Source organism: Cataglyphis hispanica, chromosome 16, assembly GCF_021464435.1.
Source record: "Cataglyphis hispanica isolate Lineage 1 chromosome 16, ULB_Chis1_1.0, whole genome shotgun sequence".
Classification (NCBI taxonomy): domain Eukaryota; kingdom Metazoa; phylum Arthropoda; class Insecta; order Hymenoptera; family Formicidae; genus Cataglyphis; species Cataglyphis hispanica.
In genome coordinates, this window is record NC_065969.1 from 1,520,795 (window position 1) to 1,592,883 (window position 72,089).

General features: G+C 35.5%; 1 protein-coding gene across 1 annotated transcript; it reads left to right on the top strand.

The window, feature by feature from the left end:
• The first annotated feature begins 16,346 nt into the window (after positions 1-16,346).
• LOC126855588 (homeobox protein B-H2-like) lies at positions 16,347-52,006 on the top strand. Its single transcript, XM_050603394.1, has 3 exons — positions 16,347-18,272; positions 33,682-33,904; positions 49,010-52,006. Exons 1-3 carry the CDS (start codon positions 17,807-17,809, stop codon positions 49,896-49,898), a joined length of 1,578 nt encoding a protein of 525 aa, XP_050459351.1. The 5' UTR covers positions 16,347-17,806; the 3' UTR covers positions 49,899-52,006.
• The last annotated feature ends 20,083 nt before the right edge of the window (positions 52,007-72,089 follow it).

The window sequence follows — 72,089 nt, forward strand, 5'->3', positions numbered from 1 at the left end:
TGTCTTCATAAGAATGAAAAAATAATAAATCTCAATTAAAAGAAAAATCGTCACTTCAAAATGTTTGTTCCCAAAGAAAAATAAATGCAGTTTTACCTGCAGATTTTTCGCAATACGTCATTTTGACACGAAACATCATTTTGACGTCGAGCGTTATCGAGGTGTGATCAGGTGCGTTTTTTAGCATGTCGTGCGATCTTAATTTATTCCCTTTCAGAAGAAGAAGAAGAAGAAGAAGAAGAGGAGGAAGATTACTGAGAGGGGAAAGAGCGGTGCACCGGAAACACTATGACGTTTCGCTCCTCGACGGACAATAGCGCGCCGGAGGAAGTAATTCACCGGAGGACTTAGTCCGCGGCGCTGTTTAGACTTGGGGTGTTTACCAACCGTGGTGGGGAGGGAGGGAGGGGCAGGGGGAGGGGGCATTGTCATGACAACTTAGCGGTTATTTTACACGCTGTTAGCTCAGTAAGCTAGCCCACCGAGTTTACCGCTGTTTCTATGCTAATGAGACCCCGAAGCCGGCCGGCTAAGACGCTAAGACGATGCCAGAAGACGAGCCAGAAGAGAACCTCTTCGCTTGGTGAGGAAGGGGAACAACAAGTTCTCCTCCGCCCCTCCCGCTTCTAACCCTTTCGCCCTCCACGGGAGTCTCAAACGGGGCTCGACGTAATAACTGAAACTTCGTTCCATTTACGCGGTGCAACTCCTGGCAAAACGAGCTCTCAGGCAAGTGCATGTGCTTTATACGTTTGACGTTTGTCGGAACTTCGCGTGTACTCTGACACCTCGTCGTCCCTCTCTTCGTCTCTCAAATATAGCCACCTCTGTACGTTATCTTTTACACTAACGAGTATGTTGGTGAGCAAATTTTCATGACGAATTGGAATTTATATGTATATTATGAATGTATTATGTTTAGTATGAATGTGTGATATAAATAAGTAATTATATTATATAGATAAGAAATATATTGTGCACGTAGAATTTTTAATGTTATTTTTTCTGCGTGCAATTAATTAATCGATATTGCTCAAGCCATTTATTTATGCTAAAAATTATTTATGGTAAAAATTATTTATTTATGCTTCGATTTTTATTTTTGATATACTGATGACAAATATATACAGGATGTCCTAGACCACTCGTACACTCCTTTTCTCTAAAAAACTAAGCATTTTAGAAAAAAACGTTTTTGAACAAAAATTGTATGGTTAAAAATTATTTAATACATATTCGATAATTGTATCGTAATACTTTTATGTACAGAATAATAAGATGAATCAAATGGTGTACAGAAAATAATTGTTTTTAAAAAAAAGTATGCAATTATTTGCAATATATTTTTTTATATAACAATTATTTATTTTTTCTTTACACCATTTGATTCATCTTATTATTCTATACATAAAAGTATTACGATATAATTATTGAACACTAAATAATTTTCGAGATATTTTATATTTTATACTAAAATATGTCAGATTAAGATACAAAATAACTCAAAAAAATTCTTAATGAAAAAATACTTTATTATAGTTTTGGAAAGCTCTTGATATAAGCATAAGAATATACAATAAAAAATAGAGGATTCCGTTTAAGAAATTAAAGGTGTCCTTGACTTAACCTTAACGATGCCATCCAAGGTCAAACCAATGACACCATCTTATGTTCCCCTCAAAACCATACAATTTTTGTTCAAAACGTTTTTCTCTAAAATGCTTAGTTTTTGAAAGAAAAGTGGTGTACGGTTGGTCTAGAATACCCTGTATATTTTTTTGAATGGCGAAAAAACTCTTGACTTGAAAACACCTTCTAGACGTTCCATCAAAGATCAAATATAAATAATAATTTATATAATTATATCCAAACTTCATTTACTTTTGGCAAAAAATTTACGCTACTATATCAATAAAAATCGATAAATAAATTTAAAAAAATTGGAAACTAATGTATAATTTGTATAATAATAGAATATCACGTAATGTCATTTCGCGTGCACTTACATATTCGCGAGTAAAGGGACGTAGGTAATTTGAAATAACTGGAAACTAGGAAGAGAGAGGCTGTTTACCCGTTGTAACTAGTAGCAAAACGAGCGCTTGGGAAATGCGCGCACGTAACTGGTTTACACATATCTAGCTCGCCGCTCGTGCATACTGATATATGTACCGCATAGGTGCGTGCAGTGATACGCCTATAAAGTAATCTAATACCTACGAGAGCGAGACGAGCAATGCCAGGTAACTAAAGCCAGTATCGAGACTCCGCGCTGCTTACGTGAGCTAACTTCTAGTAAGACAAGCCCTTGGGAAATACTTGCCAGGTTCGACGCGTTACATCAAAGCTCGCATTTTATTCCTGGATGTGTCCTGGAATTGAGCTATTTTCATCGACGTAGTTGCATTCAGAAATTGCAATTGCATGCTCAGGGATAATGGCTCGCATTGATACTTTCGACGAAAGAAACCTCCTTTGCTTTTCCTAAAATATATCTTTTATATAAGATACAAATACATGAACCAAATGAGTCAGAATGCATAATCATTAGACTGATCTCTTGGCTGAATAGGAATGTCATTTTTGTCACGTATCTTCTCATTTGTAAATCATCTTCTGCCAAGATGTTTCTTCAGTGACTCAAATAAATGAAAATCGGAAGGAGTCAGATCCGGACTATAAGAAGAATGTCCCCTAATGTCCCAAAATGATTATAAAAGTTTCTGAATTCACAGAATGAAATGACATTATCGTGAGAAAAATTCATAAGAGAGAGTCTTGGGCTTCTCTCTAGAGAATAGATACTCTAAGATGGGACACAAGTGCTTCAATTTTCTCGGAAATTATATTTAAAAGTGTTCATTAGCTTCTGTTTTAAGTTCAATTTGTATATAAGTTGCAAATAAGAGTCATAATCTTCTTGATTCGTCCTAATACATTCTAGAACTAATCCTCGATAATAAAAAATAGTCTTAAAGGATACATGATCCCAACTCTTGCTTCCATCCGTTACTTTTTTCCCGACTACTCTTTAATATAGGCACACTAGTTCTCGTTTTTATCTCGACTTTAACGCGGTACAATCTACCCTCCGCTTTGTACAATCTAATCCGAGAACCAAATCGGGCTTTACGATCGATCTCGAATGCAGATTTGTACGCCGATTCCTTGGCATTGACTCGCACGACCTCGAGCATTACAGTAATGGTCGTAACCGCCTTAAAAAGCGGTCTCGGGCGCCATCGAGTAGTATAACATGCAAATTGTTGGTTGTTCGATCGAGGAGGGAAACCCTCGGATTCCTCGATTGGCTATTCGAGCACACACCATGCCGTTCCGTATATATTTTGTCCGGGCGTGGAACGACGAGCTAGGGGCGGAAGGAGTTGCCCGGACGATCCGTGAAACCATAGGAAATTGTACGATCGTGCACCGGGAAATGATCGTCGAATTCAGAGAATCTACCGGCGCGCGTTCCGACAAATTAAGGTTTTCACGTAAGAGTAACATCGTGCGCGCTCAGCCGGTTATCGCCGGCCATGTCAAGAAGTCTACATACTTTCCTCTTTTCTTCCAGTTGAACCGAGCTGTTAAAGGTCAGCAGCAGATTACTGCGTACATGCCCTCGCTTTAAACCTCGAGTGCTGCGGAGACTTCAAGATTTTACCAAATTCCAAGGAGAGAGACAAACGTTTGTTAATTTTTATTAGAAATAATAACGTTTAACAATATTCGTGTAATATTTTTAAATAACACATATTATGACTGACAGTTTTCTCTGTTCATTCTCTCAACGACTTGATAATATTTATCAGTCATCTTTTTATTTTTGCACTTTAAACAATTTGTTATAATAATTAATGGGGGTCATTATTGGAAAATATATTATGTATATAATTTTGGCCAAATGGAGCTTTGAGTATAGAACAAGATGTAAATTTGTCAAGCTGACAAAAGTGTGTTCGCGAATGCGACGAACTTGTCGACGAGTTGTGGCACTGGTATCAGCCGGATGTGCGTGTTCCCCGCAGGATCAATGGATTTGCGGGCGAAGAACAAAGGGTCGCGAATGAGACAGAATAGAGAGAAAGAGAAAGAGAGAGATAGATAGAGAGAGAGAGAGAGAGAGAGAGAGTAGCGGCGGATGCGAGACGAAGAGAAAAAGAGGGGGGCCGCAAAACGGGAGTAGATCCACCATGATGATAACTGGACTGTGGTCGGGGACCCAAGAAAAATAACGAAAATTTAGCCGTAGGCCAGGCGCAAAGCGATTAAGTCCATTATACAGTTTTATCAGCATGAGAAAGATCTCTAATAGCGGCACCTCCGTCCCCACCATCGTCCGCACCCCTCGTTTGCCGGACTAATTCTCGCCCCACGTGAGAGCACCCTCTTCACGTATGTACATGCATAGGAACCCCCCTCGATGTGTCATACGTGCCGCTTGTACTCACATGTCTTTCTGTGTCGAACGTTTCGTAATGCACGACGAAAAAGAGAAAGGAGGGATGAAGGGTGAGAGGGAGGGAGGGCGTATGGATGTGTGAACAAAATGCATTGGCGTATGATCTTGAAATTTGAAATAATGTAATTTGTTCTTTTTCTTTATTGATCAAAAAGAGAGTATAATGCATTATTTCATGCTATTTATCTTATTATTATATATTTGGTGTATTTCTAAAATTTGAATAATTTTAATGTGATTATTATATGATCTCTATGTAATATGTATGTACAAAATTTTGTGTCGTAAAAATTTTGTCACAAATATATTTACGTTATTAAATTTTTTTTCTCATATTTGTATTATACAAAAGTTATATATATATATATATATATATATATATATATTAGCATTAAATAAATTATGTATAAAAAAATAATTACAATTATTTAAGTTATTTAACATTTTAATAATTAAGTTAATAAAATTTTTTAAAAATTAAAAAAAATTTATATATAACAAAATAAATTTATATAATATATGTATGTATGTATATATATCTCAAATATAATTTTTTAAATTAAATTTTGAGTTAATATCAATATTTTTTACATGAAATTTATAGATTTAAAAAATTGAGAAACACTTGCGTTTAATTACGCTCATGTGGACTTAACAAACACGAAGGAACACAGTAATATGTATAACGTACGGGACACGCGGTATAAATCTAACGAGGCCTGCAACCCTCAGCGATCGAAGCACCTGCAGGAAATCACAACCCTCGAATGCAAATATTATCTTAATTGCTATAGAAAACTGCCGCCATTACGCTATTATAAACATTTTTTTTTTCTACCGTGTCCTAACGAGTACAACGACGTGCGTTGTGATTAAAGCGGGGGCGAGAAATACGATCGCGACTTTTGTGAATTTGGTCATTTTCTTAACATAGGATTTACATGAGATTTAAGCAATAATAAATTTATGATATAAAGAATTTGATTACTCAAACAACATTTTTTTTTTAATAAACAATAAAGATAAAATTTTATATTAAAGTTTATAATTCTTGTAAACAAATATTCTTTTCTTTATTATAATGATATATATATATATATATATATATATATATATATATATATTACTATTTTTATATATTATTATTTTCTACCATATATAATTGTAATTATGTAATTTTTGATAAAAGATATAATTCATGTATATACATCAAGAATAAATTAATGAAATAACATATATTAAAGACTAAAATTAATGAAATCATTTTCTGTACAATATTGTGAATTACATATTAATTGAAATCTCCAGGCCTAAAAAAATTAATATATAATTTTTTTTATCTTTACACGCGCAAACATTTTATTTACTCGCACTTAGAATTCGTCAGAGAGTGATAAAGTTGCTGTCTGTGAAACTGAAGACGTAATGTTGCAAAGTGCTCTTTACCTGGGTTTCAAGGCACTTGGTCGCTATCAATGCAAATTGTCCGTAATGGAGGCTCTTAGATGAAATCCGATCTTCTCGGGAATGGATAATTCGCGAGTGTCACCGTTCGCGGTAACTATCGCAAATCGCGCCGCACCGAATCGAGAGATACCTAATTCTTAGATTGTAAAACTGGAGGATTGACATTACTTATATTGAAACTATATAAATAGAAATAAATAAAATATACATATATGTATATTGATTTTGCAAAAAAAAAATATATATATATAATTTTTAAATTTTATAAACAATTTATAAAACATTTTTAATTAATTTTGAATAAAAAAAATTTATCTTACGCTTCTTAACATCATAACTGCTTATTTGTATTTTTTTCACTTCTTAGAATTATTTTAATATTCTAAAAACATTTGTAATGTCCTACAATTTCATTTTTATAAATTGAGATTAAATACCTTTTATTTATCTTTTAGTTTGAGATTAAATACCATTTTTATTAATTGAGATTAAATAGTTTTTAAATACATTTTATTAATTGAGATTAATTGCGATTTATTAATTGAGATTAAAAGAGATTAAATATTAATTGAGAATAAATAATTGAGATTAAATTAAGATTAAGTACCACTAAATTAAATCAAATTATATTAGATTAAACTAACTTGTCAATATTGAATGTTGAATGTTAATAATAGTGTATTAAAAAATTTAATAGAAAAATTCTGCTGCACTATATGCACTATATTTTACATTATTTTTGTTAATTACTAGCTATGACGCACTATAGTAATGCATCTCATAACGTTCATTAATATTTGAATGTAGGTACAATGTGTTAACAAATCCATTTCATCAACCGCGATGGCGAATTACCGATTTAGAAATGTGCTTTGAGCAACATCCGCTTTGGAAGTATATACTTCCTACCGTTCTATCCTTTTTACACAGGACTTAATTAATTTCTCATGCACGCCTTCTCATATAGAAACTCGACTGTCTTGTGCAATTTCGTGCGTAATGAGTTGACGCAAAAGTTATTAACAAATCGACTAGCTATGCATCTCTTAATTGGCCATTGACTTTCCATCCGATAGCTCATTATTCTTTGAATTGGTAATTACGGGCTGTTATATAATCACCAAGATACAGAACCAAGTTGCAATTTATTGTTAGTCTTTTATAACACGGCTGTGTATTAAAAAATCTGCGTTAAAAAATTAATAATGTATAAATAAATTAATAATGTATAAATAAATAATAAATTAATAATATTCAAAATTTTATTTTTGTAAAAAATATAATCGTGTCCTAATTATTTCTCTCATTGATAATAATTCACACAATAATATATGTATATAATTCAAGTGCGTATATAACAAGTTTTTTTCATTTATATATTATTAAATATCATATATGTTTTATCATAGAATAAGTACAAGTTTCATCCGTTTATACAGAATTATAAGCAGATAGAGTAATTAAAAGCAGCGCGGATACTTAATAGCGCTTGCATTAATGAAATATTATTAAGTAAAAAACATACGAGAAGATTTACGATTTTGTGTAATCCATGAATGGCTTTTCTAAATTATAATAGTTTATGTAAACAATGTAAATTATGTTAACATGTCGTCTATATTAACAATAAATAATCTATGAAATATGCCTTATCGAAGATATTTCGTTTATGTTGCAACAATACAATTTCAATATTTTGTTTTGCTACAAAAAATCAAAAACGGATTATATTCTATACTGATAAAAGAAAAATAAATATTTTATATTATATATATTATATTATATATTATATATTATACATTATTATATATTATATATTATGTGATATATATTATTTATTATATATTATACATTATATATTATACATTATATATTATATATTATATATTATATATTATATATTATATATTATATATTATATATTATATATTATATATTATATATTATATATTATATATTATATATTATATATTATATATTATATATTATATATTATATATTATATATTATATATTATATATTATATATATATATATATATATATTATACATTATACATTATATATTAAATATTATATATTATATATTATATATTATATATTATACATTATACATTATATATTATACATTATATATTATACATTATATATTATACATTATATATTATACATTATATATTATACATTATATATTATATATTATATATTATATATTATATATTATATATTATATATTATATATTATATATTATATATTATATATTATATATTATATATTATATTAAATTAACACATTTTTTTATAATATAATTTGATATTGCAACTATTCAAATATTTTTCTGCATTCCGACATTTAATTTATATTAGTTTACATAGTCCACATTAAAAACATCCATGTAAACATGATGTAAACTATATGTGCACAATCGATGTAAACATAGTTTTAAAATCCGTGGCACAACTTTGATGCAATCTCTTTATTTCCGGGGTACGCTATTAAGAAAGAAGACTTCTTGATTAATCTTCGACCGGAACGTACGGTTTCTCCCTCGTGCGCCAAATTTCCGTCGTCGCGTTCGTGAGAACGCATTACGATCTTAATGAGCACTTAGCATAACAAACGCAAGATCGGATCGGGTTGCTAAGCGAAGCCGCGCACGCACCGACGATGAGCAAGAATGCGCGCGAGCGCATCGGGTGGGCTCTCTGCCAGAAGGAAAACTAGACGATCGTCCCGAGCCTCGTAAATGCAACGGTCTCGTATAAGTCTGTTAGACACGTATATATGCCAAATTGTTTACGTATGTAACGTATACAAATCTTAAAGATAGATTCACACTAAAAAATGAACTAAATCTAAAACAATATTTATTTATTTAAATATTTGCAAAAGAATTAATTATTTCACTCAAGCAATAAATATATTTGAATTAGTAAAATATATATAAAATAAAAGCAAAGTATGCTTTTATCTGCAAATAAAAGAAAATGTTTTTTTTTATCTTTATTATACACTAAAGTACTTCTTCTAAAAAAGAAAAACATTTTTTAATTTTTGGCTGCTTTTGTTTAAAAAACATAGATTTTCTTTATTTTAATAATTTTTGGTCTTCAAATATAAATATTTTTTATATTAAAATTTTAAATAATGTTTTAAAAATTATAATTTTTATTGCATGGAACTAATAATTTGTTTTATATAACAAAACATTTTCAGAAACAAAGTATATATTTGTTTAAGTAAGAAAATCAAATTAACAAAATGTATTTATTCAATTGAAAAAAAAAAAAAATTTATTTTTAATGTTTGTATATAAAAGAATACGGATCTCATAAGTATACAAATCTTGAGAATTCTCATATATTCACAAGATTTCTCACGCGTGAAAGATCACGTATGATTCATTATCGCTTAGAAAATCTCGGTAATTATGAACAAATCTAGTCTCGGTCGTAATACGTTTTTAACGATATTCAATTTTAAAACGTAGATTTTTCGAACGCAATATGTAAATGGCGTGAGAATTTTTAATATCCAGATACACTTTTTAGCATTATAGCGTACTCAAATCAATTTTTGTTATTCAAATTTAATGAACGGAATATCTCTGATATCACAGTTCTTGTAATTAACAGCGTCTCTTTAAATGTTATAAAAATTCTCTGATTTCCTAAATATTTTTATCTTAAAATTCCGGGTAAGGAGAATATTTCTTCTAAAATAAGCTTTTCTGTATATTTTCTATTATAATATTTTTGTCTCGTACGAAGAAAAAATTTAGAACTTCTTAAATTGTTAGATTTGTAAATGTACTAAAAAAAAAACTGAATAACTTTCGTGAGATAAACATTTTTCGCTTGCATAACAGTTTCATTTCTTTTATCATTTTATTAAAATTTACAATAAAAAATATGTATTGCATATTTTTAATATTTTATTAAGACAATTAAATATATAAGCATCAAGAAAGAGAAATAAAAATATATTTAAAATATATATATAATAAAATATAATTTTCACTTAGCTTGATTGCAACTGATTACAATATAAGAGCAAGATTACAGAGAATCTTTTTTTTCAAATTTCAATTTATCAAGTCTCAAAAATCCCCAAACTTTTTCAGGTACAAAAAAATTCGTTGGGGAGGGGGGGGGAAGGGGAGGGTAGACACTCGGTGTATATATACATGTGTCCGTCGAAGTAGCCGAAACGGAGAATGACGTGAAGCTATCGTTGGTCTCGCCGTGCGATGCGCATGCGAGCGCCTCTCGACTTATGGAAGTTTAGCCGTTAACTTAACCGGCGTTTACCTTAATCTAAGATCAGCTACGCGGCCCAAGCCGTGCTCTTGCGCGGCTATAATATATGGCCGTATGAATATGCATTGGACACGGTACGGAGGTCTTTGCCGCGTGCGTGTGCCGTGTGTATGTACGCCTCGCGTTGACGTGTTTGCCCCCACGCTACTTTGCTGGTGCACACGAGCAACGATACGCTTTACACGGTGCACGTTGCATGTGTGTGAGTGTGGTGCGATGTGTACGTACGCGCGCGATTTAGTGATGCGGCTGTCGATCGGTGTGTGTGTGTGTGTGTGTGCGCGCACCTGTCTCTCGGTGTGCGAGTGTGTGAGAGAGAGAGAGAGAGAGAGAGAGAGAGAGAGAGAGAGAGAAGCTCGATATGCGATTATTACTTCGACTTTAGTTTACAACGTAATAATTCTACGACATTCTGCAAAAAGTATTTATGGAAAGGAGATCTCTCGGCGGCGAGAAAAAAGCATACAAATATGCATGCGATGTCGTTAATCATTCAGCTTTCAGTGCTTGTTACACGATAATCATATACATTGTTATCTGAGGCGTCGTTATCGGACAGTGCGAAGGTATTATTCATATAATTCCATGTGTTATTTGTAGAAATTTGTTGAAAAATTTCTTGTTTCTTCTTTCTCGTCCGTTGTGAAATATAACAGATTAAGCTCTTGCAGAAATCAAAATTCCAAAAAGAAACTATTTAGTTGATGATTCGCACATATATATCTAATATACATGTAGAAATTTTATTTCTTCTATAGAATCTATTTTTTATTCCAATAACCTTAGCGCAACATGATAACAGAAAATTCTTTTTCTGTTCATATTCTGAATATATTGAAATTTATAATAAAACCAAAAAATTGTTATTACTTTTTTTGTATTATAAAAAAAAAAAATATGGCAATATAGTGAAATAAAACCAAAATTAATTAAACTTAATATTATATTTTTATTTTGTCAATATACTATACGTTATATAATTATATATTCTTTGCAGAATACGTTAATAAGAATTAGATTGGATATAGTTCATTCGCTCTGCATTTATTTTTGATTAAAAAATATGTTTAAAAAAACTAATTGCGAAATCTTGCAATCTCTTTTCAATATCTATTGTTGAATTCATTTATTTGACATAAATTTAAAACATAAAGTTATATATATATATATATATATATATATATATATATATATATATATAGTTTAAATATGTTTATTGTAATTAAATTTATTAGTTTCTAAAAATAATTAGATTATTTAAAATTTTATACAACAGTTTAGTGTTTAAATTTTGAGTTTTTCAGTTATTTTTTAAGTTCAGTTATTTTTTCAATTAAGCTTTATAAGTTTATAATTTAGATTAAGTGATAAATATTTTTATATCAATATTTTTATTTACCATGATATTAATAATAATGCTTATAATTCAAAAAGCTCTTGCGCTCTCTAGGATCTTTTGTATTACATATTTTCTTTCAAAGAAATAATTAATGAACATGAAGAATAATTGTTAAGTCGTTAAAGATTATTGGAATAATACTCACCTTTTACCTACAATTAATTTTTACAATTAATAATAGTTTTTATTAATAGTTATTATTAATAGTTGTTTTAATAGTTGTTGTTAATAGTTGTTATTAATAGTTGTTATTAATAGTTGTTGTTAATAGTTGTTATTAATAGTTATTATTAATAATTGTTGTTAATAGTTGTTATTAATAGTTGTTATTAGTATGTTAGTTATATTGATAATTGTTAATAGTTATAATTATTAATATATAATATATAATAATTATTAATATATAATAGTTGTTATTAATTATTAATTTAAGGTATTACAATTAGTTTACAATTAGATACTATTCTCGATAAATAAAAAATGCGACTTGATACGAGAAAATATTGGGCGTCTTATCGATTAGCGAACGAGAGCAAAGTGCGTTACTTTCGTGGATGCGTGTGGGAGTAATTTGTGAGTAGCGGATGCGATAGCATGTGCGAATGTCGGAGCAAGTAGAAGGTGTATTCTTATCTGGACGAATTTTACGAGCGTTTTAAAGGATCGTTAATTTCAGGACTTTTATCGTATTCGCTTCGGGCCTCTCGCTCGCTCGGGCGTCCGCTTCTAACGGCAGCTGCTGAAAACGGATTGTAACGAAAGTTGAGCATCCATGTTGCGCTGCCACGTTAAATTAGCAACTCTCTAAATCATCGAAGCGAATTTACGGTCGAATGCGTTTAACCGTTCGGTTAAAGATCAATGATAAATAAATTTATTTGCGTTGTGTACATTTTATGCAACATACGTCAGCTACCGATTGTTTACTTGACACGAAAGATACTTTGTGGAACATTTTATCCTCTTAACGAGGAAACATAAATACATACACGTTTTCCTACAATATGTTCTGTAAGAGATGTTGGGCATTAGAAAAAATTAATTTCAATTTCAGATACACTTAATATTGTTACAACCAGAGCCATTTTGTTGGCATCTGAAAACATTTAATTATAAATATTAACTTTGGGAATGTATAAATAATGAAATAATTAAGTGCTGTAAATAATATATTATTATCTTGTATTAAAAAAAGAAAGAGAAAAGCGAGATGTGCTCTGTGAAAAATTCATAAAACTTTGATAAAAGGGACAGAGAAGATAAGATGGTGTATGTGCAGATTATGGAAAAATGTTCCCTGAATACGTTGAGCTTAAGTTTATACATTGTTTTAAAGTGACTGAAAAATGTCGTCCAACCGAGCGTCTGGGATTTATGAGGCTTAATTGACACGTTGATGGGAGCAGTTTTAACGCTCTTAACTTTTCACTTCGTCTTTCTGACCGGCTCGCGAGACTCAAGTCGCATCCTCATGTAAATTTAATGACGTACACATGGATATTACTTGTCCAGGTATTAACGCGATACATCCATATTAATCTCTTCAGACAACGTTTCGCTCTTTAAAACGTTCAAAGAGCCTGGAAGAAATTTTCCTCGAGATTTCCAACACCTACTAATGGAAGAGAGCACTGCTTTAACGATATTAGTTTTTCTGAATTTTTCAAAATATTGTATACAATATTCTATGTACATTACGTTATTTATATTCGTTATCTATATTCAATCATTTTTTACCATGTGTATATTTGTTTTCTTTTTATTCAATATATTTGTGTGTGAATTAAAATATATATTGTAATTACATAATTAATAAAATAATTAATAAATTATAAATATATAAAAAATATGATGTTATGTAATTAAAATATATTGCACAAACAATGAAAATGTACATATACATACATATTAACGAAATGAATTTGATATAACATATGATATTAAATAAGAAAAAAATTATTTACAACAAACTTTTTATAATGCCTCAGAAAATTTATTTATCTTTCAAGATTCATTTAAAGAGACATTTTGTGTTAAGGCTTCTTCGCAAGAATAAACGTAAGGAACTCAACTGTATTTCGACATGTGTATAATTCAAAATCGCGTCTATTCAACATGTCAATATTTACGTTGTGATTTATTTAATCAAGATCATCAGAAAATAATATTATTATAAATCGGTTACTTAACGTTACGTATTTATAAGTTTACATCAAAAATATTTAAGCGTTATAAGATAAAAATGCAGCAATATAAACGACGATTCCCGATAATTAGCGTCGAATTATTTTCTTTTTTTTTTACATGTTCGAGTTGTATTCGCAACTTTCTATGAAGATTTCAGTAAGCTAATTACACACCAAGAGAGAAAGAGAGAGAGAGAGAGAGAGAGAGAGAGAGAGAGAGAGAGAAGTGCATTCTGTAACGATGCTAACTTTTCATTTCGTTGCTTTGTGACTGCGACACTAGTCACTAATTCTCATGTTTAATTAATGAGATGTGTGTACGAACGCATCATCTTTCAGGCTCACCCATGCAATACCAACACTCTTGTTCGGCATATCCGCAAAGAATTATGCCTGTAAAGGTGCGTGTACGTATTTAATATAAGCAAAGGGTAAGAAAAATTATCCGCATACTTTCCTATCGAGTCACCGACTTTTGTGTCGAGTCACGCTTTGACGATCGCATTATAGGCTCGGTTAACTTCTTTCACAAAAATGAACTATTCCACAAACCCATTCTGCAAGAAGATTTTTTATTTGTATAAAAAAATTGGCTCTTGTTGGAAAGAGAGGTAGAGAAAGAGGGAGAGAGAGAGAGAGAGATTGAAATAAAGTTTACAAACTTTTGCATATGTGTTACGTACATTTTATATAGTTATTATACACTATACGCACATATATATTTTTATGCTATAAAAATTAAGTTACATTCTGCTACTTAACTGTAAAACTTGCATTGCAAAATGTTTAGTAGCATTTAAATATTTAAGTATAGTTGCGTCGTCTCACTCTATGCGTATTTATAACACGCCATATAAGAGTTGTATGTAAGCACAGTCTTCTGTAATTAAATATCATCATCCCTAATTTCTGCACTTCTATTATTTTTGTATATGTATGTGCGTACCAACTCCGCCAGACCTAATTCTTTATTTTAACAACGAGTCTGCTAATGTCAGAATAATTGCTCGTTTCAGTGTACTCATGTAACATCACAAATTGCATTCGTGTTGAGAGACATTTTTTTCCAGACTTAATGATTCTGAAAAACTGTTTGTATTGCAATTTCAGATATTTCCGTCATTATAGCTTTTTCTTAATATTTAGAGAGTTAAAAAATATAATTCGGATCGTTTTAAATAAAATAAATACTGTTTTATTTTCAATTTACTAGATTTCAAGAGGTTTGAGATAATTTAATTGATTTTAAAAGATTTGAGATGATTAAATAAAACAATTTTGTGTTTGTGAATAATCATTTATTTTATAAAAACGCAATATTATTCGCTTAATAAAAATTTCTTTATTTGTTCATCCACTAAGACTGCATACTTTAAAATAAAATAAAACTCTTTAGATTTCTTTCCAATAATTACAGAAATATTGTTTTTTTACTGACTTTTTTTAAGATTATAACATTTATTGTGTGTGTGTGTGTGTGTGTGTGTGTGTGTCATGCAAATTTATTCAAACCGCGATTACAAATCATGCTGTCAATTACAGTGACTGTGACGTAGAAAATGTGATCACTGTTAAAGATTTTGAGGTATCTATTACAGAAATAGTTGTCATTTCTCATCAGACTTTTTGTAACTGTTACGATCAAGTTTCACTATTCAAAAATATTCCAGCGTCACGATTATTCTGATCGACCCTATCATGGCACAATTTAACGCTCAACGTCACTCTGCGACGACATTGGTAACACAGCCAAGTTAATCAACGCGCTTCTTTGATATGCTTAACGAGCCTCTTCTTGAGCCTCGACGACAGAGGAGGGAAGAAAAAGTTCACGTAGCAAAAAACTCGCTCGCTCGCTCGCTTGCTCGCCCAGACTTCCGAGCTCCGCTCGTCGCCCCGTCTCGTGAATTCGTAAATTCCCGGAGTAACTTCGTCGGAGCTGGAACCACCCTTCTCCGTTTCGATGGCACTTCACCCCTTCCACGCGTGGTCTCGCTGGACCTTCTGCCCCTTCTCTTGTCCCGTGCGCTTCGCGACGATCCATCGCCGTTCCATCTCGAAGAGAGCTCTCGGAGGAGAGCAAGCTGAAAGTGGGAGGCCCAGTATCATCACCCGCTCCACCCCTCGCTCCTGCTCTATCCTTTCTCCTGCTCTATCCAATCTCCCGTCGTTGCCCCTACACCTCTCACCATCATCGTCTTTCGCGCGAGGAACCTGGACATCCCGTGCTCCCCTTCACCCACCCGGACTATAATGAAAGATATTAACTACAATTTTATATCGAATTACCGCTGAAACACATTTCAAATTACTTGGGCGTAGCCGCGCCACGTAACGGAGGCGCCGTGGTTGCTTTAGTTGGGATTGGCGGGATGCTTAACGGCGACACGCGGGATTGGCCGGAATTGAGCAACGGTGGGGTGATCGTGGGGCGTGCCAAAGTCGCGATATGGCCGCCCAAGAATGAGCAGAGGTGCCCGCCGTTCTCAGTACGGACAGACCAGTCGTGGCAACTCGGTGCACGCGCACACACGCGACGCACGCAACGCACGCATATCTCGCGTCACGACTACGTTTCCTACAGTTTTGGAAACAGACCGATCGGAGCAATTCTTCTTTCAGTTGTGTCTCTCGCGCAATAGATTAATCTCTTCATCGGGATTGCACGTTCGCGAATCCGGAAGACGCTCTTGATTGATTAATTGGATTGTCTCTTGAAAAATCTTGTATAGTTTGTCGTAACAAATGCGCAGATTTCAGCAGGCTAATAAAAGTATTTGTCAAAATTTGACTCGAATAATTGCAATGATCTAACGCGACAATCAAGTGATAGTGCGATTTAAAAGAAAACAGTGCCAATAGGCTGTAACAGTGTATTGACAGTTTAAAATTGATAAAACGCTGATAAAAGTCTCGTCGCAAAAGTGATCAATTGTGCTACGTGTGACGGGAAACCGCGATAAGTCTTTAAACACAAACTCTCAAAACAAACATGAGTCGAAAGGAACCAATCCAGTGAATGGTTAAAGACTGAGCTGATAAATGTAATCACTTGTGGTCTTTTATGCGGCACGCACAATTGTGGCAGGATAAAGACGGAGGCGTGCCAATGTCTAGGAATTATTTCTTAGAACTTTCGTCACGTCTGTTTCATGCTTGAATAATCAGTCAGCGAACAATAAAAGGTCAAAGTTTCAAACCCATTTGAACAAATAATTTATCATTTTACCATTGTATAATTGTGCAAAAGTGAGAGGGGGAACGAAGTCTTATATAAAAAATAATTAATAATTAAACGTGCAAAAGGAAAAGGAGAAAAAGGAAAGCGGAAATGGTCGGCGGCTTCGCTCTTACGCGCGGCAATTATGTTAAGTGGCCAATTAGCAATTAACCGGGGAGCTGAGCCGAGCGGCCCCTTAATTGCTTGGGAAGAAGGTGGTAGCGAAGGTGGAGCGACCGAGTGAACGGGAGGAAGTGCAAGGTGCCCACGCATCCCAGTATCGGTTTCACGCATCATTTATGTTAGATTTTTCTTGGATGATTTCTGCCAACCGATTCACTAAACTGTTTTGGAACATTTGCACGATTTGAAGGTTTCCATTCAATTTGTAGATCGAATAAATCTCTGATGAGTTTATTAAAACGCTAAGGGTACTCATGTTCTTGCCGGAAACGAGCGAGATTTTTTGACCCAACGAAAAATTAATTGCAGCATTCTAGATAAGCGTCAAGAATGTCAAGTAATTACGTGCTCGTCGCACAGGTAGAAGAGGAGAAGTGATTCAGAGATCGAGTCTATCTGGAATTACAGTGAAGTGAAATTGAATTAGTGAGGGCACGATCTTCTTGGCGTAAACTACGTCGTCACCGTCGGCAAGATTCTGTCTCCCAGGTACCGGGCGAGTCCTGGGGTGGCGACAGAGGCACCTGCAGGTGCCCGTAGCCCGAAGGAACCACCTGCGTCTACCGTGATGACGGTCCATCACCAGCAGAACCACCACGTGGCCGCTCTCAGTGGCGTTGCCGTGGCCAATAACGGCCTGAATCTCAGCAGGATGTCCGGCCTGGAGGCGCATCGGCTAGAAAACATGGTCGATCGAAACGGCGTCGCTATCGAACGTCTCTCCAACGGATTGGACTCGCGCAATAACAATCTAAACAACAACAACAATAACAATAATAACAACGGACTGGAAAGAGGCGACGCCTCGACGACGATGCCGCAGAGATCGAGGTTCATGATCACCGACATCCTGGGCGGCGCGTCCAGCAAGGTGCATCAGTCCGGTCTGCCTAGCCAGGATCCACCCGGAAGTCCACCCTCAACGCCACGGGACCTCAGTGTCAGGCACCAGTCCAGAACGTCCTTGAGCACCAGTAATCTAGACGAGGACAGCGACGCCAGCCACCACGACGGCGCTTCCGTTACATCCAATGGTAAATCACACTTTATTACACGCTTTCGAAACTGCTCGTCGCTAGTTGTAACGATGTAATGAAACCGCGACAATATCGACAAATATGACCCTTTCTAACGATATTTACATGGCAATAATAGAGAGAGAATTTTTTAAGCAGAAAAAAGAATTATATTTTTGATATAATCAGATAGGAAACGAGTTATGGGTTAGCAATAATGTATTGACTTTCAAATAACACGCTATGTGGAAGAAATAAAGTTCAATACACGAGTCAATTGATCAAAATTGCATATTTTTATGATATTTTATATTGCAAAATTTAAATATAAAACGCAATTAGTTAAGATTCTTTAAGCATTAGCTATTCAGTTTTGTTCCTGGTTCTTTACTACATTTTTTACATTTCTCACGAACTTTATGACTTAAAAACATCCGACAATTTGACAGACTCCATCTCTTTCTCTCTCTCTCTCTCTCTCTCTTTCAGGACGTATAATTTATTATTGCATAATCAGAGTGAGGTAAAAAATAACGGACAAATAAAAAAAACTTGACGATGTTTTATCAATCTGTAAAACGATTGTTTAAATAGTCAAAATTTTTATTTGGTTGAAAGACGATCAAATGAGTCATAGGCGACGCTTTCTTTCGTTGAGTTTTGAGATTTTGTCTACTCATCTAATCGCTTACGTGGATCTTTACGAAGGTGTCAAGGATATTTACGGGGAACATGGTCTCTTTCGACCGGATGTTCCAATCGGTGTGATCGCGTCGATCGTCGACGGTTGTGATTGTGTAGAGTGCCTCTCTTTCGAGAATCAGACATATCTCTCTCTGTGGAGAGAGGTAAACGTTTCTCTTTTTCTCACTCTCTCTCTGTCTCTCTTTCTCTCTCTTTCTCATCTCAAGTTGTTGGGTCTATCTCTCGACCGACAACGTTTAGGAATTCTAATGGTTCTAAATTGGAGCTCGGCATTTTCGAAAGCTTTAATTATGTTACCCTCATTTGTTTCATTCATCTTTTCTACCTGTGCCGCTGTGTCCTCCGGAGTTTAATCCCTGCGGCTGAACAAGTGCTAAATCGTCGTTAATATCTTTGATCGGATGACGCCGAATTTCATAAGATGTCGAGAGCACTCGTATTACGCAGAAATTCGTACACACACATAACAGAGACGCGTGTGAAACAAATGGAATCGATTTTTAATCATAACGCAGTTTTCACGTTATTAATTATCCGAAGTAGATATGAAAATTACTAGTCTTCTCGCATGCGTAAAGTTGTAAACACACAAATGTAAATATACCAGTCGTCCGGAAAGTGTTACCTGCTATTCGATTTCCATTACGTTCACGCTTTAACAAAAAAAAAAAAAAACAAGTTGTTACATCGCTACGAATCACGCAGTGATCATAGAAAACCGCGTTGCGTTTTCTCTCCGTCGAAGGAGCTATTAAGGTGACCCATACCAAGCGTATCGGCAACCAATCTTCGTTAATTCACTGTTTCTTTTACCGATCCGTCCTCCTTTTCTCTCGAAATAGTTGTTTTCTAAACGCGAAGCCGCTCGCTACAACGGCTGTTTGTCCCATAATCGGCTTATTTCCTTCAAAGAAGCGCATTACCGACAATTACGATGGCGATGTGATTAGAAGCGGCGACACTAGTACTGCTTCTCGCTCGCGGCGCTAAATTCGAAATGCTGCTTGGCTGCAAGCGCGAAAACGAGCAGCGGAGTTAGCGGAGGCGCCGCTTTTTCCACGACATTGACTCGCCGCGACGGCTCGCACCTTGCAACGCTTGCGTCGCTATTTATAACCGCTCTTTAAGTGTTTCACGGACAAGACCAAACGACGGTGTGGCGTTTGGAAATCTCGAGAGTCACGTCATGGTAATCGATAATCGTCGTCCTTGCCTCGGCTACGGTGACACGAGAAATAGGGAAAAGTGCCCGCGCGTGCGATAAAGGGATGTAGTGTGCTGAGCTAAAATCAACACGATCGTATGTGTTAGTTTTCGTTGTAAAGTTTAAACTAGGGCTGAATATACAGTAACTTGTAGAAGAATATTGAGTTGAAAGAAAATATCCATATATTTTGACATTATATTTATAAAATACTCTTCCAAAAACAAGCTTATGCTCATGAATCACATATTTATTTGAATTGTCATATTTGTTTGAAAGAGTACTTTGGAAAAAGTAACTTTCTACATTTATAAGAAGCATGTTTATGACACATTAAATATTTTTTATAAAATATTAATAATTATGTATATGTATTTTTCTAATATAATTCAAATAATGCTTCTTATATAATATGCTCGTGTGTTTATCAATAATATATTATTAGCACATTTTATTTAATTATTTACAAATCTGAAGAACATATATTTACTTTATAACAAATATATTGATAAGAAAGAAATTAATAACAAGATATCGCATTTCAACTCGATGTAAGAATCATAAAAAACCCATCGAAAAGTCATTTACGTATAATTAATTATTATTATGCTATATATTCGCGTAAAGTTGCTTACATTGCAGTTAAACCATCAATTCCTTATACGAATCGGACCCTTGTTCCCATCAAGGCGGAGATCTTGCAAAAAGCTGGTAACGCTTCTAACGAGAAAAAGCACACACGAGCGGTATTAAAGCGCGTTTTTCTTTTTATTATTATTTTTCCTTCTTTCAAGTTAATAATGCGCGTTCGTTATTGGTGTTATCAGTCAGCGGTCGACGCGCGCGCGCGACCATAATCATAAATGGTAGCCACCTTCCGTGGTACGCCATCCGTGCCTCGGGGAGATCGCGGAATTATTAATGAAGGACAATTAGGAGGAGTAACGCCGACGTAATTGCACGCTTTCACGTAGATTGGCCCAGGCAATGTTTTTTTTTCTCCTTCCTCTTTTTTTTCACGAGGGGAACGTTCATTCCAATTTCCCGTCTAGATTATTACATTCCGCCATCATCGCGCGGTCAGCAGCAGCAGCAGCAGCAGCAGCACGTCACGGTACAAATACGATCGATCCTTCACGCGGCGTTGATTAGAAAATTATTAACGTCGGACTAACAGCCAGACGTAATTGTCGACGGATTTACGCATCGATCATATACGCTGCTGATCGCTCGTTAGGCTGTTTACATCTCCCTGGGATCCCGAACCCCTAATTATCGTATCCCCGGGTATGTCCTTAGCGACAATTACACTGCGTTGATGAGCGAGGAAGTATTAGCGCAATAAGGGCAATTTAATGTAGTTCGTCGTTCTAATCACAGAGCAAAACATACATAATGCATATAAGAAAAGATATTATATATCTCATTTAATTTATCATTATATACAGAATGCTTTTAAATAAGTGCAAAAAATTTTAGGAAATGATTCTTTGTAAGGAATAAAGTGGGATTTTTTAAACATATACTTCTATATCCCTTCCTGAGGAATTACACTTCTCCAAAGGGGCAAGTGAAAATTTGATTTTTATTTTTTTTTCCCTAAATTTTGGACAAATTAAAGAAATGCAATTTAAACATTTTTCACTAATAAAAAAGATACTTATTAATATTTTTTTTTTCATTCTTCCGTATCGTTACAAGGGGATGAAACTAACAACCTTTATTCAATTTTTTATTAAAACTTTTTAACGGATCGGAATGTAATTATCTAAAAATATGCGTTAGAAAGATTTGATTACTTTAGAAAATTTTTTATTTTTTTCGTAAAATTAATAGTTTTCGAGAAAAAAATATACATTATTATGCACAAGATTAAATGGCACAGATTTCGAGCAATAAGAAGTTGAATTTAAAAAAAAATATTAATAAGTATCTTCTTTTTATTAGTGGAAAATGTGCACCAAATTTCATTTCTTTTTTAATTTATCCAAAATTTTAAAAAGAAAAAGTAAAAACCTAATTTTTACCTTCTCCTTTGAAAATATGTAACTCCTTAGGAAGTGATATAGGAGTATATGAGTATTTACTTTTATAAAAAATTCCTTTTGATTTTCGATTATAATTCGAGATTCCTAAATCTGACTAAATTGTAATGTCTGTAGATAATTGAAGCTTTTTTACTACTTACGCATTATCATTTATTTACGCTGTAGGATTCGATAATTAAAAACGTATGTATATAAGAGCTGTGTATTACTACTTGATATCAATTAAATTTTTACGAGCCAAAAGAGAAAACAAGATTGTAAGAAAGAAATTTCTTCATCCGATAAGTTTCCAAATTTAAGAGGAGCATTAAAATCTCAATCTTTTTATGAAAATTATAAAAAATGAAAATTATGAATTTACGCTTCTGTATAATTTATGATTATATGTTTCTCGAGTGCATTCAATTTAAAATATAAACATATATACGTGCGTCTCAAACATAATAGATATTTCCCCATTTCTACTTTCTCCTACATATATTCCTCTCTTTAATACGAATCCTAACGTCGGATCAATGCACCGCCGTTCTAGCCGGTTGAGAAAGGCGTGAAAAAAAAAGAACCGATTTTTCTCCGCGCGGGAATATCGTTCCTTGGACGCGTGTGCGCTTGTAATCCGCTTACGAAGCCGACACATTCGTCCCCGGGATCCACATTGTTGTCATCTCCGTATCATGGGTCTGCCCGGAAGATCCTGCTGCCAGAAGCCGTTTCACGCCCTTACGGACGAGCTCGCTGACTTTTCGACGCGCGACTAATCCGAGAACCGGAAATGATTGGCAACCGTTTAGATCCCGGCGCGGATTAGCAGTCCTATATCCAAGGGACTTTCGCGAGACGAAAGCAATTTCGGATCCCGAAGGCGCCTTTTTGCGTGCCGGCTGTCGGACTTTTGACGACACAATCTACGGAATTAATCCCGCGATCTGAATATCAAGAGAGATTCAACGACGACGATGTCGGCGAAGGTTTCGAGTGACTTGTATAAAAAGAAAAGAAGACCGATTATTTGAGTATTAAATAGAGAACGATAATGCAAATTTTTTAAAGTGGATGAATCTTGCGCGGAAATGTTTCTAAGAGTGGAAATTAAAGCGCGATTTTATTTAAAAGTATTAGAAACAGGGTGTTCCTGAAGTGACTGTCTTGTTATCTTGCAAAATAATAGGAATTATAAAAAACATCTTTAAGATATGAAAAAATATATATATTTTAACAAAATACATACTTTATGGACCTAATTTAATTATTCTTGAACATTCATTATTAATGATATAGGTCTGAAAAAAAATTAAAAAAACAATTGATCTTTTATAAATATTTGAATTTGTATCAATAGACATGCATTAAAGTATCTTTAATTTTACCAAAATAAATAGTTATTTTAGGAACACCCTTTTTATAGATTTTGTAGAAATAAAATATAATATGAAATAATTTTGCAAACATTTTTTTAAAATTTATGAGATTTTTAAAGGATTCTCTCAATCACATTTCGTACGAACGAATTGATCAATGTTTAATTCTGTGTTTCGACGTATTTAAAATTTTGCAATTGTCATGATTTGACATTGCACAGAATATCGTGATAAATTCTATTATTTAAAAAGTATTAGAAATATATAGGGTATTCCTGAAATAACCATCTATTTTGCAAAATAATAGGAATTATAAAAAACATCTTTAAGATATGAAAAAATATATATATATTTCAACAAAATACATACTTTATGGATCTAATTTAATTATTCTTGAACATTCATTATTAATGATATAGGTCTGGAAAAAAAATAAAAAAACACAATTGATCTTTTATAAATATTTGAATTTGTATCAATAGACATGCATTAAAGTATCTTTAATTTCACCAAAATAAATAGTTATTTTAGGAACACCCTTTTTATAGATTTTGTAGAAATAAAATATAATATGAAATAATTTTGCAAACATTTTTTTAAAATTTATGAGATTTTTAAAGGATTCTCTCAATCACATTTCGTACGAACGAATTGATCAATGTTTAATTCTGTGTTTCGACGTATTTAAAATTTTGCAATTGTCATGATTTGACATTGCACAGAATATCGTGATAAATTCTATTATTTAAAAAGTATTAGAAATATATAGGGTATTTCTGAAATAACCATCTATTTTGCAAAATAATAGGAATTATAAAAAACATCTTTAAGATATGAAAAAATATATATATATTTCAACAAAATACATACTTTATGGATCTAATTTAATTATTCTTGAACATTCATTATTAATAATATAGGTCTGGAAAAAAAATAAAAAAACACAATTGATCTTTTATAAATATTTGAATTTGTATCAATAGACATGCATTAAAGTATCTTTAATTTCACCAAAATAAATAGTTATTTTAGGAACATCCTGTTTATAGATTTTACAGAAATAAAATATAATATAAAATAATTTTGCAAACATTTTTTTAAAATTTATGAGATTTTTAAAGGATTTTCTCAATCTCATCTCGTATGAATGAATTGATCAATGTTTAATTCTGTGTTTCGACGTATTTAAGATTTGGCAATTGTCATGATTTGTTGCTGCACAGAATATCGTGATAAATCTAATCGTAGGCAGTGATCGCACGATTAGCTCACGACGCATAAGGAAGGGTATATCGTGTTTACAAAGCGGGTGATCTTAGATTACGCGCGGGTGATTAATTATTCCGTCGGAGGCAAACGTTTACGTAGGTAACAATGCGCAGAAGCGCATTGTCTGTTGCACGATGATGAAGAATTTCGCGAAACAAAAGCGATCATTTAAATTTTCGTCATTCGCAAATCGACTACTCGCTCAATAATCCAATTAATCCATTTCCAAATCTGCTCCGCATTAAGGCGGCTCGATCGATCAAACTCGAATCAATTCTCTCCGCAATTCTCTCCCATAATCATCAGTCGGAGATAGCGTGATTTCGAAGTCGATATCGATTTCGAGGGAGCGAGGTCAAGTCTGTCAACGCGGATATACCGGGTGCTTAAGAGGATTTGAGAATCTCGTTAGGTGAATGCTGGAAAACAACCGCGTGAATCCTGACAATGACGGTAAACACCTGTCGGCGAGGAAGTTTTTAGCGAAGTCCGACGGTATAATGTGACTCGAGCCATGTTCGTTCAAAATAACCAGATAATTGTTGTTAATGTATTGTAAATTCAAAACTTTTCAGTTATGTCGGTAGTCGCAATAATTTTTTCGTTCTGACAGGAAAAGGATTTGAATCATTCCTCACCGATTTTGATCACCTTTGGATATATCGTAGCTAATAATAAGACTCACATGTATTTTTTTTATGGATTTTACGTTTAGGGGTTGAAACAACTCTTCGAGATTAATTAGGTATCGCTTGATTTTGATCAAATATTATGGAAAGCAATATGAATATATATGAAAAAATATTTTGGACAAAAATTTTACGATATTTTATATACTTTATAATTTCTCCAATTTTTGTCGTTTTTATAATTAATAATAAACCTTAAATTAAAATTTTCTGTTAAAATAAATTCCGAAATTAACTGAAAAAAAGAAGCTCTTTTTAAATCACTTGTAATTCGGAAATTATTGATATCTCGACATTTTCCGTAAAGAAAAATTGTTTTCAAATGATCTCAAGAATCTGCCATTAGAAGATAATGCGATGATCCTAGAACATCCTATAATCTAAAATATAAAATATAATTTATAGCTAGCAATAATAAATTGCATTAATTTTATGCAGCTGATTTATTACAGTCATATCAATATTTATTGCAAGAGGGATAAAATTGCAAAACTTCACTAATATTCTAACAAATATAAAGTTCTCTAAACAATTACAAATGAAAAATAGATAAATTCACAAATATTAAAAAATATGAATGCAATATTAGTCATAATTATTCAATAAATATAATTTAATAAACATAATTAAATAATTATTTACAATTTTTAAAACTTCTATAAATTATTTAAGATTAAAGTACAAAAGATTATAAAAAATATTATTCGCAAAATAAATATAAATATTTATAGATAGTTGAATACAATATTAATTTTTAGAATTACATAGCTAGGCTTAGAAAGATCTTTGTAAAATAGAGAATTCGCATTGACATTTTCGCAAATAGCCGTTAGTTGATGCAATCGTTGCATTTCTATTCGCCGCATGCGCGGAATGCGCTCGTGAAATTTGAGAAACACGAGCGTTACGCACCCCGTGGAAACCTTAGGCTTCAAGTATAATATGATCTGACAGTAACACTCGATTGCATTTTTCCCTATAATGTTTCCGCGCTGCGATAGTTTTGTATTCGTGTAAACCGACACCATCGCAATCCTTATTCTGCTATGAGATCCTTAAACAAATTACGAAGCGATAGCGATCGAGGAATTATTATGATCGCGCGAGATAATCGCTGATCTTATAACGTTGCAACGTGTAACTATATCATTTATGTATGATGTAATAATGCTATTATTGCCCATCCGTAGATGTTATACAATATTTATCTGCATTTAAAGTTTTCATTTATATATATTTTTTTGCGTTTTAATATATAATATATTAAATATTAATATATAATATATATTTAATATATATATATATATATATATATATATATATATAATATATAAATTTAATATTAATATATAATATATATATATTTAAACAAAATATAATTTATGAACCTAGTTTAATTATTATTCGGGTTCGAAAGGGAAAAAAAAACAATTAATCTTTTATAAATACTTGAATTTGTATAACAATGGACATACAGTCAGTGCATAACCATTTTTTAAATATTTTTAATTTTATTACCAAAATAAATAATGACTTCAGAACCACTCTTTATAAATTTTATAGAAATAAAATATAATATAAAATAATTTTATAAATGAAATATATAAAATAAAATAGTTAAAAATAAATAAATATATAAATATATAAATATATAAATAAATATATAAATAAAATAATTTTACAAAAATTAACGCAATAATATTTTATATAATAATTTGATAATATTTTATTCGTATTTGTTGATACATATTTATACTTAATACATTTCGCACGCGAGATTAAAACAACTTGACAAGAGTATTAAAAATGTAATGCAGTTTTAAAGAATACAATCAAAAGTCGACGTATACACGAGGTATGGGACGCTAATTTGGTTCAACCCCGTAAGTTTGTTTTTAAAATTCTCGCCGACAGTTTGTTCCCCCGTGGGATCGCTGCAAATAGAGTGGGCAGGCAATAAAACGTTGCCCCCATAACATTATCCCCAGTGTTTTCTCCCCCAAAGGTGGCGACGCGGTAACACAATACAGAAGAGGGGTCAGATTCTACCCCGTCGAGGGCCACCGCCTTTGTATGCGACATACGAGGGGTTGTAGGTGGCGATGGTAAGAGAACATCCCGTACGACACGGGGCCAAGCGAAGAGGTGTGACTCGCATTTGTAAGCAAAATTCCACAGCAGCTTCCCTATAAAAGCTTCTGCGGAAAAATACCCTCACTTTATCTTTATAGTTAATTTTTTTTTTTTTTTTCCTACCAAATTTGGTTTTAGCTCGCGTATAAAACACATATATGCGATGAGCGACAAGTGTTTGATGTTGTTGATGGGAGTAAAAATTTTTAATCTTTAAGGAGATTAAATTGAACCATGCGCATAAAATATATATCGCAGTAAATAAATTCTTTTTAATCTCTTCAATGATCACGCATTTAATTCATGTACAAAGGCAACGGAACATATGACACACACTTACATTTCTCTTATGCATTAAGTAAAGACTTTATATATAAAAATGTAGAATGGCGCAGTACCCCTTAACTCCCTTCCGGATTACTTACGCGACGCACTCGGCGCGAAATAAAGCAATAAGCAAATAAAATCGCGCAACACACAATGGGAAACTCCGGGCTTTTCCGTTCCCCCGCCTCACCCTATCTCTTTCTCTCTCTCTTCTTCCCGCTCTCATCCACCGAGATCGTAAAGTGCGCGAAGCAACGTTTCGCGAAAGTTTTATTATTCTCATTTTTACGATCCATCCGGCTGATTCTTCCTCTGCAACCACTAGCGGCTCTGCACTCTCTCCGCAATCCTTCGTCGCAGTGTCTGCGAGTTTTGCATGTAGTCCTTGGCCCAGTAACGATATAATGAAGAGCGCGATCGCGCTTGAGAAGTTGCCTGCCATCGTGCATTCAATGTCTATTCGATATAGTTTCCTTGTGAAAGAAAATCTACACGAGTTACTTATTAATTAAGAATTGACTGAGAATTATCAACAATCACTTGAATATATTTAACGGAAATAAAATCCATTGTTTTCGACGAGCTTAATACAAATGCGCATCATTAAAGGTCTTCGCGAGAAAGATGTAAGAGTATTGCAAAAGAACTTTGGAAGATATTAATTTATTAATTTTTATTATTAATTTTACTATTAATTTATTATAATTAATTACAAATTTTTAATTATTTAATTGTAAATTTATATATGTACATTAGATTAGTTTTAATTTTATTATATATCATTTAGATTTGAGATTTATAAGAAAAGCAGATATTCAATGCAATTATTTTTTTAATAATTTTTTAAACTAGTACTTTTTATAGGAGGCCATTTATTAACAATCACTCAAATATTTAACAAAAATTAAGTCCATTATTTTCGACGAATATCTACGCGAGGAAAATGTAAGAGTATTGCAAGAGAATTTTAAAAAATATTAATATATTAAAATTAATTTAAAATATTTTAAAAATTAATTAATTATAGATTTTTATATATATATAATATATATATTATATTAATTTTAATTTTATTACATACGTATCATTTAGATTTGATTAACAAGAGGAACGCGATGCAATTCTTTCTTTTTAATAACATATTCTCAAGATATCTTATTTTTTACTTCAATCCGATTATATTCCGTTAAAATTTGTGAACCGTCCGTTTATATAATAAATCACACCGCAATATCCGCGGAGACTATTATCATTAATGACGTGAACGATTTGAGCGACGTGGACGACGACGACGGCAACATGCTGGCACTAATTGCAGCGGCGCATAATTGCTCGATAAACATCCTGTTAATCTCACTTTTATGCGCCATACATTGTACCACGGCAATGCTTGCTGCACGCAACTTCCCCGCCTGTCCCACCTCCCCTTAACCCTCTTATTCCCTACCCCTCTTCCTCTGTCTTTCTCCCTCGCTCTTTCTCCTTCGGCGCGTTAATAAGACTTGAGAACACGTCATGATTTTCACTGGCGCGTATACGCGACGCATCCGTTACGGGCGCCATGTTTTCGAGCAAATCACCTTTAAAATATACATTTCGCCCCCTGATGAGTGAAAACGGAATGTTTACCATCGCGACTTGCACTCTCTTCACATAATGTTAATGTTAATTCATGCAAAAGTAAAAAAGGGGAAAAACGCTTTCGTTCTTAAAATATTAATTTTTCATCTAAAAAATTAAAAAGCCGAGACCGTTAATTATAATCTCGATGTTGACGAAAGAGTACGGGAAAATGTATTATACATTAATTGTTAAATGTTTTTATTGTTAGGAATAAAAATTATTTTTATGCCTCTTATACGTGGCACGTCAAAATTTTTCGAATATACGTCAACTTCAAAATCTTCTTTGAAATTCTTGGAATTGATACAAGGATCTATGACCGAAAGAAAAAAATTATTAATAACACGTGATTAATGTGTATGCATAAATAAAATAATGTAAAATATTTAGAAATTTATTTTAACGTTTTTTGACGTTTATTAAACGTCTAGATGAATCGTCTTCTCGCTAAAACCTTGAAAATTGTTTTGAGAACTTTACCGAAATTCCATGCGAGAGAAAAATCTGCCGAGCAAATCTAAATCGCTCTCTGTCTCTTGTGCAAAATAAATTCATTTTAAAGAGCTAAATTTTTATTTGAGAGCACGATTTGAGAGTATATGATGAGCGATGCGTTTTATCAATGACTTGAATAATATTGGAAGTGACGATAATTGGCTTTATAGCGTAATCCGTAATGAATTATGTGAAATTTGTGAGAGAAAAAAATAGAGGAGGAGCGAGAAGAATTATTGTTACAGATAAAAAAATATATGGAGCATGTCAAAAAAATGATTGAGTTACAAAGTTAAATAGAATAACAATGTTGAATGAATTATTACATGAATGACTTGAAAAATTTTTTACCATTTCACAATTTTTGCATTTTGCCAGACGAAGTATTAAATTTTCTTTTAATCCTCAAAACATTCAGTCGTGACAGCCACACATATGACAAATATTACATCAATTTTGATCCGTATTAAAATTTCTTTTATAGATATTACAAAATAAATTATTTTATATTAAATTTTTAAGTTATTTTCTTTTTCTCTTCAAAAGTACTGCTTGTAAATAATAATTTTAAAAAATATTTTAATTAATAATATTTTTATTCTGATTCTGTACAAACATCCACATAACATATCTGTTTTTTCATCTCATTGCATAAATTTTATAAAATAATATATAGAGATTAAAATGAGAGTGTCCCGATGCGAAAGGTTAATGATATTACTCGTGACGCATTATTCGCGAAACATACATTTTCATAGACTATGGCTTTTATCGTATATTTTACGGTTAATTCCAAATCATTTTAGACAGATATATCTCGTGTTTTAATTCCTTCGCAAAAAACGCAGGTAATCGTGTGACTTCAACTTCGGAATGGAAACCACTTTGCGCACAAGCCGATCGTCGTGGACGTCGCCATTTCGCGTCAAAGTGAAAACGCAGGGTTGATGAAAAAAAAAAAAAGGGTAGCGCACGCGAACACATCCTTGGTAAGGACGAGACGAACACAGATAAGCCTTTGCGTCCGGGGAAGGGGAAGGGGAAGGGGTCGAGAGGGAGCTTACGTGCCACGCAGACGAACGTGTAGCGCGGAAAGAAAAAAAAAGAGGAATCGGATGTTACCCGCGGATGGTTCTCGAGTTTCGCTACGCAAAACGTAGCGGGGGTCCTCCAGGAGGAGGGGAGGGGGCAAAGACAGGCGGGGGGGGGATAGAAAAGTTCCGTCTAACGTCTTGGAAGTGTCTCTCCCGAAAGTGGAACTCCCATCGGCTCGATTCGATGGGTCCCCCTACCCCCCCCCTCCCTCCACTTACCTCTTGCTCCCTCCTTGGGCTCTAAGTATATCACATAGTAAATTTAGTTTTCCGACCTCCGTTTCCACCGTTCCGCTCTTATCCTTCTCTTCACCTCTCTCTTTCTCTCTCTCTCCCTCTCTCTCTTTCTTTTCAAACCACCCTATTCCTCTCGCGGACAAGTCTCGGGAGTCGAGCTGCGATGTCGATGCAATGTCAGGACGAGGTTCCTTGCTCGAAGCAAGAGGAAAAGGATGAGGAGGGCAGGGGGAGGGAAGGGGAGAAGAAGAGAGGGAGAATCGGGTGCGCGCGCGCGTGCACCGTGTTAGCCAACATGGCGTAGCGGGTTCTGGACCCGTTCGAGCGAATCTGGCCGATCAAACGGGGGCTAAGAGCCGCGCTTTCGTCCGGGTTAACTCAATCCATGGAGCTTTCTATCTTCCCGACCTCTCTCTTCCTCCCTCTTCCCGCCGCCGCCTTCCTTCCGGCTCTATATTATTCCATTGGCTGTGTGTGTGTATGTGTATCCCACACGCACGCACACACACACACTCCCGGATTTTCTCTCCCACCTCGAACAGAATGCTTCTCCCATCGCGCCATCCACGACCGTTCCAATCGATGGGCTCGCGACAACGGGCCTTTAGATACTCTCAGAAGCCTGTGTACGGACCTCCGTTCCCTCGGGAGATTAAGTCTCGATGGTTTTCTGATCGGGACTACTCAGGAGGTTGCTCGATTTACTCGCGACAAGAAACACCCTCTTGCTGCGGGATAAATTCGGAGGGTCGCATGATCTGTCTGACGAAGAGCTTCTATACTTGGGAAGAAAAGAAAATGTTTGAAACACGTTTCTGTATTAAAAAAAAAAAAAAAAAATATTCTAAATGCTTCACACATCATAAATTGAAAATTATATCTTAGGAGCCATAATGCCAACAGTATTTGTAGGAATTAAGTACTCATATGTAAAGATACTATCATGATATCATTATGTATTAATCCCTATAAAGACCTACACTCTTTTCTCTTCCGTTACAGTAAATATACAAGGTGAGGCACTTAACTTGCGCTTTTCTAACTGAAATAGTGACGTAAAAAGTATAACATTGCATTTAGAAAGAAAAAACCTGACCCTTGAATCTCCAAAACGCTTGTTCTTATCTCCAAACAAATCGCATTATTGGTACATATATAGTTTATTCGTCTCCAATAATCGTCCTGAATTTTTCGCTCCATCAAAATGACGCGGAAAATGGAAAATCACGCGTTCCCCCACTACATCCTTCTATGACGGAAACAAGGATGATGGGGTGAGATGAGGTTTGAGAGGGATGAAATGAGAACAGGCGCGCGATTGTGTGCCGCGTGTGAGCGTGACTCGTATCTTGATGGTGTAATCGGTCTCCTCAGGGAATTCCACCCCTCTTTCTCTCTCTCTCTGTCTCTTTCCTGATACGGCTATGTATCGGGGGGATAATTTGCGGCATCTCAACGCGGCTGCGTGGTCCAATCCGCTATATCAGCCAATCGGCTCTCGGCTGCGCGGAGAGTCGAACTGAGAACAAAAGGATCACACACACACACTCTCTCTCTCTCTTCTCTCTCTCTCTCTCTCTCTCTCTCTCTCTCTTTCTCTTCTCTTTCGTCGATAGAGAGGCAACCGCAATCGCCATGCAGCCAACGGCTGCAAAAACGACCACGGCGTATAATCTACGCGCATCGATTCCACCCTCCGCGAAAACAAAAGCCACACTCGGCTCTTTACAGCCCTTCCCTAGGCCCGATGATAGACCGACGATTCTTCACAGCGATCTTTTTGACAAAACGATTAAATCAGAATCGTCCTCGTGTATTGATACATGAATGCTGTGAAAAAGAATTTTAGAATTTCAGTAAAAATTTAAATAAAAAGAAAGTTCAATATAAATATTAAATAAAAACTTATAATAAAATATAAAATTTGCCTGGAATTTTTCAAATAAAAAATATAATTTTCATATTCAGGGATTTTGTAATTTTCTAAAGTATTTAATAAAAATAAAATAATTAATATAATTGAATGATAATAATAATAATAATAATAATAGAAATAATAATAATAAATAATTAAAAAAATTATAATAAAATTTTGTGTATTCAAATACCATCTCGCTAATGTGTGCTCGATAATTCAAAATATACGTTTGTCTTTTCCTCTAACGTTGTAGCCAATTGTAAATCGTGCCGACGAGACGGTAGGAAAGCAAGAAGACATTCAATATCAACAGTTTTGCAATTTCAGGTGGCAAGGAGGATGATCCTAAAAGCTCGTCCTCGAGTTCCCTGGGCTCCGCACAAAGTAAGAAGCAGCGTAAAGCGCGCACGGCGTTCACGGATCACCAGCTTCAAACTCTGGAGAAGAGCTTCGAGAGGCAAAAGTACCTAAGCGTGCAGGACAGGATGGAGTTGGCGGCGAAACTGCAGCTGACGGACACGCAAGTGAAAACGTGGTACCAAAACAGAAGGTAAGCGAAAGACGAGGTGAGAGGAGAAGAGGCGCGTTACTAATTTTTAAAAACGAGATACGAGAAGCGTGACGATATGCGGACGTTAATTAATTTTGTGCCCGCCGTACGGATTACGTGTAAACGATCGCAATGTGACGACAGCGGTTTCTTATGTCTAGAAAATTCCTTTTAGGGTTGGTACACAACTATAACTGTTGAATTGAATCTATCGATGAGACTTTTAATTTTGTAATTAAATTTTTGAAATTTTTTCAAAATGTCGTTTCTCATTAAAATATATAAATATATGATGAATTTTGAAATTGTTGTCGAAAAATGATTACTAGATTTCTCATCTCCGCGCGTGATCGGGACTGTGCGTGCGTAAAAAAATTTGAATAACCGTTAAAAGTTGGAGAGACTTTAAAGAGACAAAGCATGACGATCAATCGACCCTTCGATGCTCGCGTTACATTGTTGAATATCGGACAGCAAGCTCCGCATCACGATCCCCCGGTCTCGGAAGCATGGCGGCGCGGTCCTTTGTGCCGGCGCGTGTCGAATCCGTAAATGGAAATCGCGGCGGCCAACAAAGGCGTTGTTTACGTGGTTAAACGCGAGGATCGTTGGCCAAAACTCGAGCAAACATCTCCAGAGTCATGCGCCTCTATTACCGGTTTTGCAACTTAAAAATATATATATATATATACACACATATACGCAGTTAAGAATATATATATCATCTTTAAGCCAAATATATAATTTTGATTATTATAATAGATTTCTGTTATTAAAATTACACGTGTGAGTAATTAAAATTTTTTTAATATATTACATTTAATGTACGTGCACGAAAACAATCTGTAGAAAAATTTTAAAAACAGATACTTTTAAAATATACATGATTTATTTTCATCTGTCTGAATTTATGTTGTAAAGAAAAGTATTGTTAAAATATAAATAAATTTATTTATAAATATATCTCTTTTATTTGAAAATATAAAAATTGTATATAAAAATATTGAAATATATTTAAAATAAAATATATTATAATTATATACATTATATTTAACATTATAAATATTAAAAATATATTTATATATTTTATATAATAAATAATTTTAAAAAAATTTATTGAAATATATTGATATTGGAAAAGAGATAGAATTTATTTATGTTGTAAAAAAATTGTTAAAATATAAATAAATTTATTTATAAATATATCTCTTTTACTCGAAAATATAAAAATTGTATATAAAAATATTGAAATCTATTTAAAATAAAATATATTATAATTATATATATTATATTTAACATTATAAATATTAAAAATATATTTATATATTTTATATAATAAATAATTTTAAAAAAATTTATTGAAATATATTGATATTGGAAAAGAGATAGAGTTTGATTTGAAAGTATTGGGATCCATTTTAGTCATTGGCTCATCGCTTTACCAGCGCTCTAAAAATCCGTCGTCTCGGTTTCTTCACGAAAGTCAGATTACGCTGTTGGAATCGGTTTCCAAATCCTTCGCGGCATCCTTTGTAAACGCGATTTCGTAAAGTCATCCAGTGGCGCCTGTAGTAGTCTCGTGCTCCTGATTCTTCATGGCCTATCCACTTCCTTCCACCAATCTAATCATCGAATTTCGTTGTGATCGTACTCATACCAATACCTGCGCGGAAAGTTTGCCGAGTAAAATTAAAATCGCACGCGAAATAGTTTCTTCGGAATCATTTCGACACGGCTTTATCCACGTAAACGAGTGTAACATCGGCGGGGAAGCTTCCATAGAATTTCCCCTCTCACGAAGAAATAATACCGGAACACGCGTTTTATTTATCACACTTTATTCGACTCTCTTGTGGCATTCAACTTTTTCCTCTCTTTCATTCATAAATTAATCTTTAGATTAAAATAAAATGAAACCTATTTCTTTTTTAGAAAAAAAATTTAGAAATTAAATAGCCTTTCTCTTACCTCATGTAACTCGCCTTTCAATCAGAATTCCAGACTCGCCGATTTAAAATCTCGATCTTGCACACTCGAGATGTGCAAAATCCTCGCTTCATTAATTTCGCCATGTACTAATTATCACAGTTCCCTCGTGTTGAACGCGCGGTGATTAGCAAGGGAACACCCACAAGTCATGACTCCGCGACTTCGCCGCCGGGGCGGCCGTTTAGTTTAGACAAGCGGTGCCGATCGCGGTGCACAAAGAAGGCGAATCATTAATGAGAATCCCCCGTACGTGATCGTGATGTACGAAAAGACGAGGCGAACGGCGGACTCTCTAGACTGTGTCATTAGACTGTCAATTACCGGTGGAGGGCGAATGGCGTAATGACAGGCAGCGGGCGCTGCCAAGCGTTGCGCCGCTCGTAGATGGAAGACTACCACTTGCCTGCATTTCGGTGGCCGTTCAATTTTTCAAGCGTAATTGTGCGCCATTCACGATTTTCTCTCTCTCTCTCTCTCTCTCTTTCTCTCCTTTTTTTTTCTTCAAAGACGCTGGCTCGTTTCCCATATCATGACACGGCGGCCTCGCTTACGCGCATACGCGACTGTAATCGTTACGGCTATTTATTTCTACAATCCAGCAGTTTGTTCGTGAAATTACGTCGAATCGGCGGTAGGTAATGACTTGAGGATGCTTTCTTATTCAGAACTCTTTGTATAGCGCGTAAATTACTGCTATATCCATATACGTGTGTCTCATTTGAGGTTATGATTGTACATGTGTCATCATGTTTAAAGGAAGAAATAACGTCGACTGTGTCATCGTGTTCATAAACGTCTCGAATCTCTGAAACGTCAAACCGAGCGAGCTGTTAATAATCCATCGATTATCACAAAATTAGTTCGAAAAAGAAAAAAAAAACAGAAACGATTTTTTTACAATTTTATTGCTCCAAAACTCCAATTACTCTTTCGCACAATTTGATAATAAAATTTTTTATAACAAACTTTCAATCCTACACGTGCGAAATAGATATCCGTGTTCAAAAATAATTAATCAGAGTGAAAAAAACCTTATACTAATTGCTTGGAATATTACAATAAGTGACATACTAATAGAAGGACCGTAAACCGAAAAAAAAGAAAAGAAAACGATATGAATTGCATTCGTATCAGCATGATCAGCGCGCTTCGAGATCCTCGCAATATCTCGGGCTCGTGAAATCGAGCCCGAGGACGCGCTAATTAATTTTCTCCATGTTGACATTCAGCCGCGCTTAATTACGACGAGAATGACGCGGGGCTACCCGAAGCGGGCACGTGTGCCCGCGCGAAAGGACGCGAGAGAAATCAGCGGGGAAGGGGTGTGGTGGCGGAGGGAGGAGGGGAAGGCAGGCGCGCCCGGGCAAAAAGCCCGGGAAAATTAGTGACGCTCCTGACTGACAGGCGGCTTCTTAAGTGCCCGCTTAAACTCTTGCTGCTCGTTGCATCGTCCCGATGCGATTGTGACTCGGCGCTTCTTCGGCGGAGGCGCCGGCCACACCTCGGGCGCCACGTCGTCGACAAAAGAGAGAGAGAGAGAGAGAGAGAGAGAAGCTTCCCTTTTTCCAGAAACGTTCGAAGACAGAAGCTTTAGGGTTCTTCGATGTCGAAGGCACGTAATATAATGTTTAGAGCCACGTCAAATCAATCTTGCGCTTCGCACTCGAACTCGACGGATTTTAAATCGAAATCTGCGACTCGAGTTTGAACTGTAAAAGGTTTTCTAAAAATTCACACATATTTTTGTCTGAATTTTCAGATCTGGTTTGACCGAGATGAATTTCAGACAATCTGTCTTAATGATTCAGAGTCGATTTTCTGAAAGTTTAGAGAAGTATGTCTGCAAAGAAAGCTGTAGACGCTGAATGTCTGAAATTTCAGTCAATCTTTTTTAAAGGTAAATATTATCCGTGATAAAGTAGCATCGAGATGATAACTTTTCGAAGGACGTCTCTATTTTGTCTTTTCTAACGTCTTGTGCTAAATTTTAGAAAAATAAATTTTAATATTTATAGAGAGAGAGAGAGAGAGAGAGAGAGAGAGAGAGAGAGAAATAGAGAAGATAAATGGAGATATGATGTAGATAAATGTGTTCTGTGATGGATAATTCACAGATGTCGTAATTAACAACAATCACAGTAATTTCCTTGGAAAAGCATGGATTTATCTCTAACGAGTGTTCTTTCCTATATATTTTTTTTCCATTCTCATAACCGTCTTATTTAATCGTTGATCAGCCCGTGCGCGTGTCATCAATTGTACGTTAATTATGCTCAATGAATTATCTGAACAACTACTCGACTCACGCGCGATGTCTTCATTTTTTTTTTTTTTTTCTTCGCTTCATGAATATTAGACAGATTCTCTCTTTAAGAGAGAAGTCAGATTAATCAAACCGTGTAAGAATCGATTTGCTTGAAAAAAAATCTCTGTGCGCTCATTTCAAAATCACATACAGGATAAATATATAGTTTATAAAACGTTACGTTTAGTTCCATTTGCTGATGTCTCATTCATCGAGTGATCAACTAACACGCACGCACGTAATGAATCGCGCGTAAATCGCGCTCGGGTATGAGTCATCTGAACACAATTGCGCATACATGCAGAAACCAGGATATGTCTATTATGTTTGGAAAAACATGGAAAACTTGAAATTCTCAGGGATTTCTTTCATGCCTGAAAAAATCAAGGAATTCTCATCGAATTTTATCGGAAATTTTTTGAACAATTCTTTCTTTTTGATGATTTTGTTCTTATATTGTAAATAGTTCAGGCAATCCGATAATTCAAATTATGTATGTTTAATATATATTATAAATATATATATAAAAATAATATATTATAAATATATTATAAATATATATTATAAATATATTTATAACAATAATATATTATAAATATATTATAAATATATATTATAAATATATTTATAAAAATAATTTATATATTTATATATTAATAAATTATATATTTATTAATATATAAATATATAAATTATTTTTGCAAAAGAAAAAAGATATGATATAGCTAGATATAAATATATGTATATATATATATATATATATATATATATATATATATATATATATATATTCAATGTCTCAACAAAATATTGAATAATACATATTTTTTATTATAATTTTTAATAATAGAAAAATGAAAATGTATTAGTAAACTTATACAAGTGAAAAATATTTATCTCACTAAAACTATTCAGTTTTTTTCTCAGTACATTTGCAAGTTTAGCACTTGAAATTTAAGTATTTTTTCTTCACATGATAGTGCTATAATCGTTAGAATACGCATATATTAAAATCTTACTTTAAAAAAACTTGCACTCTAAAAAAACTTTAAAATATTCTCTTTACCTGAAATTTCAAACAAAAATGTCCGGAAATTCAGGAAATTTTCAGCGAATCTTTTTACAAGATAATTTGAGTAGACACCCTGAACATATATACATACGTGCTCGTCGCACATTAATCACGATCGGCCGCAATGTCTCTCCGCACGAAACTTTTCATGAAAATTGACGCCGGAAAGCTAAACGCACAATGATTCGCCCGCAAAGCGCTTTTCCGATAATTACGGCTCTCTCGCTTTTCCACGGCCGCATGCCTGGAACACACACGGTCGTTTCGAGTTGTTTAGAAGACATTAGGACTCGTTACGTTATTCGCGGCAAATCGCTTCCACTTATCGGCTAATTACGCGCTCGGCCATAAGTGAGCCACGGTAAGTACACGCTAACGCTGACGGAGCGTGCGCCTCTCGATCTTTAATATCGGAGTGCGTAGCTCAGCTCGCGGAAAGTGCATTTTAATTGCAATACCAAGACGAGACTCGACTGTGTTTGTGTCATTCGAGATAACGAGATTCATACATCGAGATTTATCCGACGCGCGACTTATATACTAATGCTACGCGGAAAATTAGCGGCGGATATTTATCACTGACATTTCGTAATGATTAACGGAAAATTTGATCTTCACACATTTCTTTTTATTTACTATTTTTAGCTACAATTTTGCACTGGTCCTTAAAGAACATTAATCATTTTTATACGAAACGTCTCACGCTTTACATATTAAATTTTATATTTGACAATTATATACGTTTTTTAAAAATAAAATTTTTGAATAACTTTCTGTTGTTCACATCGCATGGCCTTTCATTGTTCAAATTAAATTTTTTTTTGATAAAGCCTTTCTATTGACAATTATTTCTTATTTTATAATACAATCCGTGACACATAAATTCATAAATTTTTGCTTTCTTAAGATTAATCTTTCTTCTTCAAAAAAATATGATAATACTTAATTAAAAATAATTGACCCTTTCAAGAGAGATAAAGTAAAACTGTTCGTTTTTAGACTGTCTGTAATTTAATGTGCGTATAATGGAAGCGAGATGCTGAAGATAAAACTTGGGATTGTGAGTCGAGGATATATGACGTGCAAAGAAGACTTTTCGGAGCAAAAAACATTTTCGAGATAACTTACGGAAAAGTCGAGAAAAAAGCGCAATTTTAGTTGGTAGCTGGTTCGCCTTTTTGCGCGCATATGTGCGCTCATACGGTCCCCGTTATATACGTTATTTCACCTTTTGCGGGGGCTCGCAGGGAGAATGAATCCTGCCCCCGGGATGTGACTCGTAATTTTAGAGTACTATTATGCAGTGGCTCGCATTTTCTCTTTTTTTTTTTTTCGTTGAGACTATTATCGTGCGCCTCCATCATTCGTGTTTTCCGCGCTGTCGCGTTATTCGTCATGCAGTTAGCAGACGGATCGTGAAAAAATATAAACAAGTAAAAAATTGTGCAAATTAAAAACTTGCACATGGCTTCCTCATAATTTTAGTTCCTTTTTTTTATAATATCAGTAATCGTAATTGGAATGATATCAGTTTCCGAGACTTTAAAATAGTTTTCCAACAAGATGCAGTCTGTCGTTTTAAAAAAAAAAAGAATTTATTCTCTTTTATGATTCGGATTATAAAGCAGAAATTAGGACAAATGTGAACAAACATTTATTAAAAAATTCAAAATTTTCTAAAAAATGAACCGTTTCAACAATTCTAATCAAATTCAATACCATGCTTTAATGATACTCTATTAATGTAAAAATATTTAGCCCAATATCTCAAAATTTGATGAAGTTAGAGCAACCACATTTTTTTTTTAGAAAAATTCAAAATTTCATAAAAAATAAACCCTTTTACCAATTCTCATCAAATTCAATATCAACCATCCTTTAATAATATTCTATTCATAAAAAAATTTAAATAAATATCTCAAAATTTGCGGAAGTCAGAACAACAACACCTTTTTTGAAGAATTTAAAATTTTAATATAAAAAATAAACCCCTTTATCGATCCTAGCCAAATACCAATCAATCTTGAATGATACTTTATTCGTATAAAAAATTTTAGCTCATTATCTTAAAATTTACGGCAGATAATCGAACCACGTCCTTTGGTGCACATACACACATACACACATACTCGACATTTTGTAAAAATATGTTTTTTCGACGTTTTAGAGCATTCTAAACACATTGGCATCAAAATTAGAAAAAAAAATTTTTCCACGAAAACAAAGCTTCCTCTATGATGAAACAAAAATACAGAACATTCGCGCTAACAAAGGTTTCTATTTAATAGCCTGTAAGTTTGTAATGATAGATTCGTTGGTCGATCTTTTTCATCACATCAAACGTATTAAAGCTAACAAGAGGTAGGAAGAAACTCATTTGAGTTTAAAATTACACTGTAAGTATATGGCGGCTGTAAATGTACGCTTATAAGAATCGATGATTTATTTGCCGAGCAACGCAAATCTCGAATATATAACCGCAATCGCTCTAATGCTCTTTGAAAAAAAAACAGTGTCAAAGAAACTAGGTCGCTCGCGACGCGTGGTTCTCTTATTCCGCGAGAGATTTTCCTCGGCTGGGAAAGATCCTCGGAACGCAATTTAAACTACACGACCGAGACGAGAAACACGTGGACCTCTCGGCGAACAGGGATATGCGCGCGAGGTTGAATCCTTCACACGGTTTTGCGCTCGTTATATACCATCAAGTGTATTACATCGTAAATACCGCGCGGCGGTATTTCACTACAGCAAGAGAGAAACGATAACTTCGCGTCCGCGAAGAATGCAAATGCGGGATTATCTGTAACGGGATAACGGCAGCCGAAATGCGCCGCGAATGACTAATGACAGCTCCCCGTAACGTTCCCCGTGATAAGCTCGCGCGAGCTGAAATTCTGAAAATTGAAAGAGAAGAATTATTGGCGTTTTACACTCGGCCGACAGGGTCCCGCTTCAAGATTAATGATAATACTACGTACGAGCGATAAATCTGACGCAAAAATCGCGAACGCATATTAGTGTTAACTCGCATACACGAGCAATCAAGGTATATTGCAAATATCTCGGTTCAATTTTTTTTTTTTTTTCAAATGCAGTGACACGAGTGAGGAAGAATTTAAAAATAAATAAATAAATAAATAATCAATGTCGAAATGAGCGTCTGAAACTCTTCGGTATCAAACAAGATGCCCACTCCCTGGAAAACCTGGAATTTTCAGGAATTTTTTTTGTACCTGCAACCTTTTTTCTTTGTGAAAAACACAATCAAAAAAAAAAAAAAAAAACTTGTTTTAGAAGGTTGCATTAAAATATTCTCTTCACCTAGGATTTCGAACAAAAAAGCTTAAAAAATTCAGAGAATTTTCAGGAAATTTTTTCACAAAATTTCAGTGACCTTATTACACACACACACACACAATACTCTCTTGTCCAACGATGACCGGATGACATTGCGTCGTCACGATGTTTGTGATGACATTTAACCGACGCGTTACACACATATACGTCGCAATCGTGAGAGCATTCGCTTCTCTCTCTCTCTCTCTCTCTTTCTTTCTCTCTTTTTCTTTCTTTCTTTCTCTCTCTCTCTCCCTCCGGGAGTCCTCTGTGCTTCTGCGCCGCTACCGGAAGTGCGGGCTTCCCACGCCTCCGGTAAACCGCTTCATAACGGGTCGCCTTGATTTCGCGGATATACTCGTGTCGAACGCGCTCGTTTCGATCGCGTTCTTACGTCACGCGTCGCGGTACCATTTCGTGCCGCATGCGGGGCATTTCACGAAATGCCGGCTAGAAAAACGGGGCTAATCGGGTGGCGCGCGATAACAAACGGTCAGGCCGCATTCTCCCCTCCCCTCCCCTCCCCTCCTCACCCCACCCTCCTCTTACAATAACGACATATTTGCATGCGCGTTTTGTCGGCCCTTCTCCCGCCCACCTGGATATATAATCACCTGATTAACTCTTTTATCCCGCGGGATACGCTTAACCGACGCGGTTTAATTAACGCGCGCTCGTTCTCGTTCGAAATGAGGTCGTTTGTTTTTCGATAATTTCGCCGGGGATGATAATTTGCGACTCTCCGCGCTTTTTATCTTTTAGGCTAAACGAATTGTACAATATATTTATCCAGTATTTGATACAAAAGAATATTTTATATAAAGGACGAAGAGAGAGAGAGAGAGAGAGAGAGAGAGAGAGAGAAGAAAAATAGTAAGAGCACAATTAATAAAACGTAAGAGGTTTTTTTAAAGATTATATTTTATTCTCCCATCTATTTTTTAACTATATTTACAAAAATTAGACAATATCAAGTTTAAATCGCGAATAATGAAGTTTTTTATATTTTATCTTAATATAACGTGTTGAATAATTCAATTAGCCCATTATTCCTTAATTTATAAAAAAAGCGTTTCTGAAAGAACGAAAATAATAACATATAAGGTTTATTGTTATATGTATGAAGATGTTCCACGTCAGATCAATGAAACTCCAGAGTCTTATAGGAAATTGAAACAAAAAGATTCCGATAAACATAGATCCGAAAACACTTCGTTAAAAGGTTATAGCTAATAAGCTTTCTGTAAGTAATTAGTTATGATGTAAATTCAATAAGAACACATTTTTATGTTCGCACTACGAATGTAGTAGTGTTTACACAAAGACCATCAAAAGATGATTGTTTCAAGTTTCTGCTTTCTTCGTTGTTTTGAACTGATTTTCTTTTGAGCGCCTATTAATTAAATGAAATTGATGTAATTTAGTTTATTATTTATTTACTCATCAAATTTATTTTGTTACTTTCAAATGAATGAAGGAATTTTAAAATTATTTTTAAAAATCATTAAAAAATGTGACTTTTCAAATTTTTTTTTTTTAGGTTTTTAAGTTTTTAAGAAGCGTTTCCGGAGTTATGTATTTGTCGGAACTTTTTCGTTCCAAATTCAACTTCCTACAAGGCCCTAAGGTTTCACTCATCCGGAACACCCTGTATATTAAAATTCATAAATAAAAAGAATTGCAAAAAAAGCCATATTGATAACTATATAATAATCGTCCTGACTGTCATCTGCGATTTCGGACAAAAAGTGACGCACAAGCTATAGTAAGTAAGATACCAATTGTGAAACATGTGTCTCGTAATCATTGAAGCGAATAATAATTTGAAAATATGTTACCCTTTCACTCTCTCTATCTCTCTCTCTCTTTTTCTCTCTTCCTTTCTTTCTCTTTCGGTCTCTCTGTCGCCATTATTATCACAAAGCGACCCAACGGCTTCGGCGCATTAGTGTCGCACGGGCATGTAACCGCAAAAGCAACGAACAGACCCAACCACCATTATAAATGCATTAACCCTCCCCTTAGTTTCTCGCCCTCTTCTTCTTACAGACGTGCCATTTTTTTGTCTCCGACTGTTCCAGCTGGACATTTCTGATATTCGTCTTTGGCGAATCGCCTTTATCGCTCTTCGACTCGCTAATCGTCCTACTTTCCTCATTGGACCGGCCTTTCAGGGATTCGAATGAATAATTGAACGATGGATGGATTCAATTTTTAAAATATATACTAAGAATCAAATTATGAGAAAAGTAAAAATTAATATTAAATATTACACAAAGTTATTTTCTTTTACACTTGGAACACTTCGTATGACGCTTAATAAAAGGCAATACTTTGCTACTAATCTAATCCTTTTTGTTTCTTAATTATTAAATATCAAAATGTAATTGTGCACGTAAAGAGAAAAGGCACACTGAAAAGTGTCAATAGAAATAATAATAAATTGTTTGAATCATCGCGAGAGCAATTTTCGAGTCGATTGGTGCTTCGACGTGTTGCACATCTTTTGAAGGGTGTCATGCAAGTCACCCCAAGACTTCCAAGCAACATGTCACTTTGACACCCGACGATGACGACCGAGGGAAGGCGTTACTCGGGACGAGGGCGATCGATTCTCAAGAGTTTGTCGCTGGAAGGAAGGACGGGAATTTTTTTCATCGCGATCCGAAGAATTGCACCATCATTAGGAGAGAAGTGCAATCGTTACACTTTCCTTGCCATTCTCTCTCTCTCTCTCTCTCTCTCTCTCTCTCTTTCTTTCGCCTTTTTCAACCCTCTCCTCATCCTCTTTTCATTTTAATCGAGCGAGATCAAGCAGCACCCTCGAGCACCTCAGGAGCGATAAATCAATGACTCTTCTTCACTCTTCTCCTTTCTTCCCCGTTCCCTGAGAGTTCCCCCGGTTACTTCCGGCCCCCTAGCTTCTAGGCAGATAACCATAAAAAGCCAACGGGCAATTAAGGGTGTTTTAGAGTGGCTGCACTCGAAAATCACCGGACAACCCCCAGCTAAAAGTGGGGGAATTAAAAAACATTACTCATCATATAATCGCACGAGCGGTTCACGGTGCTGTCTGTATTGTTGCGCACATTCTCTTTCTCTCTCTTTCTCCCTCTCTCTCTCTCTCTCTCTCTTTCTCTCTGAATCTTGCGCTTGGACACGCTCGTCCTTCTTACACCTCCGACGTGCCGGCAGAAAAATGAGAAATGATCGTGGCTCGATTCAGAGAGGTGCCTGTTTAAAATTCATGAACGATTTTACTGCAACCTCCCCTATCGCAACCCGTCACAAAAGGGCGAACAGAACTATATCGAGGGAGAGAAGAAAGAGAGAGAGAGAGAGAGAGAGAGAGAGAGAGAGAGAGAGAGATTGTGTGGCCCACATTCGCAACTATACATCAGGACGGAATCGCGAGAGAAAGAGGGGTACAGAGGGACAGGGGGTAGACTCGCGACCCCACGAAATATATTAATTGTCGAATTTTCCGTGCGAGTTGCATATCCGTTAGAACCGCTTTGTCCTTTGCCAGGCGCGGATCTCTTGATTATTAATTACTATGACCACCAAGTGCACCCTGCTCTCCATTCCCTCTACCTCACCCCCCTCCCCCCTCCACGTCTCTCCCGGCCCTCCTCCCTCGTTGTGGTTATTACCCTGCAACATTCGCGACCGCGTTTCGAAGGTACGATCTTTTTCATTTTTCATTGCGGTCGTAATTTTAACAAAAAAAATGTGCGAACAAATTTATACGCCGGCGGCGCCCATTAATTATCGCCCGAATTTCGTTAGCGCGAATCGTCGAATTTTTATCGGGGCATGGCTGGGAGACAGTTTGATTTATTTGTCACAAATAAAAGCGAGAATCTATCTCATCGTGGGCGATAAAGTCGACGAAGACTGTGATGTTCGATTCAGAAATATTTTAATGCAGATAAAATTTCAATAATTATCGCAATTAATTATCTTTACGAAAAAAATGCAAACCATTTTAATAAAATTTCTCAGGAATTATTATAATACCATGTCTATTTTCTCGTCAAACAAATCGGTGATTTTTCATATCGATTTTTTGCATCTTCAAGCCAAATTGAGGATTTAGGTACAGTCTCGATTCATTCATCAAGAGTCACGTTGTCGCGATAACGCATTTGTATCATAATTACGGCTGAATTAGTCGAGCTAAGGGAAACGACAAGGGGAGCATACACTTTTTTTTTTACAGTGACGCTAGAGCGAGAAGAGGGTGGGGGTGAAGGGATGGCAAAAACTACACTTGCACTTATCGAGCAAGAATATCGGATGTAATTCACGCCTCACTGCCACGGAAGGGTTGTAACTTTCTTGATATTATTCATGAACGTTATGGCAGGTTGGCTCATGTAATATAATAGCCCTTCACAGCCGTTTTCTCTTTGCGTACATTTTTCTCTGTCTTATCCACCACGTATTTCGTATTAAGCCGCTCGATGCGGCATTTTAATATATTTCTCTCTTATAAAGGGCGAGTTTTGTTCCCCTAATCGCGTGAGCACGCGCTCTCGTATCGTGTTTATCGAAAAAAGTTTATAACGATTTTGATTTTGTACGAAGGTTACACAAGAGTTTGATAATATACATTCATGTAATCTGGAACTTTGATATTTTTTTCTTCCAATTTGTACGTTTTTCTTTCTCGCCTCTTGTTGATAAACTTTTAACATCGAAAAAAAAATACGTTTTTTATTTTTTAGTTTTTAAATTTCATTATGACAATTAAGAGTTCATTATGAAAACGTCATAAAAACACATTATTATTCTCAAATATTTTTAATAAACTCTCGCATCTCCATTTTTAAAAACGTACGTAGTTTTTTATCACTAATTGGGAATATGAATAAAGCGTAATCTCGCCAAACATGGTTTTTTTTTTTCTCGCAATTATAATATTTTCAGCAATTCTCGTTTATTTTAATTTTATCAAAATTTTTCAAAAGTTATTTTAATTTAATGTTTTATAAAAATTAATACTTATAAAATATTCACACAATCACTAATTTCACAATCGCTTCATATAAATGCATTATTTCTATATATCCACTTGATATCTTTTTCTTTCCACTTCATATTTTTTGCCGCGCACACATTTCTCTTAATACTCAACTGCCTGCCTTTCATGCACGCCATTCAAAGATTCCGTTAGGCAACAATCTTTTTTCACTGCACACAGTGTTAGGCGATCGATTGTAACTCGCGCCTCGCGATTTTGTGGAAAGTATCGTGATTTTCGCGGTATAATTCGCAGCATTACGAGCAGTAATGGTTTAGTTAATGCCGCGGCCTTCGCGAATTTTGCCCCGCGTCTCCCTTCGTGTCCCATCGCGTTTCATATCAACCCCCTCCCCGCCCCCCCCCTGATATATCTCTGTCTCGCGCGCGTCTAAGGGCGCTTTTACAGGTTCGCAGGTGCGGCACAAATGTATATATATATATATATATATATATATATATATATGTATATGTATGTATGTATGTATGTATGTATTATTATGTATCTACGTATGTATGTATTAATGTGTCGGTGTGTGCGTGCGTGCCATGATACGCGATGATTAGGCACTGAACTCCACGGGCTATTTGTTAGTATAATAAGCTCCCGGTAATGTGGCCAACGTAACCACTTGGCGGCACGCCACCCCGTTTTAGCGTAATTGTCCCAGATCAAGATTTACTTACGTGGGTGGTGGAGGACGCGAGAGGGGCGGCGGGTGTACGGCCGGGGGTCCCAGGGAGAAATTACAGAAAGCCCATGATTGCTTTAGGTAGTGGCCTCGAAAGCCCAGTCGAGCCTTATGTGCGGCCATACGAACTCGCGCACCGTACGAACGAAATACTTGGAACGGATCTTATCGTTGACCGTTAGAATCTGGAAAAGTACCGTGGAACTACGCTATGCTCGCACGTGTTTCCGGCGATCAAGCCTCTTACCCTCCCCCTATCGTAATATCGAGACTCACACGAGGCTGATGCCGGGTTTGACATTGGTCAGACTGTACCTTAGATATATTTTGCCGATATTACACGTTATGAGAATAACGATCGCTTGAGCCGATGTGTAAATATTTTGAATAAACAAACTACAACCGGTCGTTATCGAGAGATGTGTAGTTCCGATTAATATGAAATATTATAATAAATAAATTTATCAAGCGATTTATTTTTTTAATGTATCTCATATTTTTGTGACACACGTATAGGAAAATGGTCGAATTTGCTTGTATTTAGCATGGAAATTATAGCGTTTCTACTTTAAATTCTCCCGATATGAACCTTACTCAGGAATTTTAAATCCCATGCGAACAAATCGTAAAAGCTCTCGCGTCGATTGTTGTTATTCACCCGTCCGCTTTCTTTATACTTTCAGAACAAAATGGAAACGACAAACGATCGTGGGCTTCGAGATCATGGCTGAGAACAATTTCGCCGTCGCCGCCTTTCAGCAGTTGTACGGCAGTGGCGCCGCAACTATTCCCGCGCATCCCGCGGCAGGGCGTTACTGGCAATATGCCCCTAGCGCGCACACATTGCCCGCGAACGGATTCTTCTATCAGCAAGCGTCGGCCGCAGCGACTCTGCAGAAACCGCTCCCTTATCGCCTGTATCCGCCCACGATGATCCTAGCCGGGCCGAGCAATCCTCTCGGCTCGTTGACGGCGAGCTCCAGCTTGTCGTCCCTCAGCAACTATTATAGGGACAGCCCGGAGATAATCGACGGCCGGGAGTCGACGCGAAAAAGGGATAGGAGCAAAAGTCCGGAATCGAGGGACCGATCGCCGCCTAGGAAGCAGGCAAGACTGTATCCGCTGTCGATGATGCAGGCAGGTCCCAGCAATCCTCTCGGCACCCTGACGGCGACGTCAAATCTCTCCAACATGAATAACTACTACAGGGGCAGCCCGGAAGAGCTGGTGGAGGGCAGAGAGAACGTGGACAGGTCGAGGAAGCAAGAGAGGAGCAAGAGCCCGGACTCTAGGGACAGATCACCCCTAAGAAAGGACACCAGAGCTTATCCCCCCGCTATGATTCAAGCGGGTCCCAGCAACCCTCTTGGCTCCCTCGCGGCCAGCTCAAATTTATCGAATTTGAACAACTATTACCGAGATAGTCCGGAGATAGTGGACGGACGGGAAGGTATGAACCGGACGCAACAGCGGGACAGAAGCCAGAGCCAGGATAGATCGCCCGTCCAGAGAGAGGACAGTCCTCGGAGTGTGAGGGCCGACAGCGATGACGAGAGCATACACGATATCTAGGACATGGAGAACCCTAATATCGCCGATGGCACATCTGGAATACTGCATGACGGCGACGGGAAAGAGGACGAATGTATCTTGCGGAAAAATTAAGAAATGGAGCTATACAATTTCCTTGCAAAAGATTCCAAAAGGATACTTTTGGAGAATTGATTGAGTCGAAGAGAATATTAGAAGGAAGTATGATAAAAAATCAAGTGATTCGAGCAGCTAGTGAGATCTAAAGCAGAATTTAAAAGAAATAATTGATGCAATGATGAAAACTCATCACGAGAAGTTGACACAAATAATTAAAGTTAAGCCATCAATTTCGTTAAGCCAGTTAAGTTTCGTTCAACCCTCAATCCCGAACGAGATAACGAAATCGCTCAAACTTCAGCAGCTAACAGTTTGTAAATAGAAATCAACGTGGCAGATGTATAATCAAAACGATTTTTTGATCCTGGAAAATTGATTGATAACGGAACCGTTGAAGGCTCGAGCGGTGTATATATATATATATATATATATATATATATATATATATATATATATATATATATACCCTTGAGAATTTTTGTACTTGACAGTCGAAATCGTGCAGCTATCACGAATTATAATCGAATGCAATCAACGTAACGAGACTTTAGAGAAAAGCTATTGAGATATGTACCAAGCTTCAAGAAAAAAAAAGAGACGATGGGTAGAAATTATTCGACATCATTGTCGCAGTCATTTTGAAATTTAAAGGAGGTAACATCTCCGAAGAAGAGTTCTGGATTCGCGAAGATTCTGTCAAGCCAAGTCAACGAAATTGGATGCAAGAGAAACGCACGGCGGCCGATTATTTCGTGAGGTAGAACAGGAAGTGACATGGCACGGGACGTCCGGGATTTTGTAGATAATGAGAGCGAACAGGAAATATCGTGCGGTTAACCGAACTTCGTGATTTGAGCGTTCAGTGAATGGCGGGTTTTACTGTGAAACAATACATTTATTCAACGTCGATGTGCGCAATCAGTGTGTAGAACGAATGAAAGTAAAAATCCCGAAACGTTGTCCTTCGGACTAATGGAGACTCACATTACGCTCATTCATTCATTATATATTTGTTCATTATTTTATTCCTACGTATGGAATATACGATTGCCGGAAGGGGAGTTTAAAATGTATTTATTTTCCAATACACTTTTATAAAGTGAAATTATTTATATTTACGCAGTGTTTTATATTTCGATCACACAATTATCGTTGATTATTACTGTGATAATTATTATTTAATTCGGAGAGAAAGATATATATATTGATTAATTTTATTGCAAATTGGTCTCTTTAAAACATTCATAATTAGATTATGTATCCCCGTCTCACAATAATTATATACGCATGTTTCAGACATCAATCTCTATTATTGAAAGTTTCCTTGCGAAATGCTGTTAAGGCACAGAGTTTATTATACAAACCAATAATATATATCATCGTCAAATCATTACTTCGTCGTGCAAAAGATCCATTTAACTTTCTAATAATATTTTATAATTTTATTTAAACTAAATTTTAAATTCTCTCGCATCTCTGACAATGAGAGAATAAAGGAACTCATCAACCTGCGATGAAACCGATCGATATTCACAATCATTCGGCGAAATTCGGCTTCTCAAATTTATCTCAGATACTAATCGATTCAACCAAGCGCTGCCGTTATCACGGCATAGAATTAAATACCGGGCTTAGAAAATCCGGGTCGGGCTTTTACTGCGACAGGGAAAGGAGTGGGGCGCGGTGAAGGGGAGGGGGAGAGGGGGGGTTCGTGCATCGAGGAACGGTTATACGGTCGCGCCAGGAAACGGGCCAATCGCGGACGAACGCGAATCTACAATTAATATGACATTAGGGGGGACCTGGCCGCGGGGAAAGAAATCTAAAATGACACGAAATTACACGCAGTCGCCGCGAACGACAGAAAAGGAACAGGGGGGGACAAGGAGGGGGCGGCTCATTGAACGCGCGAGGAAGCGGTGGGGGGAATAGAAAGAGAGAGGGAGGGCGTCTCAACTATTCAAATAATCAGCGTTCTCGTGTGTCGGCGAAGCGAAACCGGCATTTTGCCCGCCGCCGTTCTTCCTCTCCGGAACGAGCCGGGAGGGAATCGGTGGGAGGGGTGGGGGGAGGGGGGGCTCCGTTAGCTAATTAATATCGACGAGACGATGAGATGCGAGCGACGGCGGCGAAGGTCTCGAAAATTGCACGACACCGCCGACCGGTGATTTGCAAACGACGTGTAGGGGGTTGGTGGGGCAGGGGCAGGGGCGGGGGGATTTTTACGGATGTGGGAGAGCATCTCTCGGAAAGAGAAAAAAGTTTTTCGATATTTTGAATAGGTATCGATCGTAATGCAAAGTATATGAAGTACACTGCACACGAGCACGCAAAAAGGGGGAAGGGAGAGGGGGAGAAATCCCGCTGTCATTGAACGACAGTACACGTGACAACACACGCGATTCGCACGGATTAAAACGACGATGACGATGCGACGTTCGCGTCGCGAAGGGCAATTACATGTTTCTCCTGCGCAGAGACAATTGCATCACGAAATGGCATCCTTGTCAGATCTCTATTTCGAATCTCGCACTGAGAATTGTTGGAATTTTTGCTGCGAAAAAAAAAGCAACTGGCACGCAACAAGAACTCTGAGAAACGAGCTATTTTATATCGGCAATTTTCATTGATCGATTGATTAAATTGATTGGAGAAAGATTCCAAGATTGTAGACTCATCGCTAAGTATTTCACTATAAATGGGAAAATTTAATTTTTTATACACAAAATATTGAATCGGTTTGTTTGACACGAGCGATTTCGCAACTTTGACAGGTAGTTGCGTCATTCTGTTTTGTAAATAAATCTAAAATACGATCTACACGCGGAGAGAGAGAGAGAGAGAGAGAGAGAGAGAGAGAGATACAAGCTGTAAATATAAAGAAAAAAAATTAATCGCGGATAAAAGCTACGGAATGGAAAAGTCCATCGCGTAATTTGAGCCAAGATATGAGAGATACGAAATATTTCAAAGTATTTTTCGGATTTCAATAGACGTAGCGGAACGCGAGGCACGTTTTCGAGATGTCGGACGTCGTTTTTTCCGTTATTTCCGCGCGCTCCGCTTCAGGTAAAAGCGGACTCGACGTTTCAACGTTTCGATGACACTGCGCGATCGATAAAGACATACCAGTATTATAAATGTATAAAATTAGGCTGTACGCGCGCGAGAAGGGGAGAGATGCATCGTCGAGAATCGGCGTGTCTACTATAGTTAAGTAACGCAGCAAAAGGTACTTATAGTATATGAATCATGCTTTGTAAAATAATGTCTGTATAGCGAGAATTATTATATGGAAAATATATTATACTGAATTTAATGTGTTCTGTGTCCCTCTTTTTCAGTGACACCCCAGAATGTGTTTTTGTGATTTTAAATCGATCAATCTTGTTTATTTTTATCAACAAATTAACACACGTGTATTGTTTTAAGAGTCTCTTATTTTTATAAAGATTTGCAAGAAAATTCATCATACGAGATGATTCTTCAATTTTTTATTTATATATACTGTTAAAAAATTTGGCTCAAATTTAATATATATATATATATATATATATATATATATATATATATCGCATGTAATAAACGGTCCACAAAAATTTTTGTGTCACATTAACATAATATATGTTATTGAAATTAGATTATTATTAGATATGTTAAATAATAACACTAATACTATGTTAATATTTTAACACAAAATGGATAAAAAAATACAAAATGTATAAAATTAATATATTTTTAATAATAAAATTAACTTGGAAAAGTATTATTGACGATCTACTTTCACTTCTATTGTAGAATAAAATCGACATTTTTTTTTTTTTTTAAATTTTAACAGATAAATCCTATCACTAATAATATAGAACACGTCTATTATATAAAATTAAAAATATGTGCACATTTTTATATTTTTTTTAGTTGTTTTAATAATTTAACATTTACGTTCACACAATATGTTAAATTAACACATAAATGTGTCAAATATTTTATTTTAAATATTCATTCACAAAAATTTTAACCGGCATATTTTTTAGAAATTTTTAATAAAATAATATTTTTAAGAAAATCAAATTTTTGAACAGTATATCATATTTTTATCTTTTTCTAATTAAATCGCGTTACAATCAAATAGTATTATATTTACACAGTGTTTACTCTCTGAATGACTCTTTTACGAAGAAATGATGAAAGGTGAATTCATAATTGAAAGGAGAGATGTAAAGTGCGCTGCCAGTTTCGATTACCAAAATCGAAATTACATTGGTCACGGAAGAGTTTTTTTTTCGTTTAACGATCGATTTGCAATCTTGTGCATAATATAAGTCGATCTGATTGGCGTTTGGGCAAAGCGCACTCGGGAATTTTTTCACGCGATGATACATATTGTAACGATTCGAAACGTAGCGCGCTTGATAAATGAACGCTGATAAATGTAATTGCTACCGTAAAAACTGCACTGACGTGAGTAAACTCAATTTTATCAACGAGCGTAGATTCAAAGAAGGTGAAAGTAGTCGAGGATAATTTTGCATTTATATTAGTAATTTGGTTCACTTATATTCTATTTTTCCGAGCCTTCCCCTTAAGCGTAATAATTGAACGAGATTTAAAATTCTTTTATTTTTTTTTTTAATAAAACATTAAATGCCGTTAATTGACTTTTGCAGAGTTTTTATCTGCACTTGTACTCTTACGCACATCTCCGACTTTATCCATTAACAATGGCTAATTGTACGGAATTAAATTGGTATTTTCTCACGTCATCTTTGCCGATGTTTGGAATGATAACAAAACTCTCAAAAACAGTCATTATTCGAAATATTCCTTAATAATAGCTAATTTCATTAATAACATGATGATGATTTTGCGCCACGAAGTAGAAACTTCGAAGCAATTAAAGCTTTACTTTCTACAGCGTTACGTGTAGCTCTGCTAAGCCTCGCTGAATTTCATTTTGCTACATCATTATTCCTGCTTTACAATTTCCGCTGAGTATATAAATGTGCGTAGAATGGAAAAGCTTATAATATCGGTTGATAAAGACATAAAGATTAGAATATATGCATCAATAAAATTCAATACTTAATTGCGTCAAATCTTGTAAACAATAATATAAAGTCAATTTCATATTTTGAATAAAAAGAAAAACTTAATTACCCCTCAACGATAATCGATACGTCAAATCTTATGAAAGAACATTACCACGATCTCATTTTAAATCTTATCTCACGTCTACGCGACCGAATAAACTTTCTAAAACACTTACCCACCGTAATAACCTGATCGTTCTCCGCAAAAAAAAAAGAAGAAGAAGAAGAAAGAAAAAAACATACGTTGATTATATTTGGACGACAAATTTCACGGAAGAACGAATAGACATTCCCCGGGCCCATCAAAGTCGAAATTTCGACGACGTGTAATTTGACGGAGCCCTTATGAAAGTCGTCGGAGGCGAAACTCGGCGAGCGTGACAGTGTGCACGGGGCTTAATCGGGTTTGCTTATTTCCGCCGGTGCAATTATGTGGCAACGAGCGCGCGCGCGCCCGCGCGCTCGCGCATAAGGGCTTATTTTATTCCTATTAGGGTAAAACGGGTAGCCGGGGACGAGGAGACGGAACGCACACTACCGTGTACCCACAATTACGTGAAATTAATTTGGGCCCCATTAGCGGTCGGCCGGGGCACTAACGATTTTCCCCAGCGGCGGACACGGTCGAACGAGACGGCTTCTCTCTCTCGTGACCACTATATATATATATATATATATATATATATATATATATATATATATATATATATACGTATACTTTTGCCCCGATAGTGCAGCTTCCCGCGAAATACGCGTCGTGCGTGAAAAGAACTTATGGAAATTCTTAATCGCGCCTCGGCATCGTTAAGCTATGATTTCCACGCGATATACATAAGGTTTTATACCACCATCGTTTATGAGACTCGTCACTGCAATTAGGGACGCAAGAGTTGCAATTATTTCTATTAAGGGCCATAAATTGCGCTTATCTTTGGATACAAATAGGCTCGTATCGTAAGAAAGAAATATAACTCTTTACGGATGATTCTTTCTATCTGTGGATTAGCGAGTTGCTCTTCTTTATAAAGATGTATATGTCGAAACATTGACAAAAGCATGAAAGTTTTGTAGACTATTCTATTATTTCTTCTGAATATCTGTGTAAAACTTGAGCATAATTCTCTTAACGGTTTGGAAATTATTTAAGCTTAAAGTTGCTATATGAAAAATCATATATTGTAGCATTTTTTAATAAATTTAACAAAGAAAAAAACATTATCAATAAAATAAAAATTTTCACATATATTAAGAAAACTCTAAATATTTATACAAAACTTGATTTAGACCCAATTATTCGTTTAAAAATTATATTTACTAAAAATTATAGAAAAATATTATCTGTTTCTCTCTCTCTCTCTCTCTCTCTCTCTCTCTCTCTCTCTCTCTCTCTCTCTCTCTCTCTCTCTCTCTTTCTCAAATTTCTCGTTTTTTTTTGTTTTTTGCAGTTGATTTCAAAATGTATTTACAATCAAAAGTTTTTGTCATGTTTTTGTCAAGTTTTGTCAAATTAAGAAAAATATTAATTACAATTATTTCCTTTTACGAAAATGTCAAAAATCATATTATTTTGTAATACTTTAATTTTTTTTATAATCCCAACTTATTTATTTGATTCATCAAACAATATAAATGTACGAAATATGTTTGTTTGTTTTTTTTTTAATTTTGACAGTTTTTTTGCTATTTGTATTATACGACCAAAACATCCTTATAATTCGTGGTAATTAAATCGGGTGCCAATTACACAATTTGGGATAAATGTTTCTCTTTTGTTGTAGAAGGCTTAATTGATTTATGCAAAGATTAACGTTACATTATATTGCGTAATTACTAAAATAGCTAACCTTCACGCAAGGGTCTTTCGATGTAATCGCAGGTACCTGTTGTATACAGGTTGTTAAAAAAAAAAGGATTTAAGATTTTAAGAGTAAAAAGTACTCAAAAAATGGAGAAAAAAAGGCTTATAAATATGAAATAAAAAATTAATATTGTTAGAGCAATGAACAATTCTTCATCTTGGTTAAATCAAGCCTTACTCTTGGTGTACTCTTCACCAATAAATGACATAGACGAATTAATCACATAATTAAAACAGAATCGGAATTTTTTGAAAGAATTTGCAATTCTGTGCAAAGATATGAAGCGTGTGTAAAAATGGGAAGTACGATGTTTGAACAAGTCATCTTTTTTCTTCTTTTAAAAGAACATATTCTTCGTTTGGATGAAGAAATAGTAAGATAATTTATTGTTGAGAAAATGTTCATAACAATATTAATTTTTCGACCAGAATTCTTTTCCTCCATTTTGTGACTCTTATTTGCCCTTAAAGTCCTCAATATTTTTCTTTAATACCCAGTACGTGTAAGAAACTTGTCCAACGAAGAGATCCTAAACCATCAACGGTTGCGTGCGATAATGATAGTTATTACATCGTTTTATCTCGGAAATTTTACTCAAAAGTAACAAATGCACAACGATAGAGGTAAGTGCAAAATTATAACAGTACTCGTCCCTCTATACGCGTCATAAATGAGATAGAGGACACGTGCAACTTTGTATAATTGCAGGTTGCAGTGGCGAGCGGATGCGCTTATTAGAGGAGAGTCGGGTGGAGGAAATCACAGTTTTATTATTCTACCTTTTTCCTTCGCGAGTTTGTGCTCTGCGTCCGTTATGGTTCCACGTGGGGCTCGCTTCCCGAACCGATGGAAACCGAAGAAGAAAGGAAGAAGGGTCGAGAGACAGAGGATGTGGTTACCCGACGGTCAAATCGAGCTTTTGCCAGGCTTCTCCTGCGCATCCTGAAATTTCGCGCGCGGCGACAAAAGAGAATTGTCAGCGAACAGAAGTGTATGTGTGTGTGTGTGTGTATATATATATATGTGTGTGTGTGTGTGTGTGTGTGTGTGTGTGTGTGTGTGTGTGTGTGTGTGTGTGTGTGTGTGTGTGTGTGTGTGTGTGTGTGTGTGTGTGTGTGTGTGTGTGTGTGTGTTGTATGTGTGCGTTCAGTCTCCGAGAGTGTCGTCATCCTGTTCTTTGGTCTCTATCGTTCTGCGACTTTATTTCTTCGATTGTTCGACGATTGTTTACAATGTGTGTATCTTCAAGGAAACCGACGGAGAGAAAGAGAGAGAGAGAGAGAGATCGTAGGAAACGTATTTCGAGTATGTTTCGCACAGTTTCAAAATTACAGCGAAAGGATTTTGAATGATCGTGAAAGAATGCGCATTGAAAAAATTACTTTTCTAATTGCAAACAAAATATTTGGTACACACAATCGATGATATAAAATGTGCTAACTAAATTTATATAAATTTATTATATAGAGAAAATAAAATTCAAAAATTAGCCCAACCAGATTATTTGCTTAGTTTCTTCAGTTTCTTCAATAGAAAAAGCGTCATTTTTAACAAGATTATTTATTATTATTAAATGAATTTGTTTTTAAAAAATGTATTACATTCTAATATAATACATTATATAATATAATAAATTAGGATATAATTATATTTTAATTATTATACTAATTTATAATCATTTATAATAATACACATACATATTATATATTGATAAAATATTTCTTTATTTTAGAAAACTAAAAAATGAATAATATTTAAAATAATTATTTTAATAACAATTAAATATCCTTTTTTTAATATTTATATTTTTTAATTATTTTAATAATAATTAAATCCTTTTTTTAAACATTTTGGTTGTGTAGGAACTAAATAAAAGAAACTAAATTTTTTGATCGGAAGAATGACATTTGATTCGATCATACATTAATCAAATTATCAGTTCGATCTATCAAATTTTGATTATGTCAACAAAATTGTTTTCTCAATCACGCATCATGTCACGGATGAAAATTTTTTTGCGAAAATTCGTTTCTTTCGAAAATAATCGAAAAAAAAAAGATCGCTCGCAAAACACTTTGATTCGAAACTCGATAAAATGTGTAGAGAAAAAAAAAAAAAAAGAAAAAACCGCGCATTGCTCTTTCGTAATAAAGAAATTAGCGACGTTAAGTAAGATGACGTATCGATAAACGATCATGTCACGTGCCGAATATACCGTATATCTCGCGTTATAATTCGCGCGTGAATGAATATATGATCGATCGGGATCGAGCGTGAGTGTCGATCGACATCGGGCGCGACCACACGCGATTCCAATTACGCGGCAGAGGGAGAGGGGAGGGGGAGGAAAGGTGGGGGGGACAGAGAGCAAAGGGGGAGAGGTGGCGGGAAACGTCCGCTCGATATTTAAAAGCCGGCTGTGTCCGTTCGTAAAAATGGCCGCGGTCCTCGCCTCGGCATGATTATCACTATCGCCGTTTGATAAAATGCAAACGAGCTTAATGCGCGAGCGCGCTCGCTCGCTCGCTCGCTCGCTTCGCAAAAATAAAGTTATTAGGTACATATACATATAAGTGTATCGCGCGCAGAAAACCGAAGAGTGGCCAGGAGAGGTGGGGGGGGGAGGGTTAAAGATGAGCGGGGAGAGCAAGAACGTATAATGTGTCGAAAGGGCACCTGCCTCTCTCACGAGGAGTTCTCTCGTTATCTTTCTCCGCATCGCGCAGGAGAGCGGTCGCAAGAAAAGCAGCTAGACTCGGCCCGGCCGATCTTATCTCGCGTTCGAGACCAGCGAACCACTTATATCGTTAATTGCTCCCACTTCCGGTCCGCTCCCCTGTCTCCCTTCCCTCCCCCCCCCTCATCCCCCTCGCTTGCCTGTAAGTAAGTGACCCGGTGAGTAGCGTGCGCGTGTAAAGAGCCACGCATTTACTCGCTTCGGGGCGAGTTTCGCGAGCGCTTGCTGGTACGGTAGCTCTATGCCCTTTTAAGCGATCGTCTCGCCCAGGAAGCGCGCAAACATCGTGCTTAAACGGCCGACGTCAGTCAAGAGCCTACGCTTTATTCGTGGACGCGAGCACGCGACGTCTTTAATTTAATCCGCCTGTCCGCGAGAGCGAGAAACGGCGGCGTACGAATTTCGGATATTCCCTTCGATATAATGCGATAGCGCATTATATGGGGCAAAAATTTGGCTCGACATATTGCATAGATAATTAGGCGACGGGGTATTATTTATGATAACAATATAACTTGGCGGTATTATATTAATGCCATTATGCGGCGGATTACGCGTAATAATGTGATTGCCGGTTAATTATACGATATCGTATCGCTGACGTAAATTTTGCGAATGACATGTGACAGAATATAAAATGAGTTTTATGAATGACAAGCATGATGAGATAACGTGCGCGCACATTATATACATCATATAATTATGCGTATGCCATTTTAAATGTTATTTGTGTCCAATCAACGGAGAACGGAGATCATAGCGCGTAATAGCATCGCGTCACGGCAAGGAAATTGATAATTTTATCGACGCATCTTATTGTTGAGCGTGAGAATAAGAAATAAAAATTCAATTATTCAACTCAATTAGATCGACAGTCTAATCACATTCAAATATTTTTTTTTTTTTACGCCTCTAATTTACTTCCGGTAAGACGGTGATACAATATGTATAATTATTATTTTTCATTATGAGTCACTCGTAACACCAATTTAACTCGTTTATTTATTCAAATTAACTATTTATGGTAAAATCTAGAGATTGAGATCTTAAGCGTTTTGGTAAAAAGAAAACTTAGCTTGTTATCCGGCTCGTAAATTTTTAGAGCATAATTTAGATGAACAGAATTTCGTTTACAAAAACTTTTTTACTCCTTAATTAAAAAGTACATATATAATTTCTACACGAGTTAAACTGGTGTTACGAGTGACTCGTGAATGAAAAATAATAATAAAACAATTGAAAAATTTGTATTAAATTTAAATTTATTTAGATATCACATGTCCCAAACAATCCACGCAAATTTTTGTGTTAAATTTAACATAATATGATGATGACACTACTGTGTTAATGTTTCAACACGAAATGGATGCAAATTTCACAGTAATTTGAAATAAATTTTATATAAAATTAACATATTTTTAATAATAAAATTAACTTGGATTGAACTCACTCTTATCGTAGAATGAAATCAACATTTTTTTCTGTAAAATTTTAAGTCTGTAAATTTTAACAGATAAATCCTGTCACTAAAAATATAGAACATGTGTTCGATGTAAAAATAAAAATATATGCACTGTTATTTTTATACTGTTTTCAGTTTTTTTTTTTTTTAATATTTGTGTTTAATTAACATAACAACAATATGTTAAATTAACACATGATATATTAAGTATTTAACACAGCAATTTTATTCTTGTTAAAAATTTTAAAATTTATTAGCATAAAAACGCAAATTTTCCAACTATGTAAAATTAAAATATTTTATTCCATATAATCATTTAAGCATTATGATTATGTGATAATTACACGCGTGATGACTGCATATATCGTGACTCGATACGCGAGTCGTGCGTTAAAATTGCATGGTAGAGATATTCCTCGCGGGTATGTCGCATTCCGTCTTCCTTTTCATCTTTTTCCACGTCGCTGTAAGAAAAGAGAGAGAGAGAGATAGAGAGAGGGAGAGAAGGAGAGCGAGAGAAAGATTTATCGAAGAAGATTAAGAGACGAAAACTAGTCCGTGGACTCGCGGAACAGGAAAGTGAATGTGGAAAAGAGAAAAGGGGGATAGAGGGAGAGGGGAAGGCAGATGGAAGAGATGGAGGGGGGGGGGGAAGAACATAATCAGCGCGAGCATGCAAATGCTTCTTGTGGCCTTCGATCGACAAAGCTTTGCGCTGCGTGCCAGCTTTTCTCCACGCAGTATATCACGAAATCCTGCTTTTGATAAAGTAATTATTCAATGACAAACCGGACGCGCAGCCTCGTCTTGGTTCCGCGCGCGTCTTCTCATTTCTCTCGCCCATGTCAACTTCCTCCCCTCCCCTCTCCCCCCCATCCCTCCTCGCCGCCTCTCTTTTTTCTACTTTTGCGTTCCTGCGTCTTTGCATTTGCAACACGTATTTTTTATTAATATTTCTTATCGAGTAATCAACTCTCTCTCCCTCTTCCTCCCTCCCTCTTTCTCTCTCTCTCTCTCCTCCTCTCTCTGCATTTCTCAAACATAATTTCCTTTATATTAAAATATCGATGTACAGACGACAGGATTGGACTGGCCGGGCGCAAAAATTTCGCGGACAAGCATTAAAGTGACATGATACGCGCAATTTGTTATTAATCGACCGTCTTATTTGCGCAATCAATTTCAAGAGGGACATTACACGCAGGTGCGTAACATATACATATAACGCGGGGCCGATACATAATCGGCCGGTGATGCTCCGTCATTATCGGGTATCGTATTATCGATGCCCTTCAATGTGCCACACGAGCGAGATTTGTCGCTCGCATGGTTGCCCCTAGCGGGCGACAAATCATCATCGACATGGACCGGATCGTTCCGATACTAATGGCGTCATTTTGAACGGGCGCGCTTCTGGCCGGGAATAAAACTCAACGTCGATCAATCGCTCGATAAAACCGACCCGTTCTCCTCCCCGCGACCGACCTTGTCTCTAAAAGAAAAAGAAAAAATGAAATAAAAGAAAATTTGTAGGACCCACCTGTTTGACGTGATCCACTGTTTATGGTTCCATAATTTCAACCTATAACGATCTTTGAATTGGGATTGTAATTAACAGTCTGGAATCCAATCGATTAATTTATCGCCAGCTTTCTGAGAGCCATTTGTCCCTAAATTGATTTATAATTCGAAATAATTAATAAAAAAAATTCCGTACAACACTGAAACTCTGTTCATTGTGTTGTCCTACTTTGAGATTTGAGGTCTTCTTTTTATTTGGCTAATTTTTAAAGGTAGTAGGATCCCTTGTTTTTCTTTGTTTTGTCTCTTTGAGGGTTTTTGGCAGCACGAATGGCCGGAAATTGAAAACGGTGAGCGATCATTTAGCGGATTCTCTAATCGCTTAAAATTAGTCGGCGTTAAAAACGCACCATCTCGAGTACAAATGGATCCGCGATAGCGATCGGGAACGATCCCGGGCACATTGTAATTCGCGCAACTGGCGCGTATCTGATCCGAGCCGAGTAATGAATTATCGGCGCGGCCGATCGAATGTTTAGCCAACAGCCTTCCCCCTTCCCTCCACGTCGTAATTTTCGTGCGTAAAATGCCGCGTTCGCTCGCACGCACACGCGCGCAAGCGAGCGTGTCGACGGGCGATAACGCGGCCATTCAGCGGCTCAGAGGGCCCAATTGGCCCACCGAGCACATGTCGGGCGAAATTTAAATATTGTAATTAGAACGAGAGCGTAATCGCGATGAGCGAAATCGGGAGATGAGAGACGGAGAGAGAGAGAGAGAGCCTCTCTCCACCGGCGTTTCGGTGGCCGAGCTCGAATGCGCGAGCATATGGCCGGTCAATTACCGGGCGCGAAACTCCGAAAATACGAAGAAGGATCACATGAGGCAAGCACGACGAGCTTTATCTGCGCTCACGATCCCGCCGCGGCCATTTGCGATCGCGTTCGTCCGTTGAAAAAGTCGTCGCAGCCAAAACATTGTGTCGCGTTCGCCCTTCGTGTGTAACGTACCTTCCGGGACTTTAATGCATAAAAATTGTGAAGCTTGTAATACAGGGAAAAAAGTAATCTGGATAACTTTTTGATTTTAGATAAAATACTTTCAAATTAAAATATAGCTTAATTAAAATATAATTTAATTTAAAATATAATTATTGTATCAATAAACGTCAATACTCTTGGCAAATATATTTACAATCGTATATTGTCAATAATTAACAAAAAAAAAAAAACTGTTGAAAAAATACCAGACTTTTGATTAATATAAAATGTAAAATGTGTATGGACTTTGAAAAGCAGATTGATAATGTATAAAATAAGTAAAAACATTATTTTTACTATTTATATGAGTCTTTTATTATTAAAACAATCTTTTTATTGAATTCTTTCAAATGTCAAAAAAATATATATATTTAAATAAAAATAAAAAATTGCCTTTAAAAATTAAGAAAATAAGTTCAATTCAAATTGCGTCGAATGATTTAAGAACAAAAGTTTGGATGGTTAAAAAATACAACACTTGTCTGATTATTATTATTATAAATGATAGAATTGTTGCAGTAATTTTAGAAATAAGGTTAGGTTATTTTTCATATTATCAATTCTATTTCATATTTCCATCTTTTCTTTTTACAGAAGAGTCAGGTTTAATGCCGCGATTCAGGAAATTCTTTTTATGGCATATTGTTGAAAAATTTGTTTTTTTATTAAAAAAATATGGCGTTTAAAATTTTTGTGTTAAATAATTAATACATTCATGTGTTAATTTAACATATTGCTGTTATGTTAATTAAACTCAAATGTTAAATTATTGAAACAACTGAAAAAAAAAATGTAAAGATAACATATGCGTGCACATATTTTTATTTTTACACAATGTTTTGTTTTAATAGTGACAGATTTATCTGTAAAAATTTCCAGAAAAAGATGTTGATTTTATTCTACCACAAAAGTGAGTTTAGTCCAAGTTTTCTAAGTTAAAATTTTATTATTAAAAATATGTTAATTTTACAGAAAATTTATTTCAAATTACTATGAAGTTTGCATTTATTGTGTGTTGAAATCCTAACCTAACCTAACCTAACATAATATTAGTGTCGCGATTTAACATATTATGTTAAATTACCACAAAAATTTGTATGGGATATGCAACATGTATTAAATTTAAGCGAATAAATTTTCCAATAATGCAGAACATACAATGTGTAATGATGAAATAATCCCAGACATGCAGCATCCTTTTGTTCAAGACAAATAAGCGTGGATGCGATAAAATAACGGAGCCGATTGCGCGCATTCGATCTGCTTGAATCGCTTTTTACGGTCGACATAAAAACAGATTTAATTCGATACGCCGCGTATCAGTACACGGCGCGCACACGTTTCACGTACGTGAAACTATGGTCTCCAGCGGCGGTAAATTGATAAAGTGGGTGACAAGTCGTTAAATCACCTGCGGCAACGGTCATCGAGATGCGATTGCATGTGCGGTCGCACTTTCGCGTGTGCGCGACGATCTCGGAATATAATAGCTAATGGAGAGCGAGCGAGGAAAAAGGGCAAGATGATGGAAATGTCAGAAGATGAAATGAGGACGTTAAAAATATCACGCTTATATACTTTGTTACATTGGAGCGTAATGTAACTAGAGCGCCTTAATTATTCATAACCCTACCATTCTCGATTTAATTAACCGTCGAATGAAATTACAAACAAAGCCCGAGCATTGCTCTTTCATGCGGAAAAGGAAAGAAAGGAAAAGATCGGAGTAAATATTATATATATACCATGCGATCGAATTAATTCTTCAATTTTTTTTTTTTTTTGTAAACTGCTTTCTTTCTTATGGAACACGGTTACTTTATTTTCGCGGCACATTTTCCGGGCTACTGTTACCATTCAAGGCGCGTGGAAAAAGGAAAAGCGCCAAAGAGATGAAAGAATGAAATTTTACAAGGCATCGCACGGGAAGTCAGCGAGTACATGTGTTCCCATGAAAACAGAAATTGGGCGAATTGTGAGAATTGTGGTCGAAATTGAGTGAGAAGCACTGAGAATTGTTTCACTCCGGCATCTCCTTCCTGCACAAGCGGACGTGTGTCTCGCAATTGGTATGTACGGTAGTCTCTAAATATATTGTGACTTCTATCATATTCTTGAGCCTCCTCTTCTCTCTGGCAACTCTTACATACGCTAATCCTGACCCGCCAACCAAGTGCGTGCACTTTCTCTTTCACCGTTCGTTCTCAACGAATCCAGATCGTAATCTCGATCATTGGAGTCGCGCGAGTAAAAGAAGCGGAAGTTCCGGCGAAAGAGATCCGGGGAAACGATTGCGCGGATTAGACGAGTGAGTCTCACGACAATAGTGAATTTAAAGCGCGTAGAATTTAACATTAGTCTTTCTTTTTACAAATGAAGTCAATTTCCCTCTCCTTTCCCCCCTGTTTTATTATCAGAAATTTTAACAATGACAGAGATTTTATTATATGCATGTGTGTACAGAGTGTCTCGAGATTCTCAAAATATTATAAAAATTATAAAAAATTATAGCTTAATAAAAAAAATCATAAATATTTTATTATTTAATTTTTCGAAATTCTCAAAAAATATTACAGCAGGAAGATTTTCAAAAAATTAAATAATAAAATATTTATGACTTTTTTTATTAAGTACTAATTTTTGAGATAAGATTTCTCGAGAACTTTTCTGTTACAATATTTTAATTCGCAAATTTCGAAGAACACAAACACATTTATATTATCTTTTTATTATTAATCTCGTTAAGGAATCGATTTTAAAAAATTAGCCAGAGAATCTGCTATTATACATAGAATGTGTTACGAGCCAAAACTACTTATTCTTCTAATAACAGATTTTCTGGCCAATTTAAAGTTGATCTTTTTCTTATCATGTTTTATGATTAAAAAAATTTTTTTTTTATCATATATCTTTGCAACTGAACATAACTTTATCAACCTTTTAATTTTACAAAAACTTTTTTTTCAATCGCTTATAAACCCGAAAACTGATATCTCCATATTTTTGTTATGGACAGATCGTTTGCAAATTGATCACAGAATCTTCGTTAACTGTACATCCGATAATTTAAAATACTCTATGTCAACATTTAACACCAACATATCATTATTTTTTTAGATTTTTTAATTTTTAAATGATTGAGATGTTAAAGTAATCGCTTTAGATTGTGTATTGATAACAATAAAAAATTCTTCATTGATTAGGTTAGGTTCACGGGCAATATATATATATATATATATATATATATATATATATATATATATATAAAATTATTAGGGGAAGGAGGAGAGGTAACAAAGTTCTTCCATATATCCATGAAAAAAAAAGAACATCTTGAAGTCTGACATCAATGAATGCGCGCTTCGAAATCTATTACTTCTGAGTTTGTTCCATTTCTTCACTTTTGTGTACAAGATAAAAAAAAAGGTAGCTGCTACCACTCAAATTAATGAATAATTACCATCAATTCGTGAGATGACTGCGCATCGAGGTGATGTATTATTTATCGAAAGAGCTTTCGAATTGCTCGACACAATCAGCGGTCGGCGTTTTCAAAAGGACAACTGTCTGAAAAGCGTCTCGGGACGAAAGTGGCGTCCGCAAGGACAATTGTGAAATTTCGGTCAGTCGAAAGAATTGACGCAGGAAAATGATCTCTTCCGTCCGGAACAATTGTTACTATATTCCCAGATGGGGACGATGATGACTCGAACACGTTACGATGGGAAGCGGATTCTGGGAAATCGAAGCGCCGAAGAGGCAGCCGAAGACTAGGACCCACTAGGATGATGGATGAAGAATCATTTAGGGAAGAGGAGCGGTAAGGACTATCGCGCGGGAAGGAACTATTAATTATGACGAAAGGGACCGCGGTTCCTCATCGCATCGGGACGCATAAGCGGCGGGCCCGAAAAGGAGCGAGCGATTAGTTACTTTAACCAAATTATCTCGCGGACAATGGGCCCCAACAGGTGAGAAGTCTTCTTTTGCTTCGTGTTTCTGCTCCGGAAGAAGAGGATCGTTGCCCTCGCGACTAGCGAAAAGAGGATGCGGATGAATTTCAATTCCTGATCCCGCTCGAGATGTCAGAATACTCAAGATGGACTAAAATGATCACCATAAAAGAAGAAGAAAAGAGAAAAAACAAAATTTCAACATTTATAGGGATTAAACATTTCTGTTATCTTGCTTATATTTTTTACGGTATTTTTTTCAAAAACATAAAATAATTTTGCATTATATATTCTAAAATATACAATGCCTTTCAAGGACTCTCTCTCAACACTGACGATTTGTTCCAAACAATTCATCTCTTGCTTGCCTATCCAAAAAATCAATCCGGCAGTATCTCGCTTTCGTCCTCCATTCTTACTCTTGTACGACATGTTTTATCTTTCGAAAATCAATTACCGGAGACCTCGAGCATCTCGCCATTTTCAGGAGGTGTACAATAATGCCCCCGCGCGCAATTACGTCAATTACACCAAACTCGGTAGCTAAATTGGATGTGCACGCATACAGAGAGACACGCGGATGGCGGAGTAACGGCCGGTTATCCAATATCCAGGACGCCGTGACGGCGATGGTTTCAGGTCGTCGTTTCCCATTGTGCCCCCGAGTGGACAAGATGATCGTCGCTCATTTGTTTCCTGGCGGGGCGCGACGAGCAGCAGCAGCCAGCATCAGCAACAGCAACAACAACGCGACGAACACGGCCGACAAGACTGCCTGTAATTTCGTACGTCAGCGCCGAATATTAATTCGAATTCCTACCTCTGGTCTGCCGTGACCAGACCAGGTGAGTAGGAGATACCAAAGAGAAGTAGAGGGAGAGGAGGGGAGGGGAACAGTTTTTGTCCGGTAAATGAAATATCTTCGGTAGCCGGGCGTCCCGCGGCGATCGAGTTCGCTTCCATCAGCTTTTGTACCCGGCGACTCGGATTCTTCGGCGACTCCCCGTAGCGGATAAGTGGAATCATTTCAACGATCGTCTACGAAGATCGAGATGGCCGAGGTCCTCCCCGGGCAGCGTCGCTAATACGGCGCTCTCGAATCCGCTTCTGATGAGCGGACTTCCCCTTAGGAGCCGCATGAAACGACTCCTTCATAGAAACGCGGGGAATCTTCTACGGACGTTAACCCGTTGGATTGAGACGCGCTATTCGCTATCAAAAAAAAAAATGACATACACAAGTATTAATCGTATTAATCTCGGCACCGCCGAGATGTAGGAAAATTCAAAAATATTGTGTATATGTACTCGAGATGTATAATTGAAAATTACATCTATAAAAAAAATGTTACACTCCTGAATAAAAAGAAAGCTCGTGAAACCATCCGGTATGCACAAGGCTAATCAGCGAGCACGGTAAATCTTATGAATATGGATAAATGGAATTTATATAAGGTTTTGATATTATATACATATACAGGGTGTACCGTAAAAACCAAATCAATTTAAGCTTAAAGGTAGATTCCTGAAATCATTTTAAGATAATTTTTCTTCAGCAAAAATATCGAGGCATAATGGTTTTTGTGTTATAAGCGATTTAAAAAGCAGAATTTTTTGCAAATTTTATAGAGAATTAAAACTACATTCTTTTGTTAATTTTAAAGTTTACTTTAATAGAGAGAGAGAGAGAGAGAGAGAGAGAGAGAGAGAGAGAGAGAGAGAGAGAGAGAGAGAGAGAGAGAGAGAGAAAGAATTTAAATTTAAGGCTTAGTTATAAAAATATATGAAAAAATTTGATACTTGCAAAAAATGATGACCTCTGTTGACATTTTTACTGAGGAAAAATCACCTTAAAATTGATCTCAAATATTTACCTTTAAGCAATGATCCGATTTTTACAGTACACCCTATATATATATATTTATTATATATTTATTTACTGATTATAAAAGATATTTCTGCAGTTGCAATCTTTCTTGTATTACTGTAACATCCTCTCTTCGCGTCGAACATGAAATTTTGCGCAGCTGATGATGATTGCAAATTAATTCAAGAATACCGATCACCCGATTAACTATCGTTAATCTATAGCTAATTGATAGGATTATTTGCATTCTTAACGCATATACTCTTTCCTTCTCTGGCTGAGAAATTGCAGAAGCGTGAATTGATTGCGCTTATCGGCGGAAATGCACTTGCTTGTTGATAAGGTGCTATAGCCAGCAGCTGCATCAGTTAAAGAAATGCATTTGTTAATTTTACACGTCGACGGTATTGATCGTATCGGTTTTAGACATGATGTGATTGCGACAAGAAAAGCTCTTATTTGAGGAAAAGCAAGAGTAGTTTTAGAATTTTTAAATGCATTAATTTTTTTATCAATAAAAATAATAATTTATATGTTATATGCAAGGTGTGAAAAAAAGGGTTCAGGATTCAGGGTTTATTTTCCCAAAAAGAGAAAAAAAAAGGAATCAATAATATTTTATAACAAAGTCTTTTTTATCACGAGAGATTATTAGGGATAAAGCATGGATGAAAGGGCGTTTCGAAAAAAGCTCGGAAAGTCGATACGCCCAAAAGCTTGGATCCGTGTCGTTGAAAGAAACAAGTCGATCGCGGCAGATATCAAGAAGAGTCCAGGCATTCTCTATACCGAAGTATCCTGGCTGCGCCAAAAGGGAAGACGGCATCAGGATAATTAAGGCGCTACATAGTAAACGCCGATCTCTGCGTGCGTATGCGTGGCACATTGTGCGCGTATCGGGTCGAGTACATAACTCTGTGACACATATTGATGATGGTAGCACTGCCGTCTTTTAACTGATATTCTCGCCTCGTCTCTTTGTTTCCTACCGACGCGCACGATTGCGAATAAGAATTTTTCCGTGCGCAAAACTCGACAAGATCGCAATTGATGCCTATCAAGAATCAGGAAATTTTGTACAATATTGGAAAATTTATGTCTTCTTGTTAAAGAATATGCCGGTTAAAATTTTTGTATTTAATATTTAACACATTTATGTGTTAAATTCAAATGTTATTCATTAAAATAACTAGAAAAAAAATGTAAAAATAACACGATACGTATGTACTTTTAGGTTAGGTTTCAGGATTTATGTGTTAAAATTAACAGAAAAAAAATGTTGCTTTTATTTTACAACAGGAATGAGAGTGACTACAGATTGTCAATAATACTTTTCCAAATTTTATTATTAAAAATATTAAGATTATTAATTTTTTACAAAATTTATTTTAAATTACTATAAAGTTTTTATTTATTCTATCTTGAAATATTAACATAGTATCTTTTGGTGTTACTATTTAATATATCTGATGTTAAATTAACACATTTTGTGGACTGTTTGGGACGTGCAATATATGTTAAATTTAAGTCAAATTTTACAGCAGTGCATGTAAAAATCAAGAAATTTTGTAGTATACTTTTTAAAAAAATATTATTTATTATTAAAGATATTTCAATTTTTTATTTACCTTTTTTAAAGAATGATTAAACAAAGCGTATAAAAATTGGATTAGAAATAATCCTTACAGCTTCCGGCTAGTTGCTTCGGTATTATAAACATTCTGGATGATAAAAGATAAATACATGCCGCTAAGAACTGCTAAAACGGCGAGAATCATTAAAACTGGTGTTACAAGGAATTCTCATTAAGGTGATGTTTCGATATAACTATAATATCACGTGTCCGTTACATAATGCAGAAATGAAGAGAAAGAAGCTCGTGCACATAAGTCGGCGACACATATTGATGATGGTAGCACTGGCGTCTTTTAACTACCGCTCGTTCCCTCTCACACACAGAGCGGCGACTGCATCGCTAACATATAAGAGAGATCGACGAAGACCGGATAACGCGCGGATGAAACTGGAGGTGGGGTACATTAGGAGGCTAATTTGGCAGCGTGCCGGTTGTTAATTTTAATTGCAAAAATAATACGGCAAAAAACTTTTGCGCCCCGAACTGACTTTGCGCTCGGGTTGTTACAAACGAGCTTGGATGGAACCTTGAATTTCTTTTTGGAATATCATGCGTACGATATCGTATGCCCGCACGACCAAGAGAGAAATGAAGACTTGAAAATATCTCGCAGATATCAAGAAGGTTGATTTTTTTTTTTTTTTTGTTAGGATGGGAAAAATATATTTATGCAATTTTTGACAATCTATTGATTCTTTGCTTTTAGAAATAAAAAAACAAATAATTATATTTTCTATAATTATAATATGTTTATATTTTTTATATAAGCTTGAGTCATCTTTAATCTTAAAGTGATTTTATGCCATCTGCAATCAAGTTCACATCGATAGCGATTATTATATACATAAGAGTACAATATTTTATTTAATAAAGTAATTAAAAATTAATTAAATTATTTAAAGAGAGAGAGAGAGAGCGAGAGAGAAACAATCTTTTTTTTTTTAGAAAA

Coding starts and splice junctions, on each gene's coding strand:
- LOC126855588 (XM_050603394.1), top strand. CDS start 17,807: ATGACGGTCCATCACCAGCAGAACCACCACGTGGCCGCTCTCAGTGGC. Junction 18,273..33,681: donor CGCTTCCGTTACATCCAATG/GTAAATCACACT, acceptor TTGCAATTTCAG/GTGGCAAGGAGGATGATCCT. Junction 33,905..49,009: donor ACGTGGTACCAAAACAGAAG/GTAAGCGAAAGA, acceptor TTATACTTTCAG/AACAAAATGGAAACGACAAA.